Raw genomic sequence first — 72089 nt, 5'->3', positions numbered from 1 at the left:
CTGATATTGCTAACTTTTTAGTTTGTGGTTTAATGCCGATTGATAAGATGTATCATCAAAAGAAAAAGTTTCTTCACGATGTGAAGTACTATTTTTGAGAAGATCCATATTTGTTTAAGAAATGTGTAGATCAAATGATCAGGAGATGCATGGTAGAAGATGAAGTACATAAAATTCTATATCATCGCCACTCAGTTTCGAGTGGGGGACACTTTGGAGGTACACGTACTGCGGCCAAAGTATTGCAAGCCGAATTCTTTAGGAAAATACTATTCAAAGATACGCATGCTTACATAAGGAGTTGTGATCGATGCCAGAGTGTTGGAAACATTACCAATAGAAATGAGATGCCCTGAACAAACATCATTGAGGTAGAATTATTCGATGTTGGGGTATCGACTTCCTTGGTCCTTTCCCTTAATATTTTGGTCACAAGTACATATTGGTAGTAGTAGATTACATGTCTAAGTGGGTTGAGGCTGAGGTATATTTGACAAAAAATGCTAAGGTTGTGATGAAGTTTTTGCAGAAGCATGTATTCACAAGGTTTAGAACCCAGAGAGATATCATCAGTGATGAAAGGTCTCATTTTGTGAACAAATGGTTGAAATGGTTACTCAACAAACATGAAGTGAAGCACAATGTTGCCACAGCCTACCATCCGCAGACGAATGGGCAAGCTGAATTGGCAAACAAATAGATCAATGGTATACTCAAGTAGGTAGTTTGCTTGAACTGACGAGATTGGTCCAAAAGACTGGATAATGCTTTATGGGCCTACAGGACAACATATAAGACACCTTTAGGGATGTTACCCTATAGGTTGGTCTTTGGGAAAGCCTGTTATCCACCATTGGAGTTAGAGCATAAAGCTTATTGGGCTCTCCAACAACTTATATTGGATCTTAAGCTTGCTAAAGAGAAACAGATGCTTTAACTCAATGAGCTAGAAGAATTCTGAATGTTCTCATACGAGAATGCCAAACTATTCAAGGGAAGACTTAAAAGATGGCTTGACAAGCACATTCGGGTTTAAGAATTTGAAGCAGGTCAGCAAGTCTTGTTTTTCAATTCTAGATTAAGGTTCTTTCCAGGTAAATTAAAATCACGTTGGTTCGGTCCGTTTATGAATCACCAAGTTTTTCGATATAGAATTGTCGAACTTCAAAGTAAGGGAGGTAATTTTTGAGTCAATCTCAGCGCTTAAAACATTACTGGGGGGATAAAATTGAACAGGATCAAATCTTGTTCATTTTCTCAGATATTTAATTTTTTTTTGTTTTTCATTTTAAATTTAGGGTATTTTTGGGAATAGTATGTTTAAATAAATCCTATCTAGAAGATCGGAACTTAAGCGGAGCCGCTTGTGACCCTAATCATTCTTGGGAATTGATTTTAACATAATCTTTCAAGAAATTATTACCTAAATAACAAAATAAATTTTTAGTTTTTCAAATAAAAAAGGGTCAACTTTGATCCAAGTTTTAATTGCAACTCAATTTCAAATTTTCTTTAAGTCTAGGTACTTAATTGAATTATTTTCAAAATTTGGTTGCTCTTTTTGTAAATATTAAAAATTAGATATCTCTTTTTTGTAAATATTTTCAAAAGCATCTAGAATAAATTTTTTAATTTAATTTAATAAGTAAGATGATAATAATAAATATTATCAATTTTGCATAGAATTAGGATTAGTTCAAATTTGATCATATTTTATTTAATAATTTTTTATTTTAATAAACAAATAATAATTTAATATGTATTATATTAATTATTAATTGTTATTAACTTTGTGTAGAATTAGAACTCAGAATATTTTAATTGTTAAATTGTTCTGAGAAATCTAGTTAAACTCCTACTCTTTTCACTATAAATACCGTCAACCTTCTCCATCATTCATCACTCATCAAACCAACCTCCATTTACCCATCCCTCCATCAATCTTAACATCCAAAACCCACCAAGTACCGAATCTCTTAGTGTCGCATCTCCCAACTCTCTAGCCGCAACACTGCCCAGCTCCACACGGCACTCTCATGGCTAGTAGTAGCCTCATTCGGCTAGCAGCTCATGCACGAACCCAGCAGCTTACGCCACTATTGCCGCTCGCGCCAGACTTGCTCTCATGCATCCGCTTGCGTGCGCCAATGCACCAGCCTTGCTACTTGCCTGATAGTGCTACCTGCTGCCCTCGCATCTGCTCACTCCATGCCTTGCTACTTGCACCAACACCTTGCCTATCGCATCGCACCATCAAGACACCCTACAACCATCCCTAAACCGACCTCTTTTGCTTTAGATTTACTTTTTTTGAGTTCTTAATTTTTATATAAAGGTGGTAAGACAAATTTTTCTCCCAAAATTCAATTTTATTTAATTTTTCAATTTATTTAATTGTTAGTATTTTATACTAATTGAATTTTTGAGAAAATATTTGTTTCCATCTTATATTCAGGTTAATCATTCCTCGCAAAAGAACTCGTGCCTCTATCCAAATTGACGAATCACAAAACAAATTCCACTGTGAAGAAGCCAAAGCAAGATATGAAAGCATTTTCAAAAATCCACAGATGTACCCAGAAAAAGGCTTTTCACTGAAAGAAAGCAGCTATATTGATTTCATGGTTCGCATTCGACAAATTACTAAAGCTCTCAATTGGGAGTTGTTTTGTGACAGAAGACCGAGTGCAGATGATAAATTAGTTCGTGAATTTATGCGAATTTGACCTTAAATGAATTGACGGAAGTTTTCGTTCGAGGAATCAAGGTACCAATAACCTCAAACGCTATTAATGAATTCTTTGAATTACCTGATTTTGAAGATGATGAATATTCTTCCTTGATGAGAAATATTGAGACTTAAAATTTTCAAGAAATTCTTAAGGAACTTGCAGTTCCAGGTTCTAAGTGGATTGTGTCAAAGCAACAAATTCACACTTGTCACAGAGAATATTTGACACCACTGGCGAAGGTATGGTTCTATCTCATTCGATTTTGCCTTATGCCTATTTCACATGGGACTAAAATTTCATTAGAGCAAATAGTCTTATTATACTCGATTTTAACTAGAAAGACCATTGATATGGGAAGAATAATTCTGAGAGAAATGCGAAATTGTGCCGCTAGACATTCTGGCCCAGCTTATTTTCCCTTTATAATAACAATTTTGTGCTTGAAAGCTAAAATTCTTGCAAACGTAAAGAAGACGGGTTATAGTCAGGGTACAATTACAGATTGGGTGTGATTGTGACCTCTACAGAATAGCCAAAGATTCTTTTCTCTAGCAACGAGTTGAAGAGAGCGAGGATCCCAAAGAAGAAGAAGATCCCACAGAGATTGAACCAATACAGTTAGCTGAAATCCCTGATAAGGCAAAACCAATGGAACCAGCAACTGAATCTGACATGACAACCTCAATGTTCAGAACTCAATCGCCTCACCCAGATATTTAAGATGAGTTGTCAAAATTGATAGGCATAATGCAACATATGCACTGGCAGCAACAAGCTTACTAGAGATATTCAAAAATACGGGATGACTCAATGAGAAGCGCTCCTACGAAAATATTCAATGACTCATTTTTTTTGTGACTGAGTTTCTGGATTTCATATTTGAACTGATCGCGATTTTCGTGACAGGTAAGTTTTAAATATTTATAATTAATCGTTCTTGAAACTAACTATTATCGCGATGCAGGCAACTGTACCTATTGAACAGTAGTATAGTTTTAGCATGACCGAATTGTCGAACCTAAAGGAACTAAAAGTACTAGTAATGACTGTCTTTTTATTATCTAGCCTAAGAATAAGAGGGTTTTATTTTAACTAACTAATTAATTAATCTAAGAATTCAAAGAGAATGGAATTGGGGGTTTACTTTTGGAAAATGATTGAATTAAGACAACACCTAAGGAAAAATCCACCTAGACAGTACTTGTTATTCTGGCTCCGAATCGGACGATTTATTCATTTAACTTGTTCCGTAGAGATCCCTAAGTTATGTTGTTATCCCTATTCAAGACTAATAATGTCTAATCCCTAGATTTGATAATTGAGACTTTTCTCTAATTAACACTCTAGGGTTGCGTTAACTCGATCTATGGATCCTCTTATTAGGTTTCACCCTAATCCGGCAAAATCTTGTCACCCTATGTCTAGGCGCGCAAACAACTCCGCTTAATTATGACAAATGTACTCTTAGACAGGGTCTATTCCTCCTCTAAATAAGAGCTTATCTTGAATCAATATCCTGGGATATCAAAACAAGAATTAAGAACACATAATTAAGAACAAGTTAAATATTTATCATACAATTTAGAAAATAATAACAAGATTCGTCTTAGGTTTCATTCCCCTTAGGTATTTAGGGGATTTAGTTCATAACTAAAAAGGAAAACATCTCAGAAGAATAATGAATACAAAACATAAAGAAAACCCAAAACTCCTGAGGGGAAATTGAAGGGAGATCTTTAGTCTTGATGGTGACTCCAGTTTCTGGGATGGATCAATCGGCTTCCTTCGAGTAATTCCTTCCATCCTCTCCATGCCCCCCTTTTTCTCTTCATTTAAGGAGTATTTATAGGCTTTAGAATGCCTAAAAACCCTCAAAATTAGCCTTTTCCAAATTGGACTCAACTTGGGCTCGGTAGGGACACGCTCGTGTGAATCATGCTTCGAATCTGCCAAATTGACATAGCCGTGTGGTCTGCCTGTGTGAGGAAGTCTAGGCCGTGTTGATTTTGTACTTTGACCCATTTTTTTGTTTTTGGCCCGTTTCTCATTCCTTTCGCTCTCCTATGCTCTCCTAAGTATAAAACATGAAATTAAAGCGTTAGGAGCATCGAATTCACCAATTCTAAGGGAAAATCATCCATAAAATGCGTTAAGCATGGGGTAAAAAATATGTATATATTACGATTTATCAAATACCTCCACACTTAAGCATTTGCTTGTCCTCAAGCAAAATCCTCAACTCATAATCAAAATAAATCTTTCTCAACTTATAATCTTTATCAAAAATATCTCAAAATAATCCATAGGTAATCATACATTGAGAATTAAACTAAAAGAACATAAAAGTTTCAAACATTCCAAGTTGAGTATTTAATCATGTAAACATAGGTGTCTCTCCTCATCTAAGTAATTACCTTTGATTCAGAATATCACAGAGTTTCACATCCTCACTAAAGATTCACTCAAATCACTCGAGGTGTTTAAGGACAATAATTGTAGCACTCAATAGTCAATAATGAAAATTTATTACCATAGGCTTGCATGAAAATCAAATCTCCACCACTATAAATTGAGATGATACATCAATCAAAAGGTCTTTAGAAGGTTGTAATGAGGCTTGGTTAGAGGGTGTGGTCACAGGCTGAAAGAAAAAGTTAGAATCGAGATTGAATTGAAAAATCACTTCACTAGAAAAAGATTTAATATCACTTGCGTACAACAGAGCTTCTTATCAGAATATGGAATTAAATACTTAAGCTCAAAAACAAAAGATTACTACTACTAATATGTATACATTTTTTTAAGAACAAGTTAAATTACAAAATAGAATAAAACAAGTTAAGCAACTATTTCAATTCAAACCTTGACAAAAATGGGGATCAAATTAATTTAGGGGATTTCAACAATAATGGGTTAAGGGTTAATATTAAGGGTAATACAAGAAATGGTTTGTTAGGCTCAAGGGGGTTTACTAGGGGTTAATCGTGGAGGTAGGCTTTTCATGTCATGAGTGGGTTAATCTTAAGTGCCTTAATCATTTTGACATATCAAATTAAATGGTGTGGTCTTGACATGCATAATCAAGCAAGTTCTAGAATAACAGTTCAATATTGACGCACTCAAAGCAATAATAAAAGTGAGCATGAAAGAATTGATAGATTCTCAAAAGGCTCAAAAATCTCACACAAATTATGGCTTTTTGATGTTTAAAACTTGTGAATTCCAACTCAAAGTAATACCTAAACTTTGGGGAAACAACCTAAGATTTTTAATTCTTAAAAATCAACTTATCATGCTTGATTCTCTAATGTCTTAAAGTTTAAACAATCAATGGATAAATGCCTATGTTTTAATTCAAGATATATCAATCAAAATCATAAATCAATTAAAATTTATCCTAAATATGATATAACAGCTTTTCAAGAGAACAAGGCAGTCATTTAGGGATTTTTCTGATAGGGAAATGAAGTAAATACCCCCCACACTTAAGATGTACATTACCCTCAATGTACAAAGATAGATATAAGAATATAGAAAGAAGATAGGGAGAGAAGAGAAACTTCTTGTATGATGAATTCCTCGAACTGGAGTTTTGGAGAGTAATCGGTGCAAGTGGAGGAGGATACTCCGGCGGTGGTAGAGGTTCATTAGTCCATAAGTCCTGCGCCAAAAGAATATTATATCTAGTGGTAGCTATTGTCGTGGTCGATCAGGACATGGTAGTCGTGAAGAACCATTCCCGGTGGAGTTTTTAGTTCCTATGCAATGATGAGCTTAGGAGCTTTATATAACTGTGATAAAATAAAGAACTTTTTAGGGGATATTAGGAAGAATAATTAATCATAAAGAAATAACCGAAATTGATGATTAAAAAAATCAAATTCTAAAGTCTAATAAAAAATAAAAAGTAGTTTTAATAAAAATTAAAACATAAAATAATAAATAAATGTTTTTAAACATCTTTATCGCTGGATGGTTCGCGAGGTGGGACTGGCGATGAGATGTGGAGGTGCTGACAAATCTGCTGTAGAGTAGCATCAATGTTGTCAAATTATTGAAAACACTACTACTCGAATCGAGTGAGGCGCTCAGAGATGTCAGCATATAAAGCCACCGTATGAACTAGATGAGAGGGTGGTGGTGGTTGAGACGGAAGGTCCTTGTGCTGTAGAGGGACATCATCAGGAATGTCCCTCCTCCTCGGTAGATTGGGCTAAACGATATTGAGAAGGGTAGGTTCCTTGGCGCTTTTCTATCGTCCGCATACTAAGCATGCTCGAGATGCCTTGGGGAGACATCTGGCCAATGAGGGTTAACAATGATTCCTGGGTAGCGGTGCTAAGGAGGCCGAAGTGTTGAGCCAACCGAGTAACATAGGGGCCAATGGAGATGACCCCCTTCTTATGCCGCTTTGTTTGGTGCTGAATTGCGGGGGCGATGAAATAGGCAAGGTCAATGACGTACTCGTGCGACATACACCATAAAAAGTAGGCATCGTGAGTGTTGACGACGCTGGTGCTCTCTCGCCTTCCTGCAATCGTGTGAGCCAAAATGGGATGTAGGTACCTCAGATATGGAGGGAGAGCGGATGCCTTGGAGTGGCTAGGATTGTAGGTGGCCCCATCTGGTACTAGTGTGTCCTAGCACCGTGAAGGAGAACGATGGATGTGGCGGTTGAGAGCATGTAAGTCATTCTCCTCCTTGAATTCCTCCGTATATAAACCTAGCACCGTACTGAATTTTGGGACGCTGAGTTGGTGGACTAATCTGCCTAGGCGAAATTAGACCGTGCTGGGATCATCGTAGTTCGTCATCATGGTCTGAAGATGAAGTGTGGGGCATAATTCCATCGTAAGCTCTAGATACGTTGGCTCCATGATCCCAAAGAAAAGCTCCCAAGGGTCGGTGGTTAGGAGGGCCCAAATCGCTTCAGCCAATTAAACTTGTTCTACCACAGCCCAGTCGATGCAGCGGCTCGCAATTAAAGGTCGGACCCAGAATATTTGGAATAGTTCTTCTTGGGGCCCGATGGGGAACCTCAGGAAAGGGTGACGAACTTCTGTGGAAGGACACGAGGAAGATGGCGCTCCCTTCTTTTTCTTTGAAGCAGGGACATCGGCCTTTTTACCACGTGAAGATGACATGGTACCTGCAAATAGAATCATCAAGTTGTCTTGATGAGTGGTCAAAGTAAACGAAGACAAATTTTAAATAAAAATCATAATTTCAGCCACAATTACTAAAACTAACTAAAACAATAAGTTCAATGGCATACTTTTGTGGAACTAGCATGGTGATATGAGTAAAAATGGCCAGGAATTTAATGGAAATGTACAGAGCATAAATTTAGCAAATGGCATGAGTTGTAATGGTAAATAACAAAAAATAATTGAAAACTATGAATATTGATTTAGAATAGGTGAGTAAGGCATGAGAGTTTCATAAAAATATGTTATAGGGAATGAATGATAACTAATCTTAAAAGAAATGAAACTTGAATGATAGCATAGTGTGAGATACATGAAGATTATAGCATTAAAAATGCGTGGAGTGAAAGGTAAAAGAGTGAACAAACGCTAAAAAATGGAAGAATAAGTGTCAGGAATGAAGTTAGAAGTGGCGCACGGGCGTGGCGGGGAGGGCGTGTGGACTTGCAGTGGCTAGGGTTAGGGTTTTTGGGTGAAGAAGACAATGAATTGTGCAGCCTATTTATAGATTTTGGGGCACATGGCCAGGTAACACACCCGTGTTCTCCAATTTCAGCCCGTGTGATGCATGAATTTTGAGTTTGGGCACGTCTGACATTTAGTACACGCCCGTGTTCCTTGGGCATGTGGGTGCACACGGTTGTGTAGCACGGCCGTGTCTGGCATTGTTCGCTTCTCCCACGCCCATGTATGTAGACCCACGCTCGTAACAATCTAACAGGTTCGACCATGGGTGCTAGACACGGGAGTGTCGCACGCCCATGCTATTTTAACAGGCTCACCCACGGTTCTTCCACACAGGTGTGTTACACGCCCGTTTTGTTTTGGCAGGTTCGACCACGGCCATGTCGCACAGCCGTGGCATTTTACCGTAGCCCGTGTTTGGGAAAATCGTTGCCCTATTTTCACACGGCCCTAAGCACTCCGATGTGCTTGGCCGTGTCTCTGTGGAAAACCTGTATTCAAGAGCTCCGTTAGAAAGTTAGGAGTTGAAGACTAAATTTTAAAGAAGTTAATACAGTTAGTGCTCGGGTTGCCTCCCGGGAAGCGCTTATTTATAGTCTAAGCTCGACTTACCTCTCCATTGAATGGTCATGGTGGTTCGAAGAGTTTATACTCCTCATTCCTGCTATCATTCTCATCAAAATAAGGTTTCAGACGGGTGTTTTTTACCTTAAAAGTGCCGAACTTGGGATGACTTACCTCGACTGTACCGAATAGGAAAATGCCAAGTACTGTAAGAAGGATTTCTTCATTCGGTGTGGTAGTGACAATGTGAGGATTTGCAGCATCTAATAAGACTTTATCTCCAACCTTAAGTTGATGTGGGGAGGTGTTGAGTTTATTCTGGTGTTGAGCTTGTTCTGGTGTAGTTCTGGTTTATCATGCGTTCTTGGTTTATGCGTCCTCCATTCATCTAGCTCATCGATTTGTAGCCTTCGTTCTTCATGAATAGGTCCTCTACCATTTCCTGAGAATGGCTCATGTATTCCTTCAGACTCATTTCTTGCAAAGTAAGTTGCACCATATTGTTAGTTTTAGTAGAATGGGTTAAACGATCACCTTCAATTTTTGATGTGTTGCTAGAATTACGAGCTTGAAGAGTGATTGTTTCGTCTCCCACACGGAGTGTGAGTTCACCTGTGCCAACATCAATGATCGTTTTAGCAGTTACTAAAAAAGGCCTTCCTAGAATTAAAGGAGTGTTGCTATCCTCTTTTATGTCTAGAACAATGAAGTCCACGGGAAATATAAATTTATCGATTTTAACTAGCACATCTTCAATAATACCCCTAGGAAATCTTATAGTTTATCTGCTAATTGAATGCTCATCCTAGTCTGTTTGGGTTTCCTAAGACCTAATTGTTTGAACATTTTGTAGGGCATGACATTAATACTAGACCCTAAATCAGCTAATGCATTATTAACATCTAAACTACCAATTAAGCAAGGAATTGTAAAACTCCCTGGATCTTTTAATTTGTTCGGTAGCTTATTTTTCAAAATAGTTGAGCAAATTGCGTTTAGTTCCACATGCGACGCCTTGTCCAACTTCAGCTTATTTGCTAAAAGCTCCTTTAAAAATTTCATTACGTTTGGCATCTGTGATAGAGCTTCAATAAACGGTAAGTTAATGTGTAATTTTTTTAAGAGTTTAGGGAATTTACCAAATTGTTCATCTGAGCGGTCTTTCCTTGACGCGTTGGGGTATGGCACTCGAGGTTTATATTCGACATTCACTGATTTGTTTTTATTATGATCTACCTCACCTTGGCCTTTGCTTACCATAGTTTCTTACCTCGGTTCTGGCTCAGGCTCAACGAATCCTTCTTGTAACACCCCGAACCCGAGACCGTCACCGGAGTCGAACACGAGGTGTTAACAGACTTTAAACCACTTATAAAAAAATTTCCCAGACACCGCCAATCTGCGTACTAGTTGCTTTAAAAATCATATCTTGAGTTCAGAAACTCGGAATCCAGTTCCGTAAATTTTCCCTGAAACTAGACTCATATACCCATCTACATATTTTTTATAGAATTTTTAGTTGGGCCAATTAGTACAGTTTATTAGTAAAAGTCTCCCATGTTACAGGGATTGACTACACCTGACCTTTGCGCATTACGACTTGGATATCTCCCTGTACAGGGCTTCAATACTGATGTGGTTTGTTTCTATAGAAACTAGACTCAAATAGGAATCTATACATATATGGCATGACTCTAATTATCTCTGGTTAATTTATAATGAATTTACAAATTCGAAACAGGGAATCCAGAAACCGTTCTGGCCCTGTCTTACGAGAACCAGAATATCTCTTAACATACTGTCCATATGATTGTTTCGTTACTTTCCTATGAAAATAGATTCATCAAGGTTCGTTTAAATAATTTATTCACTATTTAATTCCATTCCTACTATTTTTAGAGATTTTCCAAATCTACATCACTACTGCTGTCAGCATCTGCCTTTAAGGTAGACTTTACCTATTTCATAGTTTCCATGATTCAACTAGCCCTTTTAGCATAAATAGCACAATTTATGATAGTGATTAACCATTCCCATGGCCAATCCTTGTTAAGGATATCCATACCAAATGATTATAACATTATACTCAAACATATATAAGCCATTTTCGCATGGCTATCCAAAATTATACAAGTCCAAAGGGTCCATGACTAGGGGTGTGCATAATTCGGGTAAAACCGAAAAAATTCGGTTAACCGACCGAATTCGGTTAATCGGTCGGTTAACCGAATTTTTTCGGTCGGGGGTCGGTTAATTTTTTATGATTTTTCGGTTAACGGTTAATTCGGTTCGAAACCGGTCGGTTAACCGAAAATTTTTGGTTAATCGAAAAAATTAATAAATAAAATTATCCAACCCAACCCAAACCCAATTACCCAACCCAATAAAACTAAAACTAAAGTTTACCCAATTACCCAATCCAATAAAACTAAAACTAAAAGACAACCCAATTTACTAAAGTCTAAAACCCAATTTACTTTAATAATTTATAAATTTTTTAAATTTTAAAAATAAAAAATAAAAAAAATTCGGGTATTTTTCGGTAATTAGGTTAATTCGGTTAATTCGGGTAATTCGGGTAATTCGGGTAATTCGGGTAATTCGGGTAATTCGGGTAATTTTTAACCAAAAATAAAAAATACATAATTTTCGGTTAATTCGGTTAACCGACCTTATTAACCGAAAAAATTTCGGTTCGGTTAAATTTTTTTAAAAAAAATCGGTTCGGTTAACGGTTAAAATTTTTGGAAGGTCGGTTAATTCGGTTATAGTAATTTCGAGTCGGTTAACCGGTCGGTTAACCGAATGAACACCCCTATCCATGACCCACAACAAAAGGGTAGTCCTATACATGCCATTTCGAAGTTCAACCAAAATTGTACCAAAAAAGGGGGGGCTTTGATAGTGTGGGCGACTTCGACTTCAAAATCCTGAGTCCGATAGCTGGAGAACCAAAATCTATAAAACAGAGAATCAAGGAGACGGAGTAAGCAATTTATGCTTAGTAAGTTTTGAGCAAGGGATTCCAGCACAACAAAATTATAGCATTCATGTAGCTAAACGGATAATTTCATATGCACAATTTTTCAATATCATACTTACTTCACATTACCAACCCTTTTATTCATACACAAAGATCAACTTAGCCAAAGGCCGGTAGCTCATTTATCAACTGAGCGAATACTTATTTGTAAGGGCTCAACTAATTCAAAGCACATACGAAACATACCTCAATGTTGGGATGTTTCAAGCGTATTAACTGAAATTTTTACAGCAAGATCATTCATTCCCAAATCACGTACCTTCGGAATTTAACCGGATATAGCTACTCGTTCAAATGCCTTCGGGACATAGCCCGGTCATAGTAACTCGCACAAATGCCTTCGGGACTTAACCCGGATTTAGTAACTCGCACAAATGCCTTCGGATCTTAGTCCGGATATGGTCACTTAGCACAAAGCCTTCGGGACTTAGCCCGGACATCATTCAAATAACCATGCACATTTAACAATAAATCATGGCACATTCGTATTTCGTTTTCGTTAGCAAAACTCAAACACAAGACACTTATCATTCTTGCAATTTCGGCTCAATAGCCACTCACAAGGAGCATGATTTTGATTTGCTTAAAACATGATCTAATCAAATCATAATTTAAGCTCTTTTACTCAAGAACTTACCTCGGATGTTGTCGAACGATTCCGATGGCTATTCGACCACTTTTTCCTTCCCTTTATCGGATTTAGTTCCCCTTTGCTCTTAAGCTTAATTAAACAAATAAATTGATTTAATCATTTGAGCATCGAAAAGTGGAACACAAGGCACTTAGCCCATATTTATACATTAGACATTAAAGTCACATACATATGAAATCATGAATCAACTCAACATATTAACCCACACTTCTTTTTAGCCGATTGTCTAAGCCAAGATAAAAGCATCAATACGCTTGCCTCTAACCGAATACATGCAACGCCAATCTTCTTCCTATGGCTGAATATGCATGTCTATGTTGAGGCCGATTATATGCTTAATACTTCCTACAAGTATGGTTACTTGTATTGATTATATATCATCTTGTTTCAAGTTTAAAACTCGGCTAATACGCATATATACACTAGTAATCAAATACTATCATTTTGCACTTCACCTTACTACCATTTCACATCTATTTTCTACCATGGCCGAATGCATCAAGACACCATACCATTCAATTTTGGTCATGGGTTACACAAAGAACTTAATGTCTAACTCAAAAATGTCAAAAAGAAAATCCAAGAGTCATCAATCACCATCACATGTATCATTACAAAGCTTTACACTTAGCATGCAAATGACATCAACACAAATCCACCTTAGCCGAAACTTAACTCATCTTCATGCCTCATCACCACAACATCAAACATCAACCAAGAATGATGCATCCATGGCCGAGTGTCATTTCCATCACATAGCAAGATTTAGACCATGGGCTAGGTAGAACTCAAGCTAACAACTAAAACATGCATGCATCTCATGGAACATCATCAAACATACCTTAGCCTAGTTACATGCATGGCCGAACCTCTTCAACCTTTCTTCTTCCTTCCTCCTTAAAATTTTCTTTGGCCAAGGATGAACCAAAGGATGAACACTTTTTTTTTTGTTTTTCTTTCTAGTTTCGGCAAAATGGGGGGAAACAACCACACACTTTTTTTTGTTTTCATCATATTCCCTTTCATTATTTTATGCCCATGCTCCTTATTTTATCATACTTCCCATGAAACACTAACTCAACATGTTTATGACATGTTCTTGCCCATCACACTTGGTCTACCATGCTTGTCATGGCCAGCCATTACTAATTAGGGGGAATTTGACATGCAAGTCCCCCTTTTATTTCATGCACTAATAGATCCTTATGCTTTGACCTATCACATTTCAAAATTTTCTCACATAAGTCCTATTTACTAAAACTCACATGCAATCGACTAAATCGAAGCTTGAAATTTTCACACATTCATAATTACATATTCTAGACAATAAATATCACATTCAAACATTTCGGTGACTCGGTTTAGCGGTCCCGAAACCAGTTCCCGACTAGGGTCAATTTTGGGCTGTCACACTTCTTCATCTTGAACATTAATTGCATTGAGTTATTCCCTTGGGTTGGGTTTAGTATTACTTGGCAATCTACCTTTTGGTCATTTGGAGACTAGTTTGGAAAGCTGGCCTATCTAAGTTTCGAGCCCTTGGATCAACGCTTGTTGATTTTTAAGTGCTGTCTTGGTGTTCTAGAAATGAGTTTCTGACACCGATATAAACTTTGAGAGCATCTCTTCAAGGTTCGGCTTCTTTTCCTGTTGGTATGGTGGTTGTTGGTAGCTTGGAGGTGGTCTCTAATTTCCTTGGCCTCCCCATGAAAAATTTGGGTGGTTCCTCCAACCTGTATTATAAGTGTTACTATATGGATTATTTTGAGATCGAGAATTATTACCCATGTAATTTAACTGCTCGTTATCCATGTTGTGGCCATAAGGTTGGTATTCCGAATTGCTTGATCCTCTACTTGCTTCGTACTGCATTACTAGGTGAACTTGTGAAGAACTAAGAAAATCATCAATTTTCTTATTCAAGAGTTCTACCTGATTAGAGAGCATGGTGACCGAATCGACATTATAAACACCGACTATTTTTATTGGTTTTGTCCTCATTACTTGCCACTAATAGTTATTCAATGACATTTCCTCTATAAACTCATAAGCATCTTCAGGTGTTTTATTATTGATAGTTCCGCTAGCAGCTGCGTCAACCATTTGCCGAGTCGAAAGATTCAGGCCATTACAAAATGTTTGAACCTGAAGCCAAAGCGGTAACCCATGGTGAGGGCACCTTCTCAGTAAGTCCTTGTATCTCTCTCATGCATCGTAAAGAGTTTCTAAGTCCATCTATACAAACGAAAAGATATCATTACGTAATTTGGCTGTTTTAGTCTGCGGAAAATATTTTAATAGAAATTTTTTGGTCATTTGTTCCCAAGTAGTGATTGACCCTTGTGGTAATGAGTTCAACCACTGTTGAGCTTTGTTTCTCAATGAAAAAGGGAATAACAGAAGACGAATGGCATCATCAGAAACACCATTAATTTTAAATGTATCGCATAGTTCCAAGAAGTTTGCTAAGTGAGCGTTGGGATCCTGATCCTGCAAACCATCAAACTGAACAAATTGCTGTATTATTTGAATAGTGTTAGGTTTTAGTTCGAAAGTATTTACAGTTACAGCAGGTCTAACTATGCTCGATTCAGTTCCTGTTAAAGAAGGTTTAGCATAATCATACATAGTGCGTGGAGCAGGATTTTGATTAACCGCAATTACAGGAGAAAGCTAATTGTCTTGGTTTTTAGCCATCTCTTCCGTTGGGGGTTGAGTATCGTCCTCTTGCTTGTTCTCTTTGTATCTTAAGCTTCGCCTTATTTCTCTTTGGTTTTTTCGAACTGTGTGATCGATTTCTTCGTCAAAAAGTAGTGGTCCTCATAGGTTTCTTCTAGTCATAAACTATAAAAACCTGCCAAGAGAAAGAAAAAGTAAATTAATAAATAATAAAAAAATTAAATTAAATTGCAAGAAAAATAAATGGCTAAAGTAATAAAAATTGAGCGTTCCTAATATCTTAGTTCCTCGGCAACGGGGCCAAAAACTTGATCGCGATTTTCGTGACAGGTAAGTTTTAAATATTTATAATTAATCATTCTCGAAACTAACTATTATCGTGATACAGGCAAGTGTACCTATCGAACAGTAGTATAGTTTTGGCAAGACCGGATTGTCGAACCCAAAGGAACTAAAAATACTAGTAATGACTGTCTTTTTATTATCTAGCCTAAGAATAAGGGGGTTTTGTTTTAACTAACTAATCAACTAATCTAAGAATTCACAAAGAATGGAATTGAGGGATTAATTTTGGAAAATAATTGAATTAAGACAATACCTAAGGAAAAATCCACCTAGACTGTACTTGTTATTCTAGCTCCAAATCGGACGATTTGTTCATTTAACTTCGTCCATAGAGATCCCTAAGTTATGTTATTAACCCTATTCAAGACTAATAACGTCTAATCCCTAGATTGAATAATTGAGACTTTTCTCTAATTAACACTCTAGGGTTGCATTAACTTGATCTATGGATCCCCTTATTAAGTTTCACCCCAATCCAGCAAAATCTTGTCACCTTATGTCTAGGCGCGCAAACAACTCTGCTTAATTATGACAAATGTACTCTTAGACAGGGTCTATTCCTCCTCTGAAAAAGAGCTTATCTTGAATCAGTATCCTGGGATATCAAAACAAGAATTAAGGACACATAATTAAGAAAGAACAAGTTAAATATTTATCATACAATTCAAAAAATAATAACAAGATTCATCTTAGGTTTCATTCCCCTTAGGTATTTAAGGGATTTAGTTCATAACTAAAAAGGAAAAAATCTTAGAAGAATAATGAATACAAAACATAAAGAAAACCTAAAACTCCTGAGGGGAAATTGAGGGGAGATCTTCAGTCTTGATGGTGACTCCGGCTTCAGAGATGGATCAATCAGCTTCCTTCGAGTAATTCCTTCCTTCCTCTCCGTGCCCCCCTTTTTCTCTTCCCTTAAGGCATATTTATAGGCTTTAGAATGCCTAAAAATCCTCAAAATTAGCCTTTTCCGAATTGGACTCAACTTGGGCTCAATATGGACATGCCCGTGTGACACGCCCGTGTGAATCATGCTCCGAATCTGCCAAATTGACACAGCCATGTGGCCTGCTCGTATGAGGAAGTCCAGGCCGTGTTGATTTCATACTTTGGCCCATTTTCTCCATTTTTGGCCCGTTTCTCGTTCCTTTTGCTCTCCTATGCTCTCCTAAGTATAAAACATGAAATTAAAGCATTAGGAGCATCGAATTTACCAATTCTAAGGGAAAATCATCCATAAAATGCATTAAACATGGGGTAAAATTATGTATATATTACGGTTTATCATGAACCATGGAGTCCAATGTCGAATAGGGAACGAAGCGATTCATGCAAAAACAAAGACGATGGAGTAAAAGAGGAGTCAAATTCGAAGAGTTTGTAAATAAATAAAAATGGGGATCTTGACTTTATTTTATTTTCGTTCTTAGGTTATTTAATGTTTTAGGATTAGGTTTTATTAGGATTTTTTTATCGTATAATAAAACAAGAGGTGGAAATCATAAATAAAAATGAACAAGTTGCAAAGTACAAAGTGTGGCAATAGATATAAACATGTCTAGGATTGGATCTAGAGTGAGCTTGGTACTTAAGTAGTCAAATTGAGTCACCTCCTCTTTTCTAGAATCCTACTTGGTGTATAGTATCTAGTCACTTTTGACAATGAGAATATTGTTCATCTTAAGTAAGGGGGACCGAAAAATTGAAATTATTTCCTCTAAGAATAAACTTTTTCTTTTAATTATGATTAGGATATATTTTGTTCAAAAATTTGAAATTTTGTTAAGTATGCTAAACTTCAGTATGAATAAAATTCTATTATTTCAATAATTGTTATATTAGCAAAATTATGACATAAACGTATTCTTAATAAAGTTTATTCTTAATAAAGCATGCAAATCATACCATTAAAATTTTAGTTCCTTAAGAAAGTTAGGTATGCATGAAAGTTTAAGTCTCTAGAATTGACTTAGTAGTTTCTTGAGGCGAAATCCTAGGAAGTATAGAATGTTGAAAATGATTTAGGCAACTTTTGTTTGGACCGTTTGAGCCTTTCAAGCCAACCTTGATGAATTTTTACCCCTTGAAACCAAACTTGGAGACTACATGGCCTAATTTTATTTGAACCTTTGCAATATTTAGCCATCACTTCTCTCTTAATCATTTTTAAATTGTCCCAAACACTAGACTCAGTACTATTCAGAATATTCTTTGAAAATAAGTTTGGGGGAGTTGAAAATAAGTACCGAATGCTCAAAAAATCATAGTACATACATCAAAATGCTCGTGAAAAAAAGAAGAAGAGAAGAGCATACGTACTTGAAAGAAAATAGATGTACAAAAGAGCATGTGAGACCAAATAAGTTGGTGTATTGAAGTTAAATATCCTGAAAGTCCAATTGAAGCTGAGTGTAAAGTTTTAAGCCTAAATTTATCTTTCTTTTACCTACCCCTATCCTAGTCACGTTACAACCTATTTAAAATACCTATTGATTCAAGTTTCTATGCTACCTATATTAGTGGAGAGAAATTGCTATGTTCAACATATGAAGGCATAAATTAAACTTGATGATTGCAGCTTAATCTTAAATAAGGGAATAAAATCATATTGGTAGGGATTTAACGTGTCTTTATTGAGAAAGCATTTAGTCTATTTTTGCTATCATAAAAATAATTGAGATTAATTTGAATGATATGTATACTTAAGTAGCATAAATATTAAATTTCTTATTCTTGAGCATAAGTATACTAAATTCATAATTTTGAGAAGAATGTTTTTCTGAAGGAATTTTTCAAAGGTGTTTCTAAGAAAGTCTTTTCAATTTGTGAATTACTCGGGATGAGTAATGAATTAAGTTTTGGGGTGTGGAAACATAAAAATATACACACTTTTTCATGCTTTTTTTAACTCAAATTCGTAGTAATTTTGTCGAAAAATACATAATAATTATAAAATAATTAAATTGTACTTATATTATTAACATGTTGAATTTTAATTAATTTTGTAATAAATTCTGATTAATTTTCGACAGATTTGCACAAAGGGCAAAAATTGGCTTGGCAAACACTACTGAAAGCACAAAACCGAGAAGCGATTTTGAAGCATCGAGGTGAATTAATTTTTTAGCCTAAGATGGTCCAAATTATGAATATTAATTCATAATATAATTAATTTTAATTTTAATCCAAATTATTTTGGGTTAAATAATTATTATTAATTGACTATGAAAAGAGGCCTAGTTGAGTTGAACCGAGAAAGCTGATCCAACTAAGCACTGGGCTGCCCAAAACCGTCCCACGTGCTAATTGTGTGGCTTGCAAAATAGCCTTTGAAGACTCCTTGAATTTGCATTCAAACCCCTCCACTATTCATGCCTTTCTAGATTTGCCCCTACCTTAAAATAGCAAGTTTGAAACCTTCAAACTTGCCACATGTGCGGCCGGCCATGAGGGACTCTATGGCTACTAATTTTTTCTATTTTTAGTAGCCTACTCAACCTATAAAAACCCCCCTTGGCAGCTCATTTGAAACACATCTGAAAACCTCTTATCCTTTCACTTCTCTCTCATTTTCTCTCTTCAATCCCTTTCCGTTGTTCTTCATTATCTTCCCCATTCCCTTGCCGATTTCACCTCGTGAGAAAGAGCCTTTCAACCACCATTGGAAGCATCATTCAAGTGTTCATGGAAGCCGTGGTTCAACAAAGACAAGCGGAGAAGGAGGAGTGGAGCAAACTAGTCAAGCTTCAGAGAAACACTAGATTTGATTCATGTTCTTTATCCTTTTCATTTTATTGTTGTTGTTATGAACATGTCTATGAATATTTGTGATGTTGATATATTTAATTTAATTAATGTGGCTTCAATTTAATTCGTGTTAGGTTGATTGCATTTCATCTACTTAATTTATTAAAATTGTGTTTGTGTTGTTATAGGCCTTGGTAAGATGTTTGATTAAGTAAAACCATCACTAAGTTATTCTTGCATTACAATTGTAAGGTAACTAATGAATTAATTATTTAAACGGATTGAAATTGTAGTTAATTGACACAATATACTTAAGCAGTGCATGTTTAATCATCTAAGGTAGTTGAGCGTTAAATTAGCAACGGTATGTAACGATACATTAGCCTTGCATAACTTGCAAGATTATTGTGATTAAACTATTTCAGGGTAGGAATACATTGCTATCTTACGTAACCTTTTATGTACTTATGAGATTGAATTAATTGTTTGAATTGGCATAGAAATATGTACAAGAGATTATTTTAATTTCATAAGTATGTATGTGTATTAGCACATCTGCTTATTAAAATTTGTTTAATCGGTTGAATTGACATAGATATATAGTCAAGAGATAAATGGATTTTGGTAGGTGAGTATGTTCATAAATTAGCAAATTACCAAGTTGTCGTGAATTTATTCGTAACAACATGAACATGATTTTAGTAATTCTAAGTTAAAAAATGTAATTAATCTAGCACAATTATGTTATCTTGATTAAAGTCATCTTTTGAAATCGTGCATTGGAACTTTTATTTTCTTTTTATTTATTGTACCTAGTTAAAATCTTAGTTTTTAATCACCTTCTCAAATTAAAATATTTTTCTTCACCAAAGTGTTTTTAGTTGCATTCATAAATATGTAGATGGGCATATGAGTCTAGTTTCAGGGAAAAATCACGAAACTGATTTTCGAGTTGTGAAACTCAAGATATGATTTTTAAAGCGACTAGTACGCAGATTGGCAGTGTCTGGGAAATTTTTTATAATGGGTTTAAAGTCTGTTAACACCTCGTGTTCGACTCCGGTGTCGGTCTCGGGTTCGGAGTGTTACATTTGATTGGTATCAGAGCCAGGTTTAGTCGATTCTAGGACTACCGTAATGCGTTGGGTCTAGCTATACATGCCATTTTATGTGATTATTGGATAGTGTGGTGATTTCTGACATTTGCAAATGTGTTAATTTATAGTAATGGATCCCGATCCCGACCGAGAGGTAGCTGATGATCTTGAGAGTGTGGCGCCTGCTCCCGCACAAGGGACAGCGCCGGCGGACTCTCAACCTAATGCTAGTAACCCGAATGATGAAGCTAGACAAGCTTTCTATAGCGTGATGAATGATTGGTTCAACCAATACATTCGAACTAATATGGCTGTTCCACAACCTCCATTCCCGACTAATACCACCCCCGCACCTACAATACCTCCGGTAACTGACCAAATAAGGTCAAATAAGCCCCCAGTTGACAGAATCTGATAACATGGGGCTACTGAATTTAAGGCTACGGATAGCGACGATGCCGAGCAAGCTGAATTTTGGTTGGACAACACTATCCGGGTACTCGATGAGCTATTTTGTACACCCGATGAATGCCTAAAGTGTACTATCTCCTTGCTACGTGATTCTGCCTATTATTGGTGGAGTACTCTGACTTCTGTTGTGCCCCGAGAGCAAGTAACTTGGGAGTTTTTCCAAACTGAGTTTCGGAAAAAGTATATCAGTCAGAGATTTGTTGATCAAAAACGGAAGGAATTTCTTGAGCTTAAGCAAGGTTCCATGTCAGTTACTGATTACGAGCGAAAATTTGTTAGACTTAGTAGATACGCTCGGGAATGTGTCTCGTCCGAGGCTATCATGTGTAAACGCTTCGAGGATGGGCTGAATGAAGATATAAAAATGTTCGTTGGCGTTCTTGAAATACGAGAGTTCGTAGTACTTGTCGAGCGAGCTTGTAAAGCCGAAGAGCTTAGAAAAGAAAAACAAAAAGTTGATGTGGGAACTGGAGAGTTTCGTAAAAGATCTTCGGGAAAGTCTCTTCAACAGGCATCGAAGAAATTTCGAGATGATGCGGGCCAGTTTAGAGGCACTTCGGGCCTTTTTAGACGAGATCGTGATCGACCCCCTGTGGGTACACGAGGCATTCGGTCGCCAGTGTTGGGAATGAACGTCGAGATAGAACGAAATGTCGATATTGCGGTAAATGGCATTCGGGGAGTTGTAGATTCCCTGACCGCTCCTGTTACAAGTGCGGATCAGTTGACCACTTCATTAAAGATTGCCCGAGGTTGTTTGAACAGAATGAAAATCAGAGTGGGAAACCGGGTGCTACCACTGCTCGAGGTAGACCATCTGGAAATACGGGCAATGCTAGTGGTGGTCAGAGAGGATCTAGAAATGCTACGACCAGATCCGAGGCTCGTGCGCCTGCTAGAGCTTATGCTATACGTGCCCGCGAGGATGCTTCTTTGCCTGATGTTATTACCGGTACTTTTACTCTCTTTGATACTAATGTAATTGCTTTGATTGACCCCGGTTCTACTCATTCTTACATATGTGAAACCTTAGCATCCAGTAAGACTTTACCTATTGAGTCTACTGAGTTCGTAATTTGGGTGTCAAATCCCTTGGGTCGTTACGTGCTTGTCGACAAAGTGTGTAAGAAATGTCCCCTAGAAATTCGAGGTTCCTGTTTTTCGGCGGACTTGATGCTTTTGCCGTTTGATGAATTTGATGTTATTCTTGGTTTGGATTGGTTGACCGCGCATGATGCGGTTGTGAATTGCAAAAGCAAGACTATTGATTTGAGGTGCGCAAATAACGAAGTAATCCGAGTTGAGTCTACGGACTTGGAGGGGATGCCAGCTGTAATATCAGCAATGTTGGCCCAGAAATATGTAAGAAAAGGGTACGAAGCATACCTTGCGTATGTACTGGATGACAAAGAATTAGACAAGAAACCCGAATCTATACCGGTGGTTTGTGAATACCCAGATGTTTTTCCTGAAGGATTACCGGGTTTACCACCTGTTCGGGAGGTAGAGGTATTGAGCTTGTACCTGGGACTACGCCGATTTCGATAGCTCCGTATCGTATGGCACCAACCGAGTTAAAAGAGTTGAAAGCTCAGTTGCAAGAATTGACGGATAGAGGTTTTGCTCGACCAAGTTTCTCACCTTGGGGTGCACCAGTATTGTTCGTGAAAAAGAAGGACGGAACCATGAGGTTGTGTATTGACTATCGTCAACTGAATAAAGTGACGATAAAGAACAAATATCCGTTACCGCGTATCGATGATTTGTTCGACCAACTGAAGGGAGCCTCAATGTTCTCAAAAATAGATTTGAGATCGGGCTATTATCAGTTGTGAATTCGAGATTCGGACATACCCAAAACTGCTTTCAGAATGGGATATGGTCACTACGAGTTCTTAGTGATGCCGTTTGGGCTCACAAATGCCCCTGCGGTATTTATGGATTTGATGAATCGGATCTTCAGACCATATTTGGATCGATTCGTAGTTGTGTTCATTGATGACATCTTGGTCTATTCAAGAGATGAGACCGAACATGCTGAGCATCTGAGGCTAGTGTTGCAAATTTTGCGGGATAAGCAGTTATATGCTAAGTTTAGTAAGTGTGAGTTCTGGTTAAGAGAGGTTAGCTTCTTGGGTCATGTGGTATCCGCATCGGGTATTTGAGCTGACCCGAGCAAAATTTCAGCCATACTTAACTGGAAGCCTCCAAGAAATATTACCGAAGTTCGGAGCTTCCTGGGACTCGCCGGTTATTACCGACGATTTGTCAAAGGTTTCTGGATGATAGCCACACCAATGACGAAGCTACTTTAAAAGGATGTTAAGTTCGAATGGACAGAGAAATGTCAGAAAAGTTTCGATCAACTGAAAACTCATTTGACTGAAGCTCCGATTTTAGTGCAACCCGAATCAGGCAAAGAGTTTGTCATTTATAGTGACGCATCCCTACTTGGGTTGGGTTGCATATTGATGCAAGAAGGTCGAGTTGTGGCCTATACGTCGAGACAATTAAAGCCACATGAGAAAAATTATCCGACCCATGATCTTGAACTAGCTGCCATCGTATTTGCTTTAAAAATATGGCGACATTACTTATTTGGTGAGAAGTGCCATGTATTTTCGGATCATAAAAGTCTCAAAAATTTGATGACTCAAAGAGACTTAAATCTGTGACAAATACGTTGGCTTGAGTTGTTGAAAGATTACGAGCTTGTCATTGATTACCACCCGGGAAAGGCTAATATGGTTGCGGACGCCTTAAGCCGGAAATCATTGTTTGCTTTACGAGTGATGAATGTGCACTTGTCTGTTCTACCCGACAATGTGTTAATAGCTGAATTAAAAGCCAAACCATTATTGATTCATCAAATTCGTGAAGCCCAAAAAGTTGATGATGAATTGGTTGCAAAACGGGCTGAGTGTGCTCCGAACAAGGAATCAGAGTTTCAAATTGATGATGATGATTGTTTGAGGTTTAGAAGTCGTTTGTGTATTCCAAGGAGTTCGGAACTCATTTCGATGATTCTGAACGAAGCCCATTGTAGCCGAATGTCAAGTCACCCGGGGAGTATGAAAATGTACAACGATTTGAAACGTTGGTTTTGGTGGCATGGTATGAAACGAGACATCTTCGACTTTGTTTCGAGATGTTTAATATGTCAACAAGTGAAAGCGGAACATCAAGTGCCTTCAGGATTACTTCAGCCGATCATGATACCCGAGTGGAAATGGGATCGAGTCACAATGGACTTTGTGTCCGGACTGCCATTGTCAACAAGTAAGAAGGATGCGATTTGGGTTGTTGTTGATAGACTGACTAAGTCGGCTCACTTTATCCCCGTGTGTATGGATTTTTCATTGGATAGACTAGTTGAATTGTACGTTTCTCAGATTGTGAGATTACACGGGGTACCTATTTCTATCGTGTCGGATAGAGATCCGAGATTCACCTCGCGATTTTGGAGGAAATTGCAAGAAGCTTTGGGTACCAAGCTGCATTTTAGCACTGCTTTTCATCCCCAAACCGATGGTCAATCTGAGCGGATAATTCAGATACTTGAGGATATGTTGAGATGTTGCATCCTCGAGTTCAGTGGTTCATGGGAACGGTATTTACCTTTGATTGAATTCGCTTACAATAATTGTTTTCAATCAAGTATTAAGATGGCACCTTACGAGGCTTTGTACGGTCGTAAATGTCGTACACCATTGTTTTGGACCGAGCTCGGTGAAAGTAAAATTTTCGGAGTTAATTTGATTAAGGATGCCGAACAGAAAGTAAAGGTAATCCGTGAAAGTCTGAAAGCAGCCACAGATCGTCAAAAATCGTATGCGGATTTGAAACGAAAGGACATTGAATATCAGGTGGGAGATAAAGTGTTCCTTAAAGTTTCGCCTTGGAAAAAGGTACTCAGGTTTGGTCGTAAGGGCAAGTTGAACCCGAGATTCATTGGGCCGTACGAAATCTCCGAACGAGTTGGTCCGGTTGCGTATAGATTGATTTTGCCCCCTGAGCTTGAAAAGATTCACGACGTCTTTCATGTTTCGATGCTTCGACGCTATCGATCTGATCCATCGTACATAATTAGCCCATCAGAGGTTGAAATTCAAGCCGATATGAGTTATGAAGAAGAACCGATGCGTATCCTAGCTCGTGAAGAAAAGGAGTTGCGGAACAAAAGGGTTCCGTTAGTGAAGGTGTTATGGCTCAAACACGGGATCGAGGAAGCTACTTGGGAAACCGAGAGCTCGATGAAAGAACGATACCCAAACCTATTTACCGGTAAGATTTTCGGGGACGAAAATTTCTTAAGTGGGGGAGAGTTGTGACAGCCCAAAATTGACCCTAGTCGGGAAGTGGTTTCGGGACCGTTAAACCGAGTCACCGAAATGTTTGAATGTGATATTTATTGTCTAGAATATGTAATTATGAATGTGTGAAAATTTCAAGCTTCGATTTAGTCGATTGCATGTGAATTAAGTCAATAGGACTTATGTGAGAAAATTTTAAAATGTGATAGGTCAATGCGTAAGGACCTATTAGTGCATGTGGAAAAAAGGGGGGACTTGCATGTCAAATTCCCCCCTAATAAGTAGTGGCCGGCCATGCTATGGGTGGAAACATGTTGGGAACATGTTGGCCTAGTGAGGTATGTAGGATAAAATATAATAAGAAGTATGGGGAATAAAGAAATGGAAAAAGGAAAGGATGTGTGTAATTGTTTCTTCCCCTCCCCATTGCCGTGAAAGTAAGAAGGAAAAACAAAAAAAAAGTGTCCATCTTTCTTCATTTCCCCTTGGCCGAATGTTCTAAGGAAGAAAGAAAAACAAGTTGTGTTTTTTTGGTTCTTCTTGGTCGAATTGAAAGGAAGAAGAAGGGAGTGAAGCAATCGGTCATCTTAGGTCACTATTAAGGTAAGGAAGTTTGTACTAGCTTTTGAAATTTTAGTTGATATTGAGTGAGTTATCAAGTGATTTTTGTAAACCATGTTGAAATTTCGATTTTGGGGGTGAGTATGGTTTTCGGTTATAAAAGATTAATAAGGGTGATGATTGTGCTTCATGCTAAACTTAGATGAATAATGGTAGTTGCTCACATCTTGATATCTATGAGTTCCTTTCTTGGTTCTACCATAGACCCCCAAAGTATATGTTTATTTGGTGTTGTTGGAGGTTTATGATAGAAGCTAATGAGTGAGAGTTTGATAGGTACCATGAGGTTAAACTTCATGAGATTGTAAGCTTGTAAGTTGGATGATGAAATTCATGCTTTGTGAAAGTAGAAGGAGCATTCGGCCATGAAGATAAAAAGGGGGAAATTTATGATGAATTAAGTTGGAAGCTATTATAATGTACTTGTGCATTCGGGTATGGGATGAAAATATATGAGATGGCTATAATTAGCCTTGTGATTCGGCTCTTGTATATATATATATGCACATGATGTATTGGTATGATACATATATATATCACCCCAAAGTATATGTTTATATATGGTGGTGGTTTAGTTATGGACTAAATGATGGATACATATTGAGTTATAATATGTAATGCATTAGTTAGTAAAATGTATGTCATTTATATGTGGTACTAAGAATATAATTTGGCCTCAAAGTAGACATGCATATTCGGCCACATGAGATGGATTGGCGTTGCATGAATTCGGTTAGAGGCAAACATATTGATGCCTATATCTTGGTAAGGACAATCGGCTAAAGGGGAGTGTGGGTTAATATGTTGAGTTGATGCATGATTTCACATGTATGTGACTTTAAAGTCTAATGTATAAATATGGGCTAAGTGCCTTATGTTCCTCTTTTCGATGTTCAAATGATTAAATCAATTTATTTGTTTAATTAAGCTCAAGAGCAAAGGGGAAATAAATCCGATAAAGGGAAGGAAAAAGTGGTCGAATAGCCATCGGAATCGTTCGACGACATCCGAGGTAAGTTCTTGAGTAAGAGAGCTTAAATTAAGATTTGATTAGATCATGTTTTAAGCAAACAAAATCATGCTCTTTGTGTGTGGCTATTGAGCCGAATTTGCAAGAATGATAAATGTTTTGTGTTTGAGTTTTGCTAACGAAAATGAAATACGAATGGGCCATGATTTATTGTTAAATGTGCATGGTTATTTGAATGTTGTCCGGGCTAAGTCCAGAAGGCTTTGTGCTAAGTGACCATATCCGGACTAAGATCCGAAGGCATTTGTGCGAGATACTAATTCCGGGCTAAGCCCGAAGGCATTTGTGCGAGATACTAATTCCGGGCTAAGCCCGAAGGCATTTGTGCGAGTTATTAAATCCGGGTTAAGTCCCGAAGGCATTTGAACGAGGAGCTATATCCGGTTAAATTCCGAAGGTACGTGATTTGGGAATGAATGAACTTGCTGTAAAATTCCAGTTAATACTCTCGAAACATCCCGACATTGAGGTATGTTTCGTATGTGCTTGAATGTAGTTGAGCCCTTACAAATAAGTATTCGCTCAGTTGATAAACGAGCTACCGGCCTTTGGCCGAGTTGATCTTTTGTGTATGTACATAAGGGTTGATAATGTGAAGCAAGTACGATATCGTAAATTTGTGCATATGAAATTATCCGTTTAGCTATATGAATGCTATACTTTTGTTGTGCTGGAATTCCTTGCTCAAAACTTACTAAGCATAAATTGCTTACTCCGTTTCATTGCTCCTCTGTTTTATAGATTTGGTTCTCCAGCTATCGGACTCGGGATCTTGAGGTCAAAGTCGCCCACACTATCAAAGCCCCCTTTTGGTACAATTTTGGTTGAACTTCGAAATGGCATGTATAGGACTACCCGTTTGTTGTGGGTCGTGGACCCTTTGGACTTGTATAATTTTGGATAGCCATGCGAAAATGGCTTATATGTGTTTGAGTATAATGTTATAATCATTCGGTGTGGATATGCTTGACAAGGATTAGCCATGGGAATGGTTAACCACTATCATAAATTGTGCTATTTATGCAAAAAGGGCTAGTTGAATCATGGAAACCATGAAATAGGTAAAGTCTACCTTAAAGGCAGATGCTGACAGCAGCAGTGATGTAGATTTGGAAAATCACTAAAAATAGTAGGAAGGGAATTAAATAGTGAATAAATTATGTAAACAAACCTTGATGAATCTACTTTCATAGGAAAGTAACGAAACAATCATACGGACAGTATGTTAAGAGATATTCAGGTTCTCGTGAGACAGGGACAGAACGGTTTCTGGATTCCCTGTTCCGACTTTGGAAATTCACTATAAATTAACCAGAGATAATTAGGAGTCATACCTTATATGTATAGATTCCTCTCTGAGTCTGTGTTTCTATAGAAACAAACGGCATTAGTATTGGAGCCCTGTACAAGGAGATATCCAAGTCGTAATGCGCAAAGGTCAGGGTAGTCGATCCCTGTAACATGGGAGACTTTGACTAATAAACTGTACTAATTGGCCCGACCACAAATTCTAGAAAAAAATATGTAGATGGGAATATGAGTCTAGTTTCAGGGAAAAATCACGAAACTGATTTTCGAGTTGTGAAACTCAAGATATGATTTTTAAAGCGACTAGTACGCAGATTGGCAGTGTCTGGGAAATTTTTTATAAGGGGTTTAAAGTTTGTTAAAACCTCGTGTTCGACTCCGGTGTCGGTCTCGGGTTCGGGGTGTTACAGTAAATCTCCTGACAAGTTTGAATAAAAAATATATTTTATCTAATTTATTAAAAAGGCTATAAATTTTTTTAAAGAAAAGATTAAAACTAAATTTTTCTTGAGGTTTTCTTCTCTTTTTTAAAAAAAATTATTTTTTCACTCTTTTTCCTCCCTAGTCGTTCCTCTCCTCTCCCTTTCCTATTCTTTCTCAATTTTTCTATTTCTTCTTCCTTGTGTCGTTCCAAATATTGTGTTTCCTACCATTGTTGTGTCGTCGCTTTGGCTGTTATTGTTGTTGCTATTTTCCAGCCATATTACCAATATTTTTAATATTTGACTCAATCCATTGTTGCTCTAAAATCGCCCAAAATCAGCCTTTCCTTGCTACCATAAAACCTCAATACTCGCCCCTCTTCTCCATTAGTGGTGGTGTCGATTTGTTCCCATTTCCTTTTCTTTTCTTTTTCTTCTGTTGTCGATTATTGTTGTTGTTTTTACATCCATTTTACTACTCTTTCCAGCCTCCTTGCTATTGGTTTTTATCACAAAAATCATCTCTTGTGCTATTCATTTAACCTCTTTATTGTTGCTCAAAACAACCCTTTTGCTGCCAATTCTTGTGGTGTTGCTGCCCTTTAAACACCATTTTTGGGCTGCTACTTTTCTTCCTTTGATGCACCATTGAGATATATTTTGTTATATCATGCATGAACATTAAGAATTGTGGCATGAGATTGGATTTATTAACAAGTTGTGGACACTAAGTTTTCAACTGCAAAACTAGAGTTTTTTTGGAAACTCTAAATAGAAATAAATGGCCAAATATGTATGATGTTAAATTTAATGAGAATATTTTAATAGGAATTTTAATTAAACTTGGCAAAAAGAGATGTCCACTAGTTTTTTATGAATTAAGCGAATGTTTTGAAAACAAGATTCTAAGAGTTCGCTCGTTTCTTCTGGGCCATTCCGGTGGCCGATGTGACCTTCAAAATCCGTTCATAACTTCCGGGCTTGGTTGGGGAGGTTATAGATACCCTTAGTTAAGGTACCGATGCCTTTGAGCCAAATTTGTCAAAAATCACATTTTGGTGCCTTTTAATGCCAAACCAACTCTATTACTCAAATGGTGCTTAAAAGCACACCCAAACTTGCACAAAGCCACCAAGACACATACTAAAACATCCATTTTACCATTTCCAATATCAACCAAACCATTATACATCAATTAGTTACTTAAACATAGCATTTTAACCTATGAATTCACAAATGATTCAAACATATATAACCATTCAATTCCATCATTCAACCAAACCATTTCACTTCTAAACTTGTCATTCAAATTCTTCATTTAAAGCTTAATATAATACCAAGCATACATACATATATAATATGAACACCAACTTTTTCAAAAGCAACCATTAACCAAGTTTCAAACCAACTATCGTTTCCAAGTAAACTCATATATAACACCTATGTACATACCACATAACCAGACTTTAAAACGTTTTAAAGATTACCAAATTAACAATGGGATAGTGTGAGCTTTTCAACGATCCGCTTGACACGCTATAAGGAAAGGGAAAACAATAGGGGTAAGCATATTGAATGCTTAGTAAGTTCATAGTAATTAAACCATAACTTATCTCAATAACAATTTAATACAATAAATAGTAGCTTGACAAGTTTGCCTAAACATGACAATCGCAATTCAACATATATCGTATCGTATAGCGATTCAAACATATAATATTATAATCCACTTATAATAAAAAATTTAGTGACATTCACATAATCAATCAACATTTAATCAATTTAATAACAAATTCATACCATTTCATCTATTTATCAACAATACGTCCAAATTCAATTTAATGACAATCACAGTTTTGTTTCATTGTTCGAACTCCGAATCGAATTTATAGATTCGCCACATTTCCATGTCATCCCTTCGGGCTCGTATATCTGGTTCATATGATCTTTCACATGCTATCGATATTCTTAAATTGTAATTTAGCTTTGCATTACCAAGTCACATTATCAATCAAATTTATAAATCATTTATCAAATATCATATTTTATACCCCTATTAACCTGACTTGGACTCGAATGAATACACGTATCCAACAAACATACCAATTTGACACCTAGTGTCTCAATTGGACAATGTCGAAGTAAATGGTTGTGCTCCGCACTCATCGATATAACTGAAGTAAAAGTTATGTCCATCACTCATCGACACGTAGTCAAAGTAACCCATACTTTATCAATTATATGACATGCCAACTTTATCCGACTCTGCTCTAACAATTAATAAGGTAATAAATAATCTAATTTCATTATAGGTTTGACTCCCATTATATTGATTTCAATATCATCAATTCATTAATAAAGTTATCATTTCATGCATATATAGTATAATTCATCTCAATTTCAAGTCAATTTCACTAAGTTATACAATTTTCAATTCTTTTCAGTTTAGTCCACTTCTCGATAATAATTCACAAACATACCAATATGATTCAATCAGTCTTACTCAACTATTAATTCATTAAATAACTCAATTTGTCCATTAATTTATCATTTTTTTACAAATTAGTCAATATCTCACCTTTCGTACCAAATTGTAGACAATTTAAATTTTTATCAAACATACACAAATTCATAATTCAAGTATATAATAATTTAAATACAATCATACCATATGAACTTACCTAGTCAGAATAGTAAAAAATCAAATCTTTAAGGACTTGTCAACAATTTTGCCTTTTTACCAATTATCCTTGGTTTGGTTCATATTGGGAGAACAAATTTATCCCAAAGAGATAAAAATATCCTGTGAGGGTAACACACTTATGACAAGGTCATTTGACAAACACTGATTGAGTTTTTTCTCGTAATAGTATGTCATTAGGGAAAGCTCAGTTACGATACTATAGTGTAATGACTTCGTGACTAAATGAGTTTATAATTAATAGGCGAAAAGCTCAAACTTAATTATAAATCATTTGAGCTCTAATAAAAAAATCATCTAACATTTTTTAATTTGCATTTTAGTCTTTTTTTGCCACATTCTCACTTCAAAAATTCTGTTCACATATTTTCATATTCAATATAATTTTTTCCTTTCATAAAAATTCTTTATCTGACTTATTTTTAAATTTTCTAAAAAAATCACTTTATCTACTCCTTGAAGGATGTCAAATGTCAAAATCGTAATTTTTTTGGCATTACACTCATAGGTGTCGAGACCCCGTTGAACTAACTCAAGTGGTTGTGCCTATGTGCAATAAATGCTCAGATTAATGTCTTTGGCCTAGTCCTAACATCCATCAATATGAAGGTGAAGCCAAAGACATTGATTCTGGTAGTTTAAGATAGTATAAGAAAGATAAGGAAAAAATCAACACATGATTATTGTTAATGCAATTCAAACACGATGATCTTACTTTGTGGATTGCTTATTGGTTTAAGCTCAATTTACTCTTACAACTACATATAATTGCAACTCCAATATTAAACTCAATCGCTACAATCACTCTCCCCAAAATATCCTTACTTATAATTAGTGAAAAACTCTCCAAGAAAACCTATCAAGAATATGGAACAAAACTATCAAAGTAAACACAAGAAGTTGAAAAGACACCCAAAAACCCTTTAATCTTTGCAAGTCGACATGTTGCTTTTTTATAAGTTGTTTCAGAAACATTCATTTAAAAGTTAATTTTATCAAGTTAATTATATTAAATATTTATTTCATAAAATTCTTCATAAACATAACGATATAATTCTTTTAAGAACTCAAATAATTATCCTCCTTTACATGTATGAGGTGAATGAATAAGATAATTCTTGTTTTATGAGTACAGTCACTTATTCATTTGATGCAGAATAATATTTAGATAAAAATAAATATAATTAAATATGAGTTTCAACCGAATACAAAATAAAAACAAATAGTTAAAGGTTTATAATTAAAAACACTTATTAAATTATTGAATGGTATAAAAGAGGATAATCTAACAAATTGCTGGTAGATAATTTTTGGAAATTGAGCTCAACATTTATAAAATTTGAGTTTAAAATAATTTAAGAATTAAATTGTTTGTTTGGGGTTTTTTTTATAGGTTTTGTTCGGATATTTTAAATAAACTAAATTGTAGTTTGAAATCACTCAATTTAATCTTATTTTCTTTTAAGAAAGGTTACGCTTTGATCCCACTTGACGGCTTCACCTATGTATATATTAGGCGTGTACATTATTAACATATCAGTTGTCAATTCCTTGACTTTGTTTGTTTGTTTTCTTTTCCTTTTTGACAAGTAGTAGACATGATAATGATTGACGCTAGAGTAATATAAATGAAACGTGATTTACATTCCCTTTTATGTGGCCATTGTTACTTCCCAAGGTATCATGTCATCGAGAAATAGACATTTTATTTTTCAAAAATTACAGGTATTTTCCTAATAATAATTACAGATATTACATTCAAATGATACCGACGCTTTGTTGCGGTCATTAATTTAATTATATATCATAGGATATATAATATTTTTGGGAGAAATAATAAATCTCAAATTAGATGATAAAATAGATACGAAGGATATAAAAATAAATAAATTTATATATAATATATATCATATATATATATAAGATAGAATGAAAGTATATATGAAAATACTAAGTTTTAGATTAATTTTTTGAGTTTCAAAATATTTCACTTTTAATTATATTTAAAATGTGTCTTATTTTTAAAATTAAGTTTTAAATATGATTTTCATTACATTCGTAATAATAATGATGTATTATTACATTAATTATAAATTCCAAACTACCAAACAATCTAAATAAATCATCAATACACTTTTTTTGTATTTTGCATTATTGATATGTAAAAATATATTTTGTGTTGAAATCAAGAATAAAGCTGAAATGAAAATGTTTCTATCTTCATTGAATGAAATTGAGAAATACAAAAGGGTATTTAATACAAGCAGATAATAAATACTTATTAACTAACTGAGCTTAACTAACTAATTAACTAACTCTTTTAACTAACTTTATCAGTAGAGCTATTAATGAAATACTCATAACATGCCCCGTGCTTGGCTAACATTTTCTTCCTCGTATAACTTCATGTTCATAAGGGACAACTCTAAGCTAACTTGTAAGCTTGTTGAACAATCCTGCTAATAACAGTTTTGTCAGGATGTTAGCAATTTGATCCTGAATTGGCACATGACCTACTTGAAAAGCTCCTGTTACTACTTTTTCCCTCACGAAAAACATATCCAATTCAACATGTTTGAATTTTGAGTGCATGATAAGATTCCCTGCTACTGCAATAGCACCGAACTATCACACTATACTAACGCCTTATCTTAACTGGAACACAAAGATAGGTTAACAAGGATCGAATCCAGACCATTTCTGCAGTGACATGTGCAAGACTCTTGTATTCTGCTTCTGCTGTAGACCTGGATACTACTTGCTGTTACTGGATTCCCTCCAAGAAATACAAAATAGCCCGACGTTGACCTTCGATCATCAGTATCGAACCCCTAGCTGAAATTGGAGTAGCTTTCAAGCAAAAATTTGGAAGCTCAACTTAACATCAAGCCATAGTCCAAAGTGCCTTGTAGATAAATCAAGATTCTTTTAACAGTTTTAAAATGTAAGTCCAATGGTCTGTACATGAACTGACAGACTTTGTTGACTGAGAAGGCAATATCTGCTCTGGTAATCACTACATACTATAAAGCACCAACTATGCTTCTGAAAAAATGTTCATATTCAACAAGGTTGCCTTTATGAGCTAATAATTGACATGTAGTAACCATTGGTGTAGGAGAACCATTGGACTTGTCCATTGATGCCTTTCTAAGTAGATCAAGTATGTACTTCTTCTGGCTAAGAAAAATACCATCTTGAGTATAGTTGACTTCAATCCCAAGAAAGTAACTTAGCTTCCCCAAATCTTTCAAAGAGAACTGTTCATCAAGTTTCTTAACAAACTGGTCTATAGCTCGAGAGTCAGAACCAATGACAATAATGTCATCCACGTAGATTAGAACGTATAGTCACTGAGTCCCTGATCGATGAATAAAGAGAGAGTTGTCAGCTTTGGACAACTCAAACTTACTAGCTAAAAGAAATTCCCTCATCTTGTGAAACCAAGCCTGAGGTGCTTGCTTAAAGCCATGCAAGCCTTTCTTAACTTGCATACCAATTGTTGACCATTGTTCCCTTGTTGTTCATAACTGGTGGTTGCACCATATAAATTTCCTCATTTAAATCACCATTCAAGACAGTATTATTAATGTCCACCTGCCTGAGAGAACAACCCAAGGATACTGCTATTGCCAACACCACTCTAATCGTTGTCAGTTTAACCACAGGACTAAATGTCTCTTGAAAGTCAATGCCTGCCTCTTGAAGGTAACCTTTAACCACCAATCGGCCTTTGTATCTAGCCATAGAGCTATTAGCATTTCTTTTGATCTTAAATATCCATTTGCACCTTACTACCCTTTGACCTGCAGGTAAGGGCATAAGATCCCAAGTGTGATTGGAAAGTAGGGCTTGATACTCAGTTTGTGCATTTGTTGTCCAAGTAGGACTCTAAATTGCCTCTCTAATGGAAGTAGGCTCCTTCTCAATCAGAACAGAAGAAAACATCCTTGGTTTGTTAATAACACTTTTGGATCGAGTTTGCATAGGGTGTACATTTACAAATGTAGTGTAACACCCCTTACCCGTACCCAAGACCGGGACCAAGTACGAGGCATTACCAGACATGTACTCGAAGATTATGGGAAATACGGGTTATAAAATTTTGTTCCAATTTGAACCCAATCAAACAACATCTTAGTTTCCTTATTATGGGCCTACGGGGCCCAAAACATACATTGAAAATGGTCTGGAATCAAACCGAAAATTTGAGAAAGTTCATAGAAAATTTGCTAGGTTAAGCCTCACACGCCTGTGTCCCCTACCCGTGTGGAATTAATTGAATTTATTTCTCATTTCGAACCTACAAGGGTTTTCACATGGCCAAACACATGCCCGTGTCCCTCGCCCGTGTCTTTCACACAGCCTAGACATGCCCGTGTGGTCACCTGTGTCCAAAAACTCGAGCATTCTATTTCTGACATCAACATGCATTTAGGGGCACACGACCAAGACACACACCCGTGTACTAGGCCGTGCACGCCACACGGTTGAGACACACAGCCATGTCTCTACCCATGTGTTTACTACCATGCATTCTAACTTAAAAATTTTAGGTGCAGGGGACACACGACCATATCACACGCCTATGGGGTGATCTGTGTGTCACACACGGCCTAGACACATGCTCGTGTGTCGACCCGTATGGACCTTGTTGGGATATTTTTCAAGCCTTAGGTCACCCTCTAATAACCATATCCACTTATAGTTTTCAAAAACACTTGACATGGTCTAATTATACTCTTAAATGACCTTAGTGTGCCCCATTGCATGTAAACCTCATCTCATTGGTTTTTATACATGCTAGGTTATCCCCTTTATATTAAGGTTTTCCATGACTTGTAACTCAATTAAGCTTGGCTCGTTATCTTAACTCATTGCCAAATCGTGGCCTAACCACCCTATGTGATTTGGTCACATTACATGTGTTTAAATGTGATATACCATATCTCATCCTCACTAGCACAACTGAACACAAGCATGCATAAAATTTGTAGGTCATAACCTACATCAACATGAGCCAATTCCATGGCCACATACAAGTGAATATGTATACCTTTACAAGCCTTCGTAGTGGCTAATCAAATGACACATATAACAAAAATAACAAAAACCCTATACATGCCATTGAACAAAATAAGAGTATCTATATACCAAAGCTAGACAAAATGACAATGTGTTGATTCTCCAGCCATCTCCCAATCTTCACGAGTCCATGAGCTCTATAAGATAGGGAAAAGAGGGGGGTAAGCATTTACATGCTTAGTAAGCCCGAACAACTGGAAAGTAAATGTACCGATTAATTAGCATACAACCATATTAAGCAATAAAACTAACAAGCATGGAATGGTTTCCCTATCATATACACTCAATCAACAAGTTAATCTCATAACAATGCACCATGTAATTTGTCTTAGATGAGCTCATCATTCAACATTTTTATTTTCATATCTCATGTTGATCCCGTTGAGTTTCTCGAAAATCTCGATGGATCATCCATTTACCTTCAAGTCATAATAGCGATCATCTCAAGTACGCACTCCCGCGAACCTCCATCATACGGCGGGATTACCAGTCCAGGCTAAATCCCCCGTAATATCAACTCATAGGGTAATGTCGGGATTACCAGTCTAGGTTAACTATCTTATAGCGACAAACACCCTTAATAAGCTCGAATCTGAATTACCAGTCTAGGCTAAATTTAGACCCTATTTGGATTACCTGTACGAGCTAAATCCACAATGCACACATATTCTTCAGGAGGCTCGATTACTCAAGGAACACCCGTCTGAGCTAGATCCTTTCTATATTTGAGATCAATTGATTACCCGTTTGGGCTAAATCCTTTTTTGCAACACATGCAGGATCTCAAGTCATGTAAGCCATGGTTTATCCATCGAATTTCCCTTTTTGACCTCAATCGGGACATTTATTATCATGGCATTATTATTAACATATATCATAGATTTTCATGCCATTATTATAACCAATTATCATACATTCATAAAACATGCAATTAGACATATTAATAGTTTACTTAAATTTATTCGAATTTACCTAGTACTTGTTTCGATTTTATGTCTCGAATATTCTGAAACTTTTCGATTTCCTCGATCGACCTACGAAATTTATTCCTCGGGGTCTATAATAATAAAAATGAATCATTAATACCTCACATTATTCTTTTTGAGTCTAAATTTTACCCCAAGAAAAATGACTATTTTGCCCCTAACCTTTAGCATTATTTACGATTTAGTCCCTAGGCTCGTATGATGAAATGCATCAATTTTCTACATTACCCAAGCCTAGCCGAATGTTCTTTCCACTTATGGCAGCCCACATTTTTCCCTTATTTCACATTTCTACCACATATTTTACACATTTTGCAAAAAGGTAATTTTAGGGTTTTTTCATGAAAATCACCTCGAAAAAGATGTTTATCACACATCCAACTTTCATATTTCTCCATAAAACATCAAAGAATAAACATGTCACACATGGGTCACTTTGCAAACATGAACCCTAACTCAAAATATGGGTAGAAATAGAGAGAGTAAGCTACCGGGATTTCAAAAAATACAAAGAACATTAAAAACGGGCTAAGGAGCATTTACTATTGAGCTTCAAAAATGAACAAACCATAGCCATGGTGGCTCTCAAATTTCAGCAGCTAGGTGGAGAAGATGAGCTGATTTTTGTCTTCATTTTCCCATTTTATTTCATTAATTAGCCAAATGACCAAAACGAGAAAATTGCTCTCTAAGAACTTCTAATTAATAATCTAAAACAATTTCATGAAAATTACTTCTAGAATCCAAGTTTTGCAATTTATTCAATTTGGTCCTTATTTTCCAATTGGACACCTTACTTATAGAATTTCTTCATGAAACTTTAACACATGCATATTTTCATATTTTAAACCTCATAATAATCATATAATAAATATTTCAACGTCGAATATGTGGTCCCGAAACCACTGTTCTGACTAGGCCCTATTTTGGGATGTTACATGTAGTGGACCTTATAGGAGTGGCAGACTGATTACAAGGAGAAGGTACACAGGCTACTTATGAGGATTCTTCTTACTGACTGTAGAATAAGAGTGACCAATAGGAGAATTTATGTTAAAGTGGACTGAACAGGAACTTGCCACAGTAGATAATCTAGTTGGCCCTGATGAAGGAGCAGAGGGATGATTCAGAGGAATAGGTGCTGCAACCAAAGGAATGTGAAATCTTTGATGAACAGACCTGATGGAGTCCAAGGTAGATTGTGAAGAAAAACCTTGCTGAAATGGAAATTGGGATTCATAAAAAATAACATGTCGAGATACAAAGACTCGACCATCTTTATCAAGGCACTTATAGCATTTTTCATTGGTTCCAAACCCAAGAAAGCCACACCTCCTTAACTGAAACTGAAGCTTGTGTTGGTGAAAGGGTCGCAAATAAGGAAAGCAAGTACAACGAGTTCAAAAGGAAAAAAAATACACTGTTTGTGAAGAACTAAGAGGCAGTTTGTGAGATTTGTCTAACTAACAAGCTGAACATACATGAGGCAAATAGCTATGTTTGAAAGAAACATTACAAGCTCTCAAAACATGAGCAAGTTTGTTATGCCATAATGCAGGAGATGAAGATAACTGAGCATTGCATAAAAGTGCTGAGTTGGATTGCGGAGCAGCAATAAATTTGTTGAAAGAAGCCCGAGACACATCAAACCTGTAGAGACCATTATGAATTTGGTCCACTAGAAGAGTTTTCCCTGTCTGAGTATCCTTCACAAAACATAGATAAAGGTGAAACTCAAAATAAACTGCATTATCCCTTGCAAATTGACCTACAGATAGTAAATTCTTACAGACTACAATGGCCTAAATTCATGATTATCAGAACAGTGGTTTCATAACCACAAACCCAATTTAAAGAGAAATTTATTTTAATATTTTTGCATGAATATTGATTTGATAGAAAAATTGTATGAAAATATTGATAGAAAAATTTTACTGATTTAGTAGTTAGTTAGAAAAAGAAATTATTGAAGAAATTAGGTAAAAACAAGGCATCAAGACCTTGATCTCGTAAAATCGAGTAAGAAATATTTTTATAAATATGTATAAAATGTTAGTAATGTAGTATTAAAGTTTCGTTAGGAAATTTTAATATTTGGGTAGTCAATTAAATGAAAATGACTAAATTGGAAAAAAGGTGTAAAAGTGGCTGAGATGATTAAATAGCTTAAGTGTTTAATGAGAAAGGATTTAAAAGGAAATTAGACCTAAAATTTTTTTGGGTTGAACGGAAAGGGCATGAAATCAACAAGAAAATGGATGATTTAAAGGCAAAATTGGAATATTGGATAATTAACTAAATAAAATTGGGACTAATATGGAAATATCTAGATTTCTTGTGATTTCTCTTCATTCTCATCAGCCAAAATGTGATAGGAGGGGTTTTTTAAAACTTTTATTTCATAATTTTTGCACCAACAGAGTTAATCCTTGCCTTTTTCTTTTAATTTTTGTGTTTTTAAGACTTTTACAACTAGGTCCTACTATTAAATTAATTAGTTTTTTTATTTCATGGATGAAATTGAAAGTCACCATGGTTGAGTGCTGTAAGTTTATGATGAAATAGTATGAAATTGAAGGTTTAATTTGTTTATGAGATGATTTTATTAGGTAATTTCAATAGAAATTGTTTTTTAGGACCTAATTGTGAAAAATTTTGGAATTAAATTCTAGTACTAAAATTTTGATTCCAAAGGTTATAAAGTAGTTTAAAGTGATAAAATAAAGTGTTAATTGAGAAAAATCAGCTCAATTGAGAGGTTAATTGAGCAGGGACGAAACTATCATTTATTAAAAGCTGAGGGGGAAATGGTAATAAACATATTGCACTAAAACAGTTTTGGATAGCAGAAGTAGGCTAACTTTGAAAAATCACCATAAATTTTGGAAATTGAATTAGAGGATTAAAAAATATTAAATTAAAGCTTATTGAGTCTAGTTTTCCCTAAAAGAAACGGTATAAGAAAGGAAATTTTAAATCATGAGATATGATAAATTTTGTAAGACAATGTCAGAATGAATTAGGGGTTCTCCTATCCTGACTTTGGAAAATCATCAAAACTTTGAGAAACATAATTAGGGGTTAAAATTTACATTTTTAAATTATTAACGAGTCTATATTCAATAGAAACAAATGTAAACATCATCAAAATTTTTTACTAAGAGATAATTAATTTTTAGCAAAGAAAGGTCGAAGCTGTCAGACAGCAAAATAGAGTTAAGTTTGAAGATTTTATTGTACTTATTGGCTGAACCAAAAATTCTGAAATTTTTATGGTAGAAAGGTATTTGAGTCTAGTTTCAGAAACATCAAGTGGTTTTTAATTTTGAATTCTGTAGCTTGAGATATAAATAATTTAGTTACTACAACTTAAGTAGACAACTTTGAATGAACCATAAATAATAGTGGAATTATAATGAATGTTACATATGAACATGAAATGTATTAAATTGACGATTAAATTTATTTATTTAGATCTAGAGAATTCAAATACGAAGTTAGATCGAAGAAAAGAAAAAATTCGGGATTAGTAGATTTTTTGTATACGAACAAATATCGATGTAAGTTTGTGTAAATTGGATTATATTCTTAAATGCTTGAAATGTATGTTATTGATGTGGATATGATTTGAATGTTCATTGTATAAAAATTGATAAAACATTGATATATTTGATAAAAAAGGGAAGAAATCTTGGTTGAATGAAAGGAAAATTTGATGGATCTCTGAAAAGGAATTGATGATAAAAAGGATCTAGCCCGAACGGGTGATCCTATCCTGATATAGCCCTCCCGAAGAATATGTATAAAATAAATTCAGCCCGGATGGGTAATCTGAATTAGGGTCTGAATTTAGCTTGGGCTGGAAATTCAAATCCAAGCTCATTAGAGTAATTTTCGTTGTAGGGGATTTAGCCTGAACTAGTAATCCCGATGTAAGAATGAGGTTCACGGGAGTGTGCTCTCTGAAATGGAAATGTGCACACATGAATATAAATTGATGGACCCGAAATTATACACTAAAAGTGTACCTTTGAAAATCCATCGAAATTCTGATAAATTCAACGGGATAAATATGAGAAATAATAAGGTACTAGAAAAATGGAATTGATGAGCTCATCAATCATTAATCTTTGTATTGAACTCATATGATGCTATTTGATTAATGTTTTGGTTGAGTTTGTGTGTGATCACTACAGCAAAACTGACTTTTAGCAGCGTTTTTTTAGGCCTTTAGCGGCACTTTTACAAGCGCCACAAAAAACACCGCTATAGATGGCGCCACCAAAGTTTGCAGCGTTTATTTTAAAAAACGCCGCTAAAGGTCATGACTTTTAATGGCGCTTTTCCCACAAACGCCGCTAAAGGTCATAAATTCAAAAAATATATATATAAAATATTATAAAGGTCATGAAAAATATAAAAATAATGTCCATGATATAAATATAAAAATTTTCTATTAAAATTCATTATCAAATTAAATTTTCTATTAAAATTTTAACTTTAAAACTAAATACAAAAATTAATGAATTTAAATTTAGAATTTAAAATAATAAATTAATAACACAATTAAAATCCAAAGTTAGAACTCAAGTTATCTTAAATATTAAAATAAAAATAAAAATTTAGAATCAAAACTAAAATAAATAATAAAAACTAGATTAAATATAAAAATATCAATAAAATAAGATATTATAATGAAGTTACTTAAATGAAATAAGGACTTAAATCATAACCATATAAAATATAAGATTTGAATATCCAAAATTATCAAATCTAATGTTTACTACAATGTTGCAGAGCACTGAATAGTGGAAAAGAAAGAAGGAAAGAAATACGTTTTCTACTAATTTTCTTCCTATCAGGCCATGGTGGATGGTTTAGACAAACTGGAGGTTACCTTGTGTCTGTGCATTAGATTTGGCGACCTTTTCTCTCCACCCTTTCTGACGAGCTCTTATTTCTCACAGTGCTGTTAATTTCATTTGAGCTGACAGTGCTTCTTCAGCTTTCTCCCTTACTTCTTCGCACGTCTCCATACCCGAATTGCATTTGTCCGCTTCCTTTTGATATTGTGATGCTAACTTCTTAGCCTCGAGTAAAAAAATAAAAACATTTATGTAAAAAATTATAACAATTAAGCATTAGTGACATACAATTAACGATTAAAATAAAATAAAACATATATGTAACAAATAAATTGTTGGTCAGAAAAAGTTGTAAAAAATGAAAAAAGAAATGCAGTCAACTGGCTCACTGTAAACTTAACTGTAGACTTTGAATATGCCATAAAACATAAATAAAACTCAAAATCACCAATATCACCCTGAAATGAAATCATTTGCTAGATGAAGGAAGTGGTTTTTGTTAATGCAAAGGGTTATTACATTTAATGTTACATTCACATCCAAATTACTCTCGGATAAAAAAATTCCACAACATTAATTATCAAGCAATTCCAACCAAAGCAGTTCATCCTGCATACCAAAGCCAGAGTTACTACTTTATCTTATGTAAGTGTTATTTCACAATATTAGTCATTTGCAATCAATCTTAAAATTAGAGGTGATCTAAAAGGCATAGAAAATCAAATGTAAAATTTCTTTGTATTAAGTTATTTTGTTCCATATTCCAATAAATACATCCATCCATGACAAAGAAATAGGAAACTGACCTGTAAAGGAAGCATTGCTCTGTCCTGCATTAATTAAAGATATAACCATAAAATTAGCTTAATTCTGCTGGGCAAAATTGCCCAAAATATTGTCCCTGCATATTTTAATCTGGTGCCGCCAATTTGTTAGGCAGTATTAAAATTTTTTTGTTTTAAATTTTTAAGTTGATATCACCTGAAAAAATAAAGACATTTAACTCTACTATAAAAATCAAATTATTCCCATAATTAATGTTTAAGTTAAATATTTTCATAATTTTTTAAAACTTATAAGATTACGTATCTAAAAAATCCTACATACATGTCCCCATGTCAGTAACATGATGCATCATAAATTTCTAATATTATAGTCTATCTGCTTGAAACTTTTTTAAAAGGGTTTAATAATAAACTCTCAAATCAAAAGGTTAATATAATGAATCATCAATGACTGCAGAATCAAAAGGTTAAACTTTTTTCTCATATTTATCAATTTAATTAAACATCATTCAAATATATATAGATGTATTAATTCAGTAGCAATCTCAGTATTGCTAACAAACTACAATCATCTTCTTTCTTAATGGAAGTAAATGGAAACATATGAGCAAAGTTCTACAGAGCTGTGTAATGTCAACGATGCAGAATGTGAAAAAAGTGATTGCTTTTTATCTCTGATTCTCTTAAGTGTTATCATCATAGCTATGCAAATAGCAAAATTATTTTTTATTAGTTTTTGATCGGTTTGAATATTACCGAATTCTTAGATAATGCAAGGACTGGACAGGCCAACCTTAATTGGTTTTAGTAATACATTATATGTGGTTTAGGTAGTAATATTTTCTCTGCATAATCTTTTTACAAGCTGCAATTGTAGCATCAAAGACTGAAGCCAAAAGGAGAAATTGAATGTCACTTACCCCTTGCAGTTCCTTGGTTCAATGTATTTCCTAGATAAGAACGAATAAACACTGCCGTCATCAACAACATTAATGATATACCTCATTACATGCAGAATTTACAGTATTTAAGCTCCTTTTAAATTTAGAAACCTGCAGGTGGTAAAAAAAATGTAAGAACAGAGGATAAACAAGTGATTCAATAAAAGAAAAAGGAGAAACAAGAAGGAGATTAATTATTGAATAATATTGTAAATTTATCAAATCAGATTTACTATGGAGATACTGCCAAACCTGAGTTCGGAACTGAATCTTGAAACAAAACACTCTTAGTTTTGACTCTACTCGTGGCACTTTCATCAGCTCCAAAAAGTATTGAACATGAAAAATCAAAAACTTGTTCAAAAAGATGGATCAAATGAAAGATGTTATTGGAGAAGCATCCAGGAACTAAATGTTTTAGTTAGAGCTTCTTCATAAAAGCGAATGCCAGAAAATTGTTATCTTGTATTTGCTAAAAATGCTAGATGATAAATCATTGTTCTCCAGCACTTCAACTATCTTCTTAATGTTGAATCAACCAAAATCTAGTACAATAATAGAGATACATTATATGCCCATTCTTTCCTTTTCTTTCTCATTTTTGAATTAGAAAGAACCCATACTACCAATAAGAACCAAGGCAGCTCTAACTGAAGCACAAAGCCCACTTTACCAGAACAGAGATATAAAATCAATAGCCTCTTGCAGTTCCAGCCACTGCTGCCTTTTTAAATTATAAATTGCTCCGAAAATATAGTAGGGAAATATAGGACTAGGTATCAAAAGTACAATCTTCATCTTGGTTTAGATGTCCCCATAAAATGCAAAAAGATAAAAATAATTCAATGCTTAGACATCAATTTCCATCTTTAAACTATGATTTGAAAAGAATCCTTCATGCCAAAGGGTTTTAGAAAGTATAAAGTCTTAAAACTGAGAAAATATTTCAAAAATATTGAAAATAAACACTTAATTCAATATATCAAGAAACAGAACAGGAAACTGTTAACAAGCAGTATAAATTCCAACATCAGTACATGAAATTATAGTCTCTTTTCATTAGAAGAAGGAAGAGAGGAAAATGAAAAGATATTAGAAGAACATGAAGACAAAGACAAATAATTTTCAGAAAAATAGTATATTTTCAGAAAACCATAAACAGATCTAAAAACATTCAATCTATAAACACAACCAATCAGATCAAACAAAAATCTCAATACAACAACAATTTTTTTTCTCAATCCCATATTATATAAGCTAACAAACATTACTCTTAACACCATAAATAGATTCAATCAGCAGGTTATTAGTAAATAATGAACACTGTTGATAGCAAAAATAAGGAAGAAAAATACCTGCACTTGTTAACGAAAATAGCAAGGCCACTAATTCCAAATCCATCGCAGCAAACGAGAACAAGTTCTTTAAACCCTAAAAACGTTCTCCTACATGTTCTCCAGAACCTGGTCCGGGTACGTCGACTGGAACTCTGGGTGACCCGAGCCAGATCCCGTGGCGTTACAGTCCCGCGCCTTGTTGGAAACGAACTCAAGATCCGACGGCGGAGATTGCTGCCACTCATCGTCCTCAGACATTTGCTCCGTCCTGTTGTCTCAGCTATGGTGGATGAATTCAATGCAATAAAATGAAAAGGAAAATGAAGTGTGATTGGTGTAGGTGTATTCACTTGGTGTTGTTGGAAATGGGAAATTTGGGGGCAAATTTTTACTTGGGGATTTAGGGCGCGCAACTAAATTTTCTAGAAGAAGAGGGAGTAATGAGCGGGTACCAAAAAATTAGTGGTCTTTTGCGGCGTTTCCATTAAAAACGTCACTATAGCTCAATCTTTTGTGGTGTTTTTCACGCCACTATTGTTTAATTTTATTTTTTTTATTTTTAACATATATTTTTTAGTTTTTCTTTTATTGTTTAATTTTAATTTTTTTCATTTTTAACATATATTTTTTATTTTTTTCTTTCAAATTTTTTGTACTGAGTTTATCTTTTTTTGGAATTTTGAATATTAAACTTTTTAATTGAAATATGGACTAAAATATTAAATATTAAATTTTTAAGTTTTTAATTTTTTTAATTTTTTAATTTTTTAATTTTTTAATTTTAATTTTAATTTTAATTTTTAATTTTTAATTTTTATTTTGATTTAATGTGTAATTGTAGACGTGAAATTCTAATTGTGGTTTAAATGTGTAGTTGAAACTTTAATTTTGATTTATCATACACATTTAAAAAAAATAAATACATCAATATATTTTTATATTGAATAAATATAAATATTTATGTATGCATGCAATATATAAATATAAAATGATGTTATATCAATAATTGTGTAAAAGAAAATAAAAAAAACGTGGAGACACAAATATATATTTTAAAAAGAGAATGAGTTACAATTAAAAAACGTGGAGACACAAATGAGTGTAGAGGATTTTCGTTCGTATAAATAAATATATATTTTAATTAATCAGTATAGATAAATATTAACATAGTAAAAACAAAAAACTATTAATAAAATTTAAAGGTAAACTTATCATTTAAAACGTTTTCCACGAAATATCCCTTTAATCCATTAAACAATATAACACCTTATTAATATATAAAAAATATTTTTTATCAAAATCAAGATATATATTATCGATAACAATAATTAATTATAGGGTTTAGGATTTAATTATTGAATATGATTCACTTGAGATTAACATACTACATACCCATGGCCATTAAACCTTAAACCATAAAACCCTAGACCATAGTCCTTAAACCTTAAATATTAAACCCTAAACCCAAAAATAAATGTAATCAATATTAAGTATTGCTTCCATATTTTATTATGAACATAAGCTTTTACATTAATATCTATGTATATACACATCAACATCCATGTGATGTTTTTTGGGGTTTAGGGTTTTAGAGTTATAGTTTAGTGTTTAGGATTTTTAGGGTTTAGAGTTTTAGTGTTTTAGGGGTTATAGATTAGTGTTTATGATTTTTGTGGGGTTTAGGGGTTATATAACTTTTAGCGGCGTTTTATTGAAAGCGCCGCTAATGTTCTGGTTTTTAGCGGCGTTTTACCGAAAGCGTTGCTATTGCTCTGGTTTTTAGCGGTGTTTTACCGAAAGCACCGCTAATGCTCTAGTTTTTAGCGGCGTTTTACCGAAAGCGCCGCTAATGCTCTGGTTTTTAGTGGCGTTTTACCAAATGCGCCGCTATTGCACTGTTTTTAGCGGTGTTTTTGGTAAAACGCCGCTATTGCTCTGCATTTTACAATTTTTGTGGCGTTTTTTGATAAAACGCCGCTAAAAACGCCGCTAAAGCCCTATTTTCCTGTAGTGGATAGGTAAATGGTAAATTGAATGGATGTATGAATATTTATTGTATTGTATTGAAAATATTAGGTAAGTATAATTCTTGTTACATGGGCTTACTAAGCACAATGTGCTTACCCTGTTTCTTTTTTCCCTATTTTGTAGTATTAAGAGCTCAGAGATCGGATTGGGTCGGAGACATATCACACTATCAACCTCAACATTTTGGTATATCAAGAAATTTTATTTTGGAAATCAATGGCATGTATAAGTTAATAAAGTAAATGTTAATGTGAAATGAATGTAAAGTTAGCTATTAGTATGGCTAACAAATCTTGGTTTTGGTATGTGATGAGGTTATCTTATGGATATGCATGAATCTATCTTGAAAATATGTTGAATTGGATTGGTTGATTTGGATTGGTCTAGGTTTAAAATTGCAGGGAAGGTTAGATATCTATAAAGGAGTTATATTGAGTTCATAAAAAATTTTTTTTGGGTTTTGCAAAAAATTCCCTTTGGTTTCGATTTAATCCCGGTTTGGTCCCAATGTATGTTTTGGGCTTTGGAGATCCATCTAAGGGACGTTATAACATGTTTCGGTAAACGAAAAATATTTAACTTGTAATAAGAAAAAAATTAATTTGGTAAACTCTGGTAATGCCTCGTACCCTATTTCGATGACGGGCACGGGTAGGGGGTGTTCCACAAACAGTAGATACATGTAGAACATTCTTGAGGCACAAAAGCCTAGGACCAACCAATAAAGAAAAAGAGCTTACATGAGCTATAAAAACAGATTCACTATTTCCCATAGACAGCTGATTTGTACCTGTCTAGGGAGAGGGAGACGAGAGAGTAGTCATGTCTGTAGTAATGTGATTTGTGGTTCCAGAGTCAGGATACCAGGTCTAATCAGGTGATCTTAAAGAAGAAGGTCAAGAAGATTGTTGAGTAGATGAAGAAGGACGATGTGGATGTGAATTACAGTAATGGGACATAAAGGAGCATGGAGGTGTAGGAGAGGAGTAACCTTACCCATTGAAGTGATGATAGTTAACTATCATCGAATGATTAGGACTCACACCATAAAAATTCTCATCAAATCTGTGATAACAAGACTGAACCACATGACCAAGTTTTCCATACAATTGGCACTGTGGTCTGGATTGTGATTAACTCCGACCATTACCACGAGCTTCACCACAAGACCGGCCTCAGCCTTGCTCTTTGTGTCCCTGTTTAAACTTCTAGGAATAGCTGTTAGAGTTTACAGTGTGTTTAGAGTTGTCAATATTATCTTGCTTGGGATGTGAAGCCAAATTGGCTTGTAAAGGAACCTTTGTCAATAAAGCCAGCTGTCGGGCTTCACAACCAAGAAGCATTTTAGTCAACAAGTCAAGAGACATAGGAGTAGCTGAGGTGATCACACAAATGGACTCATATTCAATGGAAAGACCGACCAAGATGATGCTTACTTGTTCTTGCTCAGTAACCAAACTACTAGCTACAATGAGGTTATCACTCAAACTTTTTACTTTGGACAAGTACTCCTTGATTGTAAGATTTGCTTTCTTGAGAGAGTATAGAGCATGATGCATACTCGAAATCTTGATATTGGATTTAGCACCAAATCTTCTTTAAATGGATGCCCAAATCTTAAAATTAGTGTAACACCTCTAACTTGTATCCGTTGTCGGAATAGGGTTTCAGAGTATTACCGAAACATTCAAAACATTTTTCAATTAATTTACATAAATTGCTATTCACTTACCAAGATCATATATATAGTTCCTTATATGGACCTTCAAGGCCCAATACGAGTGTTATAATCAAGTCAGGACTTAATCGAAAACTTTAAGAATTTTTTGCGACTTTTCAAAAATTTTCCTAAGTGCAGGGCTCACACGACCGTGTGATCTGGGCACACGCCCGTGTGCTCTGGGGACATGCCCATATGGTCAGGCCGTGCTCTACACACCCCCGTGTCTCTGCCTGTCTACCCAATTCTGAGCATTCTATTTCTCATTTTCAACATGCAAGGGACACACGGCCTAACCACATGTGTAACACCCCAAACCAGACTTGGACGTTATGGCCGAATCTGGCGATGTCACTTGAGAGTTTTTTTGAAAACGCATCGATACATTAAAATTGTTCCAATTATTATCTTTTACTTAGTCTGGAAAATGTGTTCTCATTGATTTGCTTTAAAACATATCTCTTTTATGCGGAAGCTTAAGAAAAACATTTTAATTTTAGAGAAAAAAACGTTCACTTTTAGAGAAAATCGGATTCTAAATCTTGCTTATCAGTAACAAATCATCAACAAAGTAAAAACCGAATTAAAAACTAGAAAAGTCCAATGTCCCAAAATTTACATCAAAAACCTTCAACACACGTAACCAGAATAGGAAAAGTAGCAGAATACAGTCCAACATTTTACAAGTGGCCACCGCAAGACCTCCGCTACACTGATCCACCTAAAGCTAGGGATTACCTGAACAGATTAAATAGAAAAGGGTGAGTTTTTACAAACTCAGTGTGTAATCCCCGCAGAAAATATACACATAGTACAATATCCGAAATCAGTCATATATTTAAACATAGTTCAGGCCTGAGCCCTTTACGGAAACGGTGTGGACCTTAGCCCACTCAGATACAGAATTAGATACAAATTAGGGCCTTAACCTGTCTCAGACATAACATGTAGTACAGAACAGAATAACTGAGTCCTACCTACCAGCCTCTACACACCAACTCCGTCCAACCCTATACAACATGTGGGGATAAAATCGACCCACCTATCCCTACATACCATGCTGTACCAAAATGCGGCACATAATCAGATAATTACAGCTAGGCTGCCAGATATCAGGCTTAAGAGCCTTTCAGAATACTTCCTTCAAAATGTCAACCCAATCCACATGCAATGCAACATACAAATATGACATGCTAACATGTAATCTATCAGTTCATACAATCAGTTCAGATATCATAATTCATGCTCAATACAAAAAACAACCAATCAGAATACTTGTTTAGGGGTCTAAGTAGCGCTTACCTACCCTACAGTAGGTCCACAGTCGACTTGGGCGACTCGTGCAACCTTACAGATCACTTTAGAAAAATGTGCGTGTGGGCCCACACGGTCCAAAAGGTCGTGCTCGTGTGTCGAACACGGCATTGCTCCGTCATCACATGGCCGTGTCACTTGCGTACAGCCTGGCTCATCAATCATATGGCCGTGCTATGGCTCACAGCCTTGCATACGGCCTACCACACGACCGTGTGGCATCGACAAATATTTTTTAGCTTTTGTCAATTCTCATTTTCTGTGTTTTTGTGTACACACCTAGAATCATTAGAAGCTAATCCGAACTTTGAGCACTCCCGAACCTAAATATTGATAAATATATATTCAATTAATCGCTTAGAAACTGAATTCATCTAACCCCAAAACAAGGTAACCATCTTTCGAGTGATAAGCTCTTACCTTCTATCGATTAGTAAAAATTCCACACCCTTAGAACGTCGATGAGCGATAACCAGCCCTTCGATGAGCTCCTAATCACCAAATGAATCCTTAGTAACCTATCAATTAATAAATTAAAACACAAAAATGCACCTTTAACTTACCAAATGTGCAACCGATTGAAGAATAACAGAAACGATTGAAAAGGGAAGATGAAAACGGAAAGGAAAGGGAAAACAATAGGATTTCCGGTAGCAAAAGAAGAGAAAATGACAGAGTCTTTTGGGAAGAGAGAGAAATTTCAGTAATGGGAAATAAAATAAAATTTCGATAAGTCCCTAATCCCCAATTTACCCCCTCACTTGCCCACTCAAACTCCACTACTCAGAATCCAATTTTACTCAAACACTCCCACGGCCTCCAGCAAAAACAATTCCTTTGCTCGCACAGAGATTCAAACTCCAGACTTCTAATAACTTAACACTCAACTTAACCACCAGACCAATAGGCCCAGTCTGTTATATTTTTACACACTTTTCCTTATAAACCTACTGACCAAAGTAGGGATTTATTCATATAAAAACAAGGATTTTTCCCAAGCCAATGCTTGAACTTGAGACCTCTCAGCCACACCCAGAACACTTAACCATAGAAACAGATACTCAATTATGTCATACATGGACAAAAATAAACACATAAATTTTGGGGCGTTACAACTCTACCCCCTAAAAGAAAATTAAGGCCTCAAAATTTTACCTGATTAGAATAGATGAGGATACTATTGAAGCATCAAATCCTCTGACTCCCAAGTAGCCTCCTAAGTGCTATGATTCTGCCACAGCACCTTCACCAAGGGAATAGATTTCCTTCGTAAAACCTTAATCTTGCGATCTAAAATTTGAACCAACTTCTCCTCAAATGTCAGATCTGGCCTAACTTCAATCTACTCCATAGGAATAATATGCGTAGGATCAGAGCAGTAACGTCTCAACATAGAGATGTGGAACACATCATGAATCCGATTCAACTCTAGAGGTAGCTCTAACTAGTAGGTAACTACCCTACATGTTTCAGAATTCGATACGGCCCGATAAATTTAGGGCTTAGTTTACCCTTACGACCAAACCTCAGAACCTTTTTCCATGGCCAGACCTTGAGAAAAACGAAGTCTCTTATCGAATACTTGATATCCTTTCTCTTCAGATTAGCGTAAGACTTCTGCCTATCAGATGCTGCTTTAAGTCTATCCCAAATTAGTCGAATCTTGTCCTCAGTCTCAGAAACCAATTTCGAACCCAGTACACGTTGCTTACCCAACTCAGTCCAGCACAAGGGAGTACGACATTTACGATCATACAAGGCTTCGTAAAGTGTCATCTGTATAGTAGACTGGTAGCTGTTATTGTAAGCGAACTCCACTAATGGCAAGTACTCCTCCCAACTACCTCAGAAATCGATAACATAGCTCCTCAACATGTCCTCTAGTATTTGAATCACCCTCTCTGACTGACCATTTGTCTGAGGATGGAAAGCAGTACTGAAGTATAACCTTGAACACAGAGCCTCATGTAACATCTTCCAGAAACAAGACGTGAAATGAGGATCCCTATCAAAAATGATCGAGGTAGGTACCCCATGTAGTCTCACTATTTCTAACATGTACAGCTTAGCCAAATTCTGTAGAGAGAAGTCTATCCTAACTGGGATGAGGTGAGCAGATTTGGTCAATCGATCCACGATGACCCAAAAAAATCCTCCTTAGTGGATGATAGAGGCAACCCACTAACGAAGTCCACCGTTACTCGCTCCCATTTCCACAACGATATCTTTACTGGCTGTAGCAGACCCGAAGGTAGCTGATGCTCAGCCTTAACCTGCTGACAAGTTAAACAGCGAGCAATGAAGTCAGTAACTTCACGCTTCAACCCTGGCCACCAGTACAACTCTCGCAGATCTCGGTGCATTTTATTCCCGTCGGGATGCATGGCATAAGGACTACTATGCGCCTCTTTCAGAATTGACAGTCTCAAATCCCCATCATTCAGTACACAAATCTAACCACGGAAACACAATACCCTACCGTTGTTAATCCCAAAATTAGTAGTAACACCACTCTCAACATGACAGAAACGCAACTCAAGAGACTTATCCCCCATCTTTTGTCTCTGATCCGATCAATCTATGTCGGTGTAACCTAAAGTTATGCTAACAAACTCCTATCGTTTAAAAGACTAAGTCGAGCGAACATCACTATCAGATCGGTTATGGCTCTACGACTCAATGCATCGGCCACCACATTGGCCTTACTAGGATGGTACTCAATGGTACAATCATAATCTTTAAGCAGCTCCACCCATCTACCCTGCCTAAGATTTAACTCCTTTTGAATGAGGAGATACTTGAGGCTCTTATGATCAGTGTAGATAGTACACTTCTCACCATACAGATAGTGCCTCTAGACTTTCAGAGCGAAGACTATTGCTGCCAAATCCAAATAATGCGTCGGATAATTAGCCTAATGAGTCTTGAGCTGACAGGATGCATAAACAACCACCTTTTCATCTTGCATCAGAACACAACCCAGACCCACATGTGATGCATCACTGTATACCACGAAGTCTCTACCAGGCTTAGGCTGTATCAAAATAGGAGCTTGAGTTAAAATGGTCTTGAGCTTATCAAAGCTCTTCTGCTGTGCATCAGTCCAAACGAAAGAAACTCCCTTACACAAAAGCTTAGTCATTGGAGTTGCAATTAAGGAGTACCCTTCTACGAAGCGTTGATAATACCCTGCTAGCCCCAAAAAGCTACGGATTTCAAACACATTATTCGGCTATTTCCAATACAACACAGCCTCAATCTTACGAGGATCAACATGAATTCCCTCAGTCAAAACCACATGTCCCAAAAAGGTTACTTCTTGAAGCCAGAACTCACACTTACAAAACTTCGTAAACAACTATTTCTCACAAAGAGTTTGTAGTACCACTCTAAGATACTCATCGTGTTCATCCTCAGTCTTAGAATACACTAAGATGTCGTCGATGAATACCGCTACGAACTAATATAGATAGGGCTAGAACACTCGTTTCATCAAATCCATAAATGCCGCTGGTGCATTATTCAATCCAAAGGGCATGACTAGGAACTCGTAATGTCCATAATGAGTCCTAAATGACGTCTTATGCACATCGGCCTCCTTAACTCTCAACTAATGATATCCTGATCGCAGATCGATTTTAGAAAACACAGAGGCCCCTCTGAACTAGTCGAATAAGTCATCTATCCTCGGAAGTGGGTACTTATTCTTGATCGTTAGCTTGTTCAACTGGAAATAGTCGATACACATCCTTATTGTCCCATTTTTCTTCTTTACAAATACAACTGGTGCTCCCCACGGAGACACACTGGAACGAATAAACCCACGATCTAATAGCTCTTGAATCTGAGCCTTAAGCTCCGTGAGCTCCTTTGGTGCCTTTCGGTAAGGGGCGATAGACACCAGAGCTATACCCGAAATCAATTCAATCCCAAACTCCACCTCTTGGCTCGAAGGCAACCCTAGTAGTTCCTCAGAAAAAACATCTGGAAAGTCCTTTACGGTTCTGATGTCCTTAACTAAAGAGTCCCCAAAACCAGAGATACTGACGTAGGCCAAGAATGTCTCACACCCTTTCCTCACTAACTTTTTCACTACCAACACAGAAATCACATTCGTCAAATAGTCACGTCGTTCTCCAATCACGACTACCTCGTTGTCCTCCTCAGTCCTTAAGACAACCCTTTTGGCCACACAATCCAAACTCACCCGATGCTTAACCAGCCAGTCCATTCCCAGAATTAGATCGAACTCTTCAAACAGAAGCTCCATTCGATCAGCCAGAAACATTATCCCTTGAACCTATAGTGAAACGCCTCTATACACTCTACTAACCCGAATAGATTTCACCAAAGGACTTAACAAAGTTACCTTACTATCAGAACTCTCGACTGAAATCCCCAAAGTCTCAGACATAAAACTAGCTACATATGAGTCTAAAGAGCCTATGTCTATCAGTGCAAGATAAGGTACATTAAATATTAAAAATGTACCCGTGATGACGTCCAGAGCATCTCTGTCCTCACGACGACGAGTAGCATAGACCAAAGTAGGCTGCCCCACCTCAGTCGGTCTAGTACCTCTACCCGGTGCTCTCTGTCCTCAGCCCATGTCGTTACCACCCCTGGCCTGACCTAGGCCCCTTGGGGGCTGTTGAACAACTCTTAGTGGTCGGGAAATACCAGTACCCGTACCTTGCATCTGATCGATTCTTAGCGATCAATCTCTGATACGATACTCAGTAGAGCCACATTTTAAACAAGCCCCACTAGTCCTCTAACATTTTCTCGGATGGCGTTTACTATAGTGCCCACAAACTGCCACCCCAGTAGGTGCAACAGGAGGCCCAACTCTAACTGGTCCATCAGCTCTGGCCTTTTTTTTAGGCCTCATCCCAGAACTCGACGGCTCCAATTCCTTCTTATTCATTCTATTCTCTAGGTTTTGGCGCTCAGCGTGCTTAACCTCCTCGACGATCTTCGCATTTTCAACTAAAGCAGAAAAATCATGCTCCCTCTGTGGAGCTATCAAAACTCAAAAACTGTCCCTGAGACCATCCCCGAAGCATATACAACACTCATACTCAGTCGCCACCATGTCTCGCACATACCAGCTCAATCTCAGAAATTCGGCCTCATACTCAGTACTATACGGCCTCCTTGGGTGAGATTAGGGAACTCACGTTTCCTTGCGTCAATGTAACTGGCCCCCACATACTTACTCTGAAAAGCCATCTTAAAGTAATCCCAAGTCAATCTGTCGGGCTAAGTGCCCTCCTTAACTGTCTGCCACCACTGATACGCTTCGTCGCAAAGCAGAGAAGCAACCCCCTTTAGTTTCTGCTCAGAGGTAAAATCCAAATCATCCATGATCTTCTCCATAGCCTCCATCAAATATTCAGCCACGTTAGGGGTGACTCTAGTAAGGCCCCTGAACAACATAGCCCCATTTGACCGAAGTCGTTCCATAACCAACCCTCAGCCCCCAGCTCTAGTATTGGGCCCAATAACCCTCTCTAGAATCCGCAACATCACTTGGGATAGTGCATCGTCCTCAGCCACATGATCATGAAACCCAGTCTCTATAGTAGGTGAGACCGTCATCTCACTCGTATCAAGATTAGGTAGATTTCCAGATGATGAGGACCCAGCTTGAGCCCCTCTACGGCCTCTACCACGGCCTCTTGTACCCCGTCCGTGAGTACCTTGTGCGCTCATCGTATATTACGAGTTTATATGTATTAACATTTTTATGCATTAGTTACAGCTCCGGTATTTATTAGCAGATGTTTTATGCAAGGCAGTATCAGAAATTCAGAATTCGCTATCGCAAATCGCTGTTTTACTGCAATTTTCAGTTTACACTACCTAGGGTGTTTTCAATATAGCATACTACGTATTGTTGATTCAAAACATACTAGTAGTATTTTCAGATAAATCTTAACAGGGTTTTAGAACACTTACAGGATCGGCATAGAAGACTCACTCGGTGTACCATATTCTCAGTCAATATATTTCAACCTATTGAAAATCGTTTCTTTAAAACCAAATTTAAAACCCAACTTGCAGTCGAGTTTTGCAACCTAGCTCTAATACGACTAAATGTCACACCTTAAACCCGGCCTGAACGTTATGGCCGAATCTAGCAATGTCACTTGAGAGTGTTTTTGAAAATGCATCGATACATTAAAATTGTTCCAGTTATTATTTTTTACTTAGTCTGGAAAATGTGTTCTCATTGATTTTCTTTAAAACATATCTCTTTTACGTGGAAGCTTAAGAAAATCATTTTAATTTTAGAAAAAAAACATTTGCTTTTAGAGAAAACAAAATTCTAAATCTTGCTTATCAGTAACAAATCATCAACAAAGTAAAAACCGAATTAAAAACTAGAAAAGTCCAAAGTCCTAAACATTTACATAAAAAACTTCCAACACACATAACCAGAATAGGAAAAGTAGCGAAAAATAGTCCAAACTTTTACGAGTGGCCATCGTCGAGACCTCTGCTACACTAATCCGCCTAAATCTAGGGATTTTTCTGAACAGATTAAACAGAAAAGGGTGAGTTTTCACAAACTTAGTGTGTAATCCCCACAGAAAATATACACACAGTACAATATCCAAAATCAGTCATATATTTATACATAGTTCGGGCCTGAGCCCTTTACGGAAACGGTATGGACCTTAGCCCACTCAGATACAGAATCAGATGCAAATTAGGGCTATAACCCGTCTCAGACATAACATGTAGTACAAAACAGAATAACAGAGTCCTACCTACTAGCCTCTACACACCAACTCCGCCCAACCCTACACACCATGTGGGGATAAAATCAACCCACCCATTCCTACACACCATGCTGTACCGAAATCTGGCACATAATCAGATAATTGCAGCTGAGCTGCCAGATATCAGGCTTAAGAGCCTTTTAGAATACTTCCTCCAAAATGTCAACCCAACCCCCATGCAATGCAACATACAAATATGACATGCTAACTTGCAATCTACCAGTTCACACAATCAGTTCAGATATCGCAGTTCATGCTCAGTACAGAAAACAGACAGTCAGAATACTCATTTAGAGGTCTAAGTAACGCTTACCGACCTTACAGTAGGTTCACAGTCGACTTGGATGACACCTGCAACCTTACAGCTCACTTCAGAAAAATGGGCTCACATGCCCATATAGCCTACCTGTGTGGGCCCACAAGCCCATGTAGCCTACAAGGCCCAATTTGGCCTTGGTCGTGTGGATCACATGGCTTGGCCCAGAATCCCACACGCTCGTGTGGTTCACCCTTGTGGGCCCACACGACCTAAAAGGTCGAGCCCTTGTGTCGCACATGACCTTGCTCGGTCATCACACAGCTGTGTCATTTACACATGGCCTGACTCGTCGATCACATGGCCATGCTGTGGCTCACAGCCTTGAACACGGCCTACCACACGGCCGTGTGGCATCGACAGAAACATTTTTCTACTTTCGCCGACTTTCATTTTCTGTATTTTTGGGTACACACCTAGAATCGTTAGAAGCTAATCCAAGCTCCGAGCACTTTCAAACCTAAATATTGATAAATATATGTATTCGATTAATCGCTTAGAACTGAATTCATCTAACCCCAAAACAAGGTAACCATCTTTCGAGGGATAAGCTATTACCTTCTATCGATTAGCAAAAATTCCACGCCCTTAGAACGTCGATGAGCGATAACCAGCCCTTCGATGCGCCTTTAATCACCAAACGAATCCTTATTAACCTATCAATTAATTTTTCAAAACACAAAAACACACATTTAACTTACCGAACGTGCAACCGATTGAAGAACAACTGAAAAGGGAAGACAAAAACGGAAAGGAAGGGGAAAACAATGGGATTTTCAACAGCAAAAGAAGAGAAAATGGCAGAGTCTTTTGAGAAGAGAGAAATTTCGGTAATGAGAAATAAAATAAAATCCCGATAACTCCCTAATCCCCCAATTTACTCCCCCACTTGCCCACTCAAACTCCACTACTCAGAATCCAATTTTACTCAAACACTCCCACGGCCTCCAGTAAAACAATTCCCTTGCTCACACAGAGATTCAAACTCCAGACCTCTAATAACTAAACACTCAACTTAACCACCAGACCAGCAGGCCCATTTTGTTATATTTTTACACACTTTTCCTTATAAACCTACTGACCAGAGATAGGGATTTATTCATATAAAAACAAGAAATTTGACCAAGCCAATGCTTGAACTTAGGACCTCTCAACCACACCTAGAACACTTAACCATAGAAGTAGATACTCAATTTTGTCACACATGCACAAAAACAAACACATAAATTTTTGGGCGTTACAACTCTACCCCCTAAAAGAAAAGTTTGGCCTCGAAATTTTACCTGATCAGAATAGATAAGAATACTGCTGACACATCGAATCCTCCAGCTACTAAGTAGCCTCCTAAGTGCTATGCTTCTGCCATAGCACCTTCACCTTCCTTAGTAGAACCTTGATGTCGCAATCTAAAATCTGAATTGGCTTCTCCTCAAACATCAAATCTGGACTAACCTCAATCTCCTCCACAGGAAAAATATGCATAGGATCAGAGCGGTAGCATCTCAACATAGAGACATGTAACGCATCATGAATCCGATTCAACTCTGGAGGTAGCTGTAATTGGTAGGCAACTAGCCCTAGACGTTTTAGAATTCGATACAGCCCAATATATCTAGGCTTAGTTTACCCTTGCGACCAAACCTCAGAACCTTTGTCTGTGGCGAGACCTTGAGAAAAACAAAGTCTCCTATTGAATACTCGATATTCTTTCTCTTTAGATTAGCGTAGGACTTTTGCCTATCAGATGCTCTTTCAGTCAATCCCGAAGTAGCCAGATCTTGTCCTTAGTTTGAGAAACCAATTCCAGACCCAGTACATGTCACTCACCCAACTCAGTCCAGCACAAGAGAATGCAACACTTACGACCATACAAGGCCTCGTAATGTGCCATCTGTATAGTAGAATGGTAGGTGTTATTGTAGGCGAACTCCGCTAATGGCAAGTACTCCTCCCAACTGCCTTAAAAATCGATGACACAACTCCTAAACATGTACTCCAGTATCTGAATCACCCTCACACCCTTTCTTCACTAACTTTTCTGCTACCAACACAGAAATCACATTTGTCAAATAGTCACGTCGTTCTCCAATCACGACTACCTCGTTGTCCTTCTCGGTCCTCAAGACAACCCTTTTCACCGTACAATCCAAACTCACCCGATGCTTAATTAGCCAGTCCATTCCTAAAATTAGATCGAACTCCCCAAACAGAAGCTCCATTAGATCAGCTAAAAACATTGTCCCTTGAACCTTTAGCGAAACGTCTCTATACGCTTTACTAACTCGAACAGATTGCCCTAAAGGACTTAACACAGTTACCTCACTATCAATACTCTCAACTAGAATCCCCAAAGTCTCAGACACAGAACTAGCTACATATGAGTGTGTAGAGCCTATGTCTATCAGTGCAAGATAAGGTACATTAAATATTAAGAACGTACCCATGATGACGTCTGAAGCATCTTTGTCCTCATGACGACGAGTAGCATAGACCAAACCAGGCTGCCTCGCCTCAGTTGGTCTAGCACCTCTGCCCAGTGCTCTCTATCCTCGGTCCATGCCGAAGCCACCCCTGGCCTGACCTCGACCCCTAGGTGGCTGCTGAACTACTCTCGGTGTCTACATAGTACCAGTACTCGTAGCTTGCATCTGATCAATTTTCAGCAGACAATCTTAGACACGATGCTCAGTAAACCCACATATTAAACAAGCCCCAGTAGTCCTGCAACATTCGTCTAGATGGCGTCTACTACAGTGCCCAAAAACTGCCACCCCAGTAGGTGCAATAGGAGGCACAACTCTAACTGGCCCATCAACTCTGGCCTTTTTCTTAGGCCTCATCCCAAAACTCAAGGGCTTCATGTAACACCCCTAACCCTTATCCATCGCCAGATTAGGGTTACGAGGCATTACCCATCAAATTACCACTCAATACGGTCATACAATTCAATCATGCACATAATAATATTAACTACTTTACAATAATTTTTTTAACTAAGTTTAACCAAATATAATCATGCATTTTATTTTATTCCAATACATGCGCATATTATACTTAATATGCAATATCACATGGCAAATAAACCAAAACACATTCGGTATAATCAACCTCACCAAATGATCAAGTATAAAATTTTTAAACATCAATGTCATGTACTCATTTTACCTAATTAATATAAACCATTTTAAAAAACATGCTACTAATCAAAGTATAATCAATTTACAAATTTAATAATCAAGCCAATTCATATAGATATATTTATTCATCTCATGAATTATTCGGTTAACACAATAATCTAAATTAAACTATTTCCACGGCATAGTAAACACATATATTTTACACAAATAATCTTTATAATAAGACCAATACAACAAATTTAACATTAACATTTTACTAAAAACTTGACTAAATGATTTAAACTATCATTGCCAAATCACAAAGTTGATTATAATCATCATATATAATTTCATCACATAACCGAATACACAACACTTTATAAATAGTTTCCAAATTGATTCATATATCAAACACACCTCATATAAGTACCATGAAACCTAATTCCCCACATGAACATATATCATGATCAAATCTATATAATCATAAACATTATTTCTAGCCGTTTGGATTCGAACCTATAAAGCCAATTTACAACCAAATATATATCCATCATTTTACCTCATCACCAAGCCATATTATACAATCATCCAGCACATATTATACCACATTTGATACTTCCAAAATAAGTTTAAGTCATAGCCACATACACTCTAACTTTAACATTATAATCAAGCCATTTTCGTATGGCTATATATATAATAAATATACAAACTTCAAAACCAAATATATCAAAACAAGCCTATACATGCCACATAACCAAATCTCAAAGCATTACTTACCAAAATGATAACCGGATAGTGTGATGATGTCTCCAACAACTTCCAACTCGAGCAATTCACTGAAACTCTAAAGACATAGGAAAAACACACAGAGTAAGCTTCGAGAGCTTAGTAAGTCATAAGCAAATAAATAACTCAATATTAATATCAACTTAGTTTAATCAAACTAATTTATACAATTTTACCTTCTATGTACAAATTTTATCTTGATCGAATATACATGTATCTATTATCAAAATAACATACCCTTTTAAAGCCATATTATCAATGTATATATAACCGAATATTTAAACTTTTGTATACATATCTTCATAAAGCAAACCATAATAACACATATATATACATAATATGTGGTCGAATATATATTTTACAATTTCCAAATATGAAAACATATACATTTCATTTACAAAATCACCTATACTGTAACAGCCCAAAATTGACCCTAGTCGGGAAGTGGTTTCGGGACCACAAAACCGAGTTACAAGGAAATTTATTTTAATTTTAATTGCATATATTAAATGTGGTAGTGTATGTGTGGAAGTAATAAAGGTCTAAAATTAGCCTTAGGAATGTGGATTTTCATGAAAGGACTTAGTTGAGAAATTTAGAAAAGATGATAGATAAATTGAAAGGATTAAATAATAACAAGGTGAGAAAGTTTGGGTTTGCATGTCAAGGTGCCCAATTCTTGATAGGTGGCCGGCCAAGCATGGTTCCATTCCTCCAAGTTTATGTTGTTTATTATTTAATATTGGTAAGTAGATTAGAAAATAAAAGAAGTGAATTAAAAAGAAAAAAAGGATGAATAAAATAAGGGAGGAAGAAGGAGTGTTCATCCTTTTCCTTACCACAATAGCCGTACCTAAAGAAAGAAAAAAAGAAGAAAGTGAAGCAAAGGCATTCGGCCTTTTGAATGAAGAGGAGGTTAGTAAATTTTGTTAATTTTTCTTTTGAAATAATAGTTGTTTGGGTTAATCATCACGTTTTTCTTACCTAGCCATACTAAAATTTCGAATTTAGAGTGTTGGATGGAGCTTTCGGTTATGGTATGTGTGAGAAGAACTTGATTTTTTCTTACCTTTAAGTTTTGATGGATAAAGAAACAAAAGGTTGTTGATGAAAGAAATTAATGTGTTAAGAGATTATATGAAACTTATTCATGTTTATGTATGTTATATGCATTGAAAATGGTTGATGATTTTGGAGGTGATTAGCTTGAATCGGCCATGGTATATCCATAAACACGATCTATGCTTGTTATGTTACTCATGGTTAAAACAATTCGGCTATGACATTCGGCCATGGATGGTTGTATTTCTTTGATGTCGTTTTTGATGATTTAGGGTATTGAGGGTTGATTATAGATGAGGTGAGTTTCTTGATTTAAAATTTGATGGATGTTAAGCTAATTAGGCAACCAAAGGTTCAATATTTTTGCTATGTGGTCATATGTGCATTTCGGCCATGGTCTTTGTTTGAATTTGAGATTTGTAATGTGATTTTCCTAAATTGTCTATGAATTTTTGGTTGTTGATTCCATGGTAATGGTATATTGAATCCATGACTTGAATCCATGAAAATTTAGTAAGGTTGCATTCGGCAACTTGCTTGGAATTAAAAATTGATGTCTAAGCTTAGGTGATTTCGATGATGATATATATATTCATAAGTATATTTAGTTGATTCGGCTTTGGTAGTTGCATGAGGTTATTAGCCGAATATACTAACATACATATACATGTGAAATTGGATTGTAAATATTTAGCAAGGTGGTTAAACTAGTTAAATTATTGATTTAGCTCAAGGAGTTAAAGGAGGTGAATCGAGCAAAGGCAAAGAAAAGGTTATCGAGTAGCCGAGTTGGAACCGTCTTACCCAACACGAGGTAAGTCATTAAGCATGTAGTTGGTGTTATTTCAAATGGTCATAATGTTTATGTATTGATGCTGAATGGAATGAATAAATATACATATATATATGCATGTACGTATATGATGATGAAATTGTTGAATGAAAAGAAAAGAGGTAAGATGTACTGAGTTGTTGATCTCGGCACTAAACGTGCGGGATAACCATTTATGACCATGAGATTGGTGCTAAGTGCGCGGGATTAAATTGTATAGCACTAAGTGTGCGATATGACTATGTTGCACTAAGTGTGCGAAAAGAATATGATGCACTAAGTGTGCGAATTGACCATGCGGCACTAAGTGTGCGAGTTTGACTATGTAGCACTAAGTGTGCGATTTGATTACGTAGCACTAAGTGTGCGAGTTGATTATATAGCACTGAGTGTGCGGGCTCAATATACATTCGTGAATCATTATGGACACTATGTGTGCGACACTATTGAGTCGATCGCGGACAGCGGATCGGGTAAGTGTCTTGAGTACATGGCTAATAGGTGCTATGCTTATACTTGGTGTTGAGCTCGGTAAGTTGAACCTATGTGACAAATATACTTGAAGTCACGTACATAAAATTTATCGTAGAATGGGTGAAAGGCCGTTTAGTTGTATGTTTGTAACGAAAATAAAATGATTTATGAAAATGCCTCGAATATCCTATTGATGAGTATGTGGATTGTGAATGCATAAATTGGTATGAAATTGAATCGATAGGTTGGAGGAACTATGGTATGGTTCGGTATGGATGGAGTAAATTGTCTCGTTCCATTTTGTTTCCTCTTGTGATAATGTTATTGATGGATGGTAGTGCATTGCTTTTGACTTACTGAGTTATAAACTCACTCGGTGTTTCCTTGTCACCCATTATAGGTTGCTTGGACTCATCTATTTTTGCGGGGTCAGGCCGTCATCGAAGTCATCACACCGGATAGCAAGTTTTGGTATTTTCTTCTTAGTTGGCTTAGAAGAACATTTTGGCATGTATAAGCTATTACGTTGTGTTTGAATTTTGGCATGTAAACTTTAAGCCATGTGAAAATGGCACAAATGTTCGATTGAGTTGGATCAAGGGTAGGCATGAGATGGACCTAGTTACTTTCGTAACAGATGCTGGCAGCAGCAGTGTCATGAGATTGAAAAATCACTAAAAATAGTAGGAGTGGAATTAATTGATGAATAAATTATGTAATCGAAGCTCGATGAGTCTGCTTTCATGAGGAAGTAACGAAAAGATCATATGGGCAGTATATTAAGAGATAATCAGATTATTGTGGGACAGGGTCAGAACGGTTTCTGGATTCCCTGCTCCGACTTTGGAAATTCATTACAAATTAACCAGAGATAATTAGGGGTCGTACCATATATGTACAGATTCCTCTCTGAGTCTAGTTTTCATAGAAACAAACGGCATCAGTATTGAAGCCCCGTGCAGGGAGATATCCAAGTCGTAATGGGCAAAGGTCAGTGTAGTCGGCCCCTGCAACTTGGGAGACTTTGACTAATAAACTGTACTAATTGGCCCGACCAAAAATTCTAGAAAAAAATACATAGATGGACACATGAGTCTAGTTTTTGGGAAAAATTACGAAACTGATTTTCGAGTTACGAAACTCAAGATATGATTTTTAAAACGACTAGTACACAGATTGGGCAGTGTCTGGAAAATAAATTTTGTAAGGGGTTAAAGTCAATTAACACCTCGTGTTCGACTCCGGTGTCGGTTTCGGGTTCGGGGTGTTACATATACTTTTCATTTGGCCAATTATAGATTTTCCTATTCATATATACTCTCATTTATGTCTTGAATACATAAGTAAACCAAATGTATACTTTCACATATACATACATATAATTCACATTAACATGTAACATTTATATAATTAATTCGAACATTCCACTTGCCATAATTTCAAAATTTAGTATGAATACATACCTAAGCCTTTTAAATTGATTTTTCATGCGTCAGAAAATAGCATTACATAACATTTTTATCACGTATCTTTTATCCAATTTACCTTCATTTCAAATAAGTAAACCACATTCACATACCTGATCACTTTAGCTCATTTAACACATTTGATTACTTTTACCATTGTTCACATAAAATTTGCTAGGCATAAAGCCTAGTATAATACACCGACACAGAGCCTAATATAATACACCGAAATATAAAGCCTGCTAGGCAATAAGCTTGATATAATACACCGGCACAAAGCCTGCTAGGCAATAAGCCTGATTTAATACACCGGCACAAAGCCTGCTAGGAAATAAGCCTGATTTAATACAGCGGCACAAAGCCTGCTAGGCAATAAAGCCCGAATATCACTGATACAAAGTCGGTCTTACACATAATTCATATTTCAGAAATCCTAATTATTTCTTAATGTTCATATTAAGCTTTTCAAACATCATATCTCAATTGAATCGAACTTGTTCCCAAATCTCATAAACATTTTTACATTCGGCTATAACTAATAAAAATTCACACAATTAAATTTAGCACATAAAGATCATATACATTCAAATTTTAAAACGTTTATTGCTTATAGACTTACCTCGGACAACAGTAATCGAAACGAGACGACTAATCGACCACTTTGATTTCCCCCGATCCAAATTCGAATCCCACTTTTACCAATCTAATTAATATCAAAATTAACTCACTTATTCAACATTTCATTAAATTTTATCTAAGGACACATAATCTGGGCATTTTGCATTTTATCCCCTAACATTTCACATTTTCACAATTTAGTCCCTATTTCAAAATAACACAAATTACTCAAAATTTCATCAAACCCATGTTAGGCCGAATTTATCTTAGGTCTCTAGCAACCTATTTCTTTTATTTATTTCACGTTTTGACCCCTCAATTTATAAATTTCTAAATTTAGTCCTTAATACACATTTTTATCAAAAATCTCTTAATTAAACATGAAAATCAAACATCAAAGATTTATTATTCATCATGAAACAACAATTTCATCACATAATAAACAATGAAAAATCTCAAATTCTTCATTAAATCTAAAAATTAAGGCATGGGTTTACTAGTACTCGAAGCAACAATCTCAAAAACGTAAAAATTATCAAAAACCGAGTAAAACACATACCTAAATTAAGCTTCCAAAGGTGCCGAATATTCAAAGCTTACAAACTCATCTTTTTCTTTTCACATTCGGCTATGGAGAAAGATGATAGCATAAAAAGACAAAAAACATGGCTTTTGATTTATTTAATTAAACTTTTTTTTAACATATTACCATTTTACCATTAAAATAAATTCAACCAAATATCATCCACTATCTTATAAATGGGCTATTTACCATTTAAGGCCATCATATTAAAAAGCCAAGACCAATTGACACCTTTAACTAATAGCATGCAACTTTTACGTTTTACGCGATTTAGTCATTTTTATTAAATCAAGCACACAACGATAAAATTTTCGTACGAAAATTTCACACATATCAATTCACATACTTTAAACACAGAAAATAATATTAAAATATTTCTGACTCAGATTCGTGGTCCCGAAACCACTGTTCTTACTAGAGTCTAAACCCGGCTATTACACTCCAATTCCCTCTTATTCATTCCTTTCTCTCGGTTTTGGCGCTCAGCGCGCTTAACCTCCTCAGCAATCTTCGCCTTCTCAACTAAAGTAGAAAAATCATGCTCCCTCTGTGGAGCTATCAAAACTCGCAAACTGTCTCTGAGACCACCCTCAAAGCGTACACACTGCTCATACTCGGTCGCCACCATGCCTCGCACATACTGGCTCAATCTCAGAAATTTGGCCTCATACTCAGCCACTGTATGGTCTCCTTGGGAGAGATTAAGGAACTCCCGTCTCCTCGCGTCAATGTAACTAGCCCTCACATACTGACTCTAGAAAATCGTCTTAAAGTAATCCCAAGTTAATCGGTCAGGCTGAGCGTCCTCCTTAACTGTCAGCCACCACTGATATGTGTCGTCGCGAAGCAAAGAAACAACCCCCTTCAGTTTTTGTTCAGAGGTAAAATCCAAATCATCCATGATCCTCTCTATAGCCTCCATCAAATATACAGCCACGTTAGGGGTGACTCTAGTAAGGCCCCTGAACAACTCAGCCCCATTGGATCGAAGTCGTTCCATAACCGACCCTCGGTCCCTAGCTCCACTATTGGGCCCAGTGTGTCATCCCCAACCGTACAATCATGAGACCCAGTCTCTGTAGTGGGTGAGACCGGCGTCTCGTTCGTATCCAGATTAGGTATATTTCCAGATAATGAAGACCCAGCTCGAGCCCCTCCACGGCCTCTACGCTGCCTCTTGTACCCTATCCGCGAGTACCTCGTGTGCTCATAGTATATTATGAGCTTATCTGTATTAACAATTTTATACATTAGTTACAATTCTGATATTTATTAGTAAATGTTTCATACAAGGCAGTATCAGAAGTTTAGAATTTGTTATCGCGAATCGTAGTTTTACTACAGTTTTTAGTTTACACTACCTAGGGTGTTTTCAATATAACATACTACCTAATGTTGCTTCAACACATACCAGTATTATTTTCAGATAAATCTTAATAGAGTTTTAGAACACTTACAAGATCGATGCCGGAGACTCACTCGGTGTACCATATTCTCAGTCAAAATATTTCAACCTACTGAAAATCATTTCTTTAAAACCAAATTTAAAACCCAATCCACAGTAGATTTTTACAACCTAGCTCTGATACCACTAAATGTAACACCCCAAACCTGGTCTGGATGTTATGATCGAATCTGGCAATGTCACTTGAGAGTGTTTTTCTAGTTATTATCTTTTACATAGTCTAAAAAACGTGTTCTTATTGATTTACTTTAAAACATATCTCTTTTACGCGGAAGCTTAAGAAAAATATTTTAATTTTAGAAAAAAAACATTTGCTTTTAGAGAAAACTGGATTCTAAATCTTGCTTATCAGTAACAAATCATCAACAGAGTAAAAACCGAATTAAAAACCAGAAAATTCCAAAGTCCCAAAAATTTACACCGTAAACCTCCAACATACGTAACTAGAATAGCGAAAAAAGTCCACAATTTTACGAGTGGCCACCATCGAGACTTCCGTTGCACCGATCTGCTTAAAGCTAGGGATTACCTGAACAGATTAACCAGAAAAGGGTCAGTTTTTGCAAACTCAATGTCTAATCACCATAGAAAATATACACACAGTACAATATCTGAAATCAGTCATATATTTATACGTAGTTTGGTCCTGAGCTCTTTACAGAAATAGTGTGGACCTTAGCCCACTCAGATAAAGAATCAGATACAAATTAGGGCTTTAACCCGTCTCAAACACAACATGCAGTACAAAACAGAATAACAGAGTCCTACCCACCAGCCTCTACACACCAACTTCGTCCAACCCTACACACTATGTGGGGATAAAATTGACCCACCCATCCCTACACACCGTGTTGTATCGAAATGTGGCACGTAATTAGATAATTGCAGCTGAGCTGCCAGATATCAAGCTTAAAAACTTTTCAGAGTATTTCCTCCAAAACATCAACCCAACCCCCATACAATGCAACATACAAATATGACATGCTAACATACAATCTATCAGTTCAGATATCATAGTTCATGCTCAGTACAGAAAACAAATAGTCAGAATACTCATTTAGGGGTTTAAGTAACGGTTACCAACCCTACAGTAGGTCAACAGTCGACTTAGGCGACCCATGCAACCTTATAGATCACTTTAGAAAAATGGGCTCACATGCCCTTGTGGCCTGCCCATGTGAGCCCACACACTCGTGTGGCCCACACAACCCAATCTGGCCTTGGCCGTGTAGATCACATAGCCTGGCCCACAATCCCACATGCCCGTGTGGATCGACAAGCCCGTGTGTCGTACACGACCATGTCACTTGCGCATCGCCTGTCTTGTCGATCATACGACCGTGTTGTGGCTCACAGCCTTGCCGTGTGGTGTCGACAGAAACATTTTCTGGCTTTTGCCAATTCTCATTTTCTGTGTTTTCGGGTACACACGTGGAATCGTTAGGAGCTTATCTGAACTCTAAGCACTCCCGAACCTCAATATTGATAAATATATATTCGATTAACCGCTTAGAAACTGAATTCATTTAACCCTAAAACAAGGTAACCATTTTTTGAGTGATAAGCCGTTACCTTCTATCGATTAGAAAAAAATCCACGTCCTTAGAGCGTCGATGAGCTCCTAATCACCAAACGAATCCTTAGTAACCTATCAATTAATTAATCAAAACAAAAAACACACATTTAACTTATCAGACGTGCAACTGATTGAAGAACAACAGAAACGATTGAAAAGGGAAGATGAAAACGGAAAGGAATGAGAAAACAATAGGATTTTCAGCAGCAAAAGAAGAGAAAACGACAGTCTTTTGGGAAGAGAGAGAAATTTTCGTAATGAGAAATAAAATAAAATCCCGGTAACTTCTTAATCCCCCAATTTACTCCCTCACTTGCCACTCAAACTCTACTACTCAGAATCCAATTTTACTCAAACACTCCCATGGCTTCCAGTAAAAACAATTCCCTTGCTCGCATAGAGATTCGAACTCCAGACCTCTAATAACTTAACACTCAACTTAACCACTAGACCAACATGCCCATTTTGTTATATTTTTACACACTTTTCCTTATAAACTTACTGACCAGAGATAGAGATTTATTCATATAAAAACAAAGATTTTGTCCAAGCCAATGCTTGAACTTGGGACCTCTCAGCAACACCCAGAACACTTAACCACAAAATCAGATACTCAATTGTGTCACACATGCACAAAAACAAACACAAATTTTGGGGCGCTACAACATGCCCGTGTTATTAGGCCGTGTGTCACACATGGTCTAGACACACGCCCGTGTATTTGCCCGTGTGGACAAAATGAAGCCATTTCTTAGCTTCATTTCTCACCCAAAGTCACCCAAAAACCTGCACGTAAAACACTCAACCAATTCCAACCATTTCAAGCATTTCAATCAGACAAATCCACCATTCATCAAAACATACTATTTCATGCATATTTTGTCACAATCTTATCAAACCAACACATAATAAACACTTATATAATTATCAAAACAGCACTTTAAAGTAGCCAAACTTAGACCATCACTAGCCACTCTAATGGCTAAGTTTGAAAACAACCATTACAAGCCATCATTGGCCAACTAAGCTTATACATGCCATTATACCAAAATGATATTTCTAGTTATACCAAAATGAGATAGTGGATAGTGTGATGACTGCTCTGACCTGCCTCCAACCTACGCGAGCTTTGAGCACTATAAAATAGGAAAAAATAAATGGAGTAAGTATTTTATACTTAGTAAGTTCATATAACAGTAAATAAACTTACTGATCACATTTATTAAAACAAGCATGCATATTACACATTCCATCAATTTTAGGTAAGTTACCTAAATAAACAATCACTTATGCAAACAAATTAGTCACATAATTTCAGAAGGATATCAAGTAAAAACATAGATGAGCTCATCACATTACAAGTTCCATAAATTTTCATCTTTCTATGTTTTAAGATTCCTTTTCAATTGAACTATCAAAATCTCGATGGATGTTCAGCTAATATACACACATGTGCGGAAGTACCCATTAGGGTACATAATAAGAAGGCACACTCTTGAGTCGTACATTTTACAATAGGATTACCAGTCCAGGCTAAATCCTATTAGTAGCATTTACTCCAAAGAGCTTAATGTGGATTACTCGTCTGAGCTATATCAATTTATAACCTAAACTTAAGAGGGCTTACATTAGAATTACCCGTCTGGGCTAAATTCTATTTGCAACATATGCATTATTATACCTAACCCGTCGAGGTTTAACATCCAATCGGAACACGATAATTTATCCATACTACACAACTTAAAACTATATCATTATGTATATATCATCTCATACATATTAGCACCATCTTACAATTCAAATCAAGCATATTAACATACATTTTTAAGTTACACGAACTTACCTTGAAAATAATTCGTTTTTGAGTTTCTACTAATCCGAAACCTTTTGCTTTCCTCGCGGTTGGTCTTTTCGGATCTATATGGATAAATTCAACTATTAATCTATCACATTTCTATCACATTTGCGTTCCATTACGTCCTAGAAAAATTACCATTTTGCCCTTATTCTTTTCAAAAATTTTAATTTTATCCCTAGGCTCGGAAAATGAAATTCATGAAATTTAACCCTCTTTACAAGCCTAGCCGAAATTCATTTACTACATTTATAGCACATACATTTCAAAAATTTTAGAATTTTCCATGGATTTTACCACTTTTTCATTTTAATCCATAAATCAAGTTTTCATTAAAAATTACTTTGTAAAAGTTGTTTATCTATGAACAAACTTTCATTTTCTACGATAAATTTCTAATTTTCAGCATATTCATCCATGACCCAAATTTTATACCTTCATAACTTTTCAAATTAATCCCCTAAATAAAGAGATTAGGTTATCCCGATTCCAAAAATATAAAAATCATTAAAAACGGGACTTGATTTCATACCTTATTGAGCTTGAAAAGTTTTCATCCTCTCTCCTAGGGTTTCCATAGAAATTTTGGGGATGAAGATGAATAGAAAAGATGGTAATTCTTTTTAATTACTTGTCATCTTTTAATTTTAGTGATTTCCAATTTAGTCCCTAGCTATTTCTATTTTTTCCA

General features: G+C 36.2%; 2 protein-coding genes and 1 non-coding gene across 17 annotated transcripts; 1 reads left to right on the top strand and 2 right to left on the bottom strand.

Annotated features, from left to right (window-relative positions):
* Positions 1 to 14824: 14824 nt before the first annotated feature.
* LOC121203849 (small nucleolar RNA R71) lies at positions 14825 to 14931 on the top strand. Its single transcript, XR_005898784.1, has one exon. It is a non-coding gene; the product is annotated as a small nucleolar RNA R71 (small nucleolar RNA).
* A 27266-nt stretch (positions 14932 to 42197) lies between these two features.
* Positions 42198 to 45858, bottom strand: LOC107952886 (formin-like protein 19). 15 transcript variants are annotated; one of them, XR_005930708.1, is made up of 4 exons: positions 45415 to 45846; positions 44039 to 44068; positions 43140 to 43248; positions 42198 to 42558 (listed from the first exon to the last, which is right to left on the bottom strand). XR_005930708.1 is itself a non-coding variant. In XM_041118075.1 (4 exons), exons 1-4 carry the CDS (start codon positions 45458 to 45460, stop codon positions 43075 to 43077), a joined length of 234 nt encoding a protein of 77 aa, XP_040974009.1. In that variant the 5' UTR covers positions 45461 to 45846; the 3' UTR covers positions 42198 to 43074. The 15 variants fall into 15 exon arrangements, 6 of the variants coding, with proteins under 6 accessions (XP_040974009.1, XP_040974007.1, XP_040974006.1 ...); XR_005930707.1 differs by having other exon boundaries at positions 44039 to 44170; positions 44312 to 45845; XR_005930709.1 differs by lacking the exon at positions 45415 to 45846 and adding an exon at positions 44312 to 45408 and having other exon boundaries at positions 43140 to 43163.
* A 13048-nt stretch (positions 45859 to 58906) lies between these two features.
* LOC107955803 (uncharacterized) lies at positions 58907 to 59453 on the bottom strand. The gene is made up of 3 exons (XM_016891601.1): positions 59390 to 59453; positions 59212 to 59345; positions 58907 to 59116 (listed from the first exon to the last, which is right to left on the bottom strand). The coding sequence occupies exons 1-3, from the start codon at positions 59451 to 59453 to the stop codon at positions 58907 to 58909; spliced, it is 408 nt and encodes a 135-aa protein (XP_016747090.1).
* Between the last annotated feature and the right edge of the window lie 12636 nt (positions 59454 to 72089).

The sequence above is a fragment of the Gossypium hirsutum genome, chromosome A07, assembly GCF_007990345.1.
Source record: "Gossypium hirsutum isolate 1008001.06 chromosome A07, Gossypium_hirsutum_v2.1, whole genome shotgun sequence".
In the NCBI taxonomy this organism is placed as follows: domain Eukaryota; kingdom Viridiplantae; phylum Streptophyta; class Magnoliopsida; order Malvales; family Malvaceae; genus Gossypium; species Gossypium hirsutum.
The sequence above is the reverse complement of the archived record's forward strand: the minus strand, read 5'-3'. Positions and strand labels throughout refer to the sequence as shown.

What these genes read in the sequence shown, in the direction of transcription:
- LOC107952886 (XM_041118071.1), bottom strand. Translation starts at nt 45,641, where the DNA reads ATGAGTGGCAGCAATCTCCGCCGTCGGATCTTGAGTTCGTTTCCAACA. An exon ending in ATTTTCGTTAACAAGTGCAG is followed by an intron (nt 44,069 to 45,414) that starts GTATTTTTCTTC and finishes GTTCTTATCTAG; the next exon opens with GAAATACATTGAACCAAGGA. An exon ending in GAACCAAGGAACTGCAAGGG is followed by an intron (nt 43,164 to 44,038) that starts GTAAGTGACATT and finishes TAATTAATGCAG; the next exon opens with GACAGAGCAATGCTTCCTTT.
- LOC107955803 (XM_016891601.1), bottom strand. Translation starts at nt 59,453, where the DNA reads ATGGCACATTACGAGGCCTTGTATGGTCGTAAGTGTTGCATTCTCTTG. An exon ending in CTTGTGCTGGACTGAGTTGG is followed by an intron (nt 59,346 to 59,389) that starts GTGAGTGACATG and finishes TCTCAAACTAAG; the next exon opens with GACAAGATCTGGCTACTTCG. An exon ending in AGGTCTCGCCACAGACAAAG is followed by an intron (nt 59,117 to 59,211) that starts GTTCTGAGGTTT and finishes TACCAATTACAG; the next exon opens with CTACCTCCAGAGTTGAATCG.